General features: G+C 35.4%; 1 protein-coding gene across 1 annotated transcript; it reads left to right on the top strand.

The window, feature by feature from the left end:
- The first annotated feature begins 27,410 nt into the window (after positions 1–27,410).
- LOC129902728 (asparagine synthetase [glutamine-hydrolyzing] 2) lies at positions 27,411–43,847 on the top strand. The gene is made up of 14 exons (XM_055978106.1): positions 27,411–27,576; positions 33,195–33,333; positions 34,031–34,126; positions 34,311–34,452; positions 37,545–37,640; positions 38,706–38,800; positions 39,786–39,947; positions 40,756–40,836; positions 40,936–41,157; positions 41,271–41,405; positions 42,373–42,453; positions 43,017–43,103; positions 43,196–43,303; positions 43,491–43,847. The coding sequence occupies exons 1-14, from the start codon at positions 27,497–27,499 to the stop codon at positions 43,644–43,646; spliced, it is 1,680 nt and encodes a 559-aa protein (XP_055834081.1). The 5' UTR covers positions 27,411–27,496; the 3' UTR covers positions 43,647–43,847.
- Positions 43,848–72,089: the final 28,242 nt, after the last annotated feature.

Here is a 72,089-nt window from a genome sequence, read left to right as displayed (position 1 = left end):
GTCTGAGGCATTGAAGAAAAGAAGGACATTGGTGGATTAGCTTACTTTATTTCGGTTCTTCGGTTTAGTAGGTTATAGTTTATTCTATATCATAGATAGACTCTTAATAGTGATTAATAATCATTGAGTAATGCGTGAAGTTTACTATGCATTTCATTGTTGTGGTTTGGATGGTTGGTATGTTGTTGTGATTTGTCTGAAATCCCAAGACCGTGAAATCTATAATCTTGAACTTGCCCTATCAAAAATGGTGCCTTGAATAAAGAAGGCTTGAGGAAATATTGTAAATGAAGTGAAATGTAATAATAAAGAATGATAAATTAATTATATTTGGATCGGGTGTCACATTCTGACATGGTATATTTGAATCGGATGTTACGTTCTGACACGTTATATTTGGATCGGGTGTCACATTCCGGCATGATAATATTAAAAGAAAAAAATTAAAATGATTTAATGTTACCCAATCTCCAATAACTCATTTTCCAAAAGAGCGTGATGTAGAGGCCTGAGCCCTTATGTGTGATCTTGCTATTGTTGACTGGTTATGAAATTGTTCATTGTGTTGTCACTTGATCTCGATCTTGTTGGTTGCCACCTTTTAAGTGCTATGGTTGATTTTTCGCTACTACTTTATGCATATTGATTTTTATTTTGAGTCGGCTGATGATATCTACTAAGTACATGTTGTCCTGTACTGACCCTACTTGTATTTTTCTTTGTTTTATTTTGTGGAGTGCAGCAAGTGTTTCACCAACTTCGACTCGACCTCAACTCTAGTCAGTCTCCAGTTCATAAGATTTCAGGGTGAGCTATCCTTCTAGCTCGTGATGGATTCTCTTGATCATGACATAGTGTCCTTAGTTTTCGAACACATTTTGTTATTTATTTATTCGGGTGTTTGACATTTTCAGACTTAGTTTTAGAATTTAGATGTTCTTATGTGATGACTTTCAAATTTTGGGAAACGTTACGTAATAGATTTTAGTGGCTTTGTTATGTCTTACTTTAATAAGGTTTGAGCTTCTGCATTATTATTATGGTTTATAAATTGAATCGTTAATATAAGTTGAGATTTGATCATTGGTTCTCCTACCTAGGAGGTTAACTGTGGGTGCCACTCATGTCCCATTTTGGGTCGTGAAAATAATACGTACTAAAAAGATGTATATTGTTACACCTTAAAAATCTCTACGTTAAGATTCAGACCGTTCTTTGTAGGTCTATACGCTTGAACTCGAAGACTTCAAATTATATATATGAGATATGATCAATTCCTAAGTATTTAAGTTGTATTAGATGCGGTTTATGGTCATAAGGGATCTCTAACACTAAGCCAAGTCCAAAGAATTTCTATCGGCTAAGTTTTCCGATGAGCCCATATAAGGGTCAACTTCAAACGACCATATCTCCTAAAATATAATGAATTGGGTGGCCCATGAACTATCAAATTAAATTTCTTTGCGTTTTCTTTACAAATCCACTAATATTGCATTTTTTGGAGTTCTGAGTAAAAAGTTATGCCCAGTCGACTAGAGAGGTGCGCGACAAGTCTGCGACGCAGACCTGTCGCGGACTTGGCCAGTTTTTTCAAATTTTAGTAAGGGCAACTTGGACCATTCCCTATTATATAGGACACATTTTTAGGGTATTTTTTCAGTCTTTAGCCTCTTCAAAACCTCCAAACTTCATCATCTTCTTTCTCAAATCATCTCCAACAAAATTACTCTCAAACCCAAGGATTCAAGCTCTCCATTTAGGACCTAACATCAAGATTTCAAGTTCTACTCTAAGATATGTAAGGCTACTCATAATATGGATTGAATTCACCCATGTGCCCTACATATTCTTTGAGTTGAATGTTCATAGGAATTGAGTTTTCTTGATAGATTTATGTCCTAATGAGTTTTTACATCTACTAACTTGATTTTGTTATGTTGATATTGATAAGTTAAGAAATTGATAAATGCATCATGTCTTTATCCCCATGAACCTTAATTGATTCCTATATTATAATATTCTTATACTACGGTTGGGTCTAAGAGTTGATTGGTATGAGTTGTTATATATATTTTTGTTATAAACTTAAATATGTTGAGTATCCTTAATTGTTGATTTGGTGTCTTGGTGAGTCATGATTTAGTCCCAAAAGATTGGCTAAATGAATGGAGAAATGATTCAATAGGATTAAATATTGTCATAAATGCATATATAAACTACTCTTGAAAAATATAATTGGGGTTGATTGGATAATATGATCGGTCGAGAGTTTTGATTGTGATAGGATTGATGAATTGATAAGGGTACAAATGAGACTTGTCGAAATGACAAAATTGAACTGATTGGATAGAGTAATATGAGCATTGAGTCTTGAGAGAAGTATCGAGCATCGAATTGGGTAAGAGTAAGTAATAACTCAAATCCAATAACTACGTCACCAAATGTAGGAGGGGATTGAACCATTAAAGTTGGATGTTTTCCAAATTACTATTCTGATATGATAGGAGATGATTGGTTATGAATCCATGATTGTTGGTTTGTTCTTACCCTAGCAAGGTAGAAACGAACGTGGCAACAACGTCGGTTGTTGTACTATCACTGGCTCAAAAGTGATAGTTGTTGGATAAGAGAAACTCTCATATAAGTCTTGATAGTACTCTGAGTCGGATTGGAATGGATTGGATTAGGGAGTATATGATTGGTCTTGTCTAAATCATATTCTTGTTTAAACTTAGGACATCTTGATTTAGTTGTTCCTTCTTTTGAGTTGAGATCCTGAGTTGATTTGATCCTACCCTGATGCATGTTTCATTCTGTCATTTTACATAATTGTACATTTCACGTACTGACGTCATTTGTCTTGCATCATTTCATAATACAAAGATAGGGACTAGAGATCATCAATAGGCGCACCATTGAGGATCTATTCGCTTCCAGCTAGTTGGTGAGTCCTCCCTGTTTCCGGAGGATACCGCAGTTATCTTTTGAACTTTGAGTTAGTTTTCCTTTATTTGATTTGTGGTAGCCATGAATCTGTCATTGGAACCTCTTAGATTGTTGATAGAAGATTCATAGACTAGAGTGTGGATAATATTGATTGGATATGTGGTTGGTCTTTGGCCTTATTTATGAATAGTATTCTTGTAAGTTGAGCCTTCCGCTGATAGAATGTGACTGAATGAAAGTGTGATTGGTCCAAGTGGTTCGCTTGAAGTCCAGCAATGGTTTTCGAGTGTCGGTCACGTCTAGGGTATCCTCCTGGGTGTGACATATAATACATATATTAATATAATTAAGTAAAATACATAATAGACTTAATTAAGTAATAACTTTTTATATGCCCATGTGTATAAGATATGTTAAAATAGATATGCAATATGTATGTGTATATATATACACACACACACACACATATATATATATATATATATATATATATATACATGTGCATATAAATAAACTTAATTAAGTAAGATTTTACATATAAAGAAAATACACACATATACATAATATATACTAAATAGACACGTAAAAATATTTGAACGTATAAAACTTGTTATTTAAAAATAAAAATAATAAAGATAATAGTAATAATAATAATAAATAGCAAAAAGTATTATAAATTATGAATGTCAAAATATACGATTTATTGGTTAAACTAAATATAAACTCACTTACTTAATAAAAAAATATTTTTTGAGAAATGTCTATCTAGTAAGATAGCAATCCAAAAAGTAGTTATGAATTGGTCAAAATTGGATGTCAACATCATCAAAAGAGATGTCAAAATTGTGAATCGTGTTCATGGTTGTACTGAAGGAGTGGGTGCTACCATTTCCACTCAGTTTGACGCTCTCAAGACTGCTACTATCAACACCCTTACCTACTTTCTTTGCAATCAACACTAATTTGTGTTAAATGTTGTTTTCTGATTGTAAAAGGGCATAAGACCTTAGATGATTTCTTCTCTGCTACTCTTATTTTGTTGCTTGGTTGACAAATGTGTTATGACTGTGTTAATATGACTTTAGCCTATATTAGTGTGCTGTGCCATTTGGTATATGGTATGCCTATTCTTTCCTTTTTACTGATGTCAAATAGGGAGATAGAAATATTATGACAGATACAAGGAGAATATAATATTATGACAGGTACAAGGAGACTATATTAGTATAACAGGTACAAGGAGGAGAAAAACAGCTTCAACTCAGGGGGGGTCGACTACTAGTGATTCAACCCATTAACTCAGGAGGGGTCTACTTACAAAGGAAAGTCGACTATATTACTTATTGTCATCATAAAAAGGGAGAGATTGTTGGAGCTAATTTTGATGATAAATATGCAGGTACTATCAAACCATTAAAAAGGAAAGAAGAAGAACACAAGGGCTGTGAGGAAGAAAAGAATCAATCCAAGGAGATCTGCAAATTCAATAGAAAGAAAGAGATCAATCCAAGGAGATTTGCAAATCCATCAACACTCCTTATTTCAAGGAAGACAACATCAAAAGGAAAAGAGAAAATCTCTGCAAATCTGGTAAGGGGAATTAGACCCTTATCTTGAGGAAGAAAAGAAGAATATCACGAAATATCAAGAAGGATTTTGAAGACACTCTAACGGCTAGAGATACAAAGTCAAGCTAGACTTTGTCCTTATTCTTGGAAAGAAATATTGGGTTGCAGAAGTCATCCACACACTCTATAAATCACAAGATTAGTGGTCGACACAGACATACATCCATCCATCCATTCTACAAACCAGTTCTACTTTATCAAACATTGTCATTTCTCTGTGAATTACTGTGTAATCAAAAATAGAAGAGAGTTTACCTGAGTGGTGAGGCATTGTATCAAAAGATAGTGAAACAGAAAGAGAGAACAAGAAAAAAATTGAGTGTAGATCTAGGATCTACCTTACTTACCCTTTGTAACCCATTCACAAAGCTTAGTAGAACATCCTTGCAATCCAAGGGGATTGGACTAAGATCCACATTGAATCCCAACCAGTATAAAACTATTTGAAGTCGCTTCTTCTTTATGCTCTTTAATTTTCTCTTTACTATTTTGTTGATATAGTTGACTGCTTTACTTGCTAGTCGACTAAAGGAAATAAAAAAGATTCAATTTACTCCCCTCTTGCACTTTCAAAATAAAATCCAAATCATTCATCAATAGTTTTCCTGTTCACTACACCTTGGCAAAAACTCTCTCAATTGATCTCAAGATGTAACTCTGCTCTTATAGAAAATCATTCTCATCGAAAGGGCTGTTAAATTTGGTCATCAAGATAAAATCCATATCTAGCATAGACAAAAACACTAGGTGATTTTTTCCTATATGTCTAAACTTTATGAATAGAATTACTCGGTATCAGTGTTGGTGGAACATATAAAGTATTCTATTTAATTAGTCGAGATGCCCACAAACTGAATAGACACCATGGATGTTAAGAAAAAAATCATCTATAATAAAATATCAAGAACCGTTCAAGACAATTTCCACTTAATTTATTAAAGAAGACAATCTAGCATAACAATTGGCAAATGCATGCTAAAGGAGCACCCAGAAGAGAGAAACAAAGAAAATGAGCAAAAAAAGATCACAACTTTATGAAATCCCAAAAGAACAAAAATCTAGCAAAAAACAAGAACTTCTCTGAAGAATTTTGCAACTATAAATTTAATTAAACCGCAAAAGAACAAAATCAAGAGACAAAACCAAAGAACACCCAGTATTTTAATTATATGGGTTGTATATACATATTATATATGTGTAATAACTATTAAAAATAGAAGTATATTAAAAATTTTGGTTTAAACCGAAAAAACTGAATTATGTAACTCAATAATCGAAAACCAAATCGAAATATCAAAATTATAAAAAACAAAAATCAAAACCGAACTGAAATACCAAAAAATCAAAATAGTTCGGTTCGGTTTGGTATTTTGATTTTTCGATGTTTATGCCCACCCCTAGAAAAATCTCCCATACTTAATTTTTTCTATAAAATACTTCATCATTTTCTTCTACAATGGAAAAAAATAAAGAAGAAAGAAGTGAAAAGATAACTACATTCATACAAGAGTCATTGCTTACAAAATCTATCAAATTATTTGTGAATTTAGGATATTACTTTTACAAGTGTTTTGATTCTTGTAGATTCCATTGATCGCTTAGCCATGCTCTTCTGCAATTCACCACTTCGACAGTAATCACAACAAAAAAAACTCTCTGACCAACCTCCTCACTAATGGTATAGGTATAACATTCAGTAAATGTCTGATAATTTCATGTCCATATGACTGGTGTTTTGTGTCTTGGATGGTAAATGAGTGTGTTGACAATCTAACAAGATTAGAGCAGCATCAAATAGTAGCAATGTTGATGCTTGAAATTACAAATTTGTCTTTGAATCATGTTTAGGTCATGGTTCCAAATCTAATTGATTGTACCCTATCTATTTATGCAAAAAGAAAAATGTAGAATCCATGTTATATTGTATGTCTGTTTAAATAGTATTCAAAAGTTAATGGTAAAAAACTTTTTAAATTTTGTAATTAAGTGATGAGGAATAAATTCTCATAAATTTTATAAATTTTTGTAGTGGAAAAAGCCTTTTATTGTAAAGAATTGGTAAATGAAGCTTTTATGTTTATGTTTTAATGAGGAGAGAATTAAATACTATGCTTTAATATTTTATAATATTTTATGTCTTTTAAAATGAGAAAATAGATCAAATAAATCACAAAAAAGATAAATAGGAATCCAACCCTTAGAGAGCGCCACATCACCATTTTCATATTCAGCTTTATGAAACCCCAAGAATCCTCCACGAAAGTATTGTATTTCCATAATAATCCTTTACCCCATGATTTCTTAAAAGATTTCCTTCATGAAATTACAAGTGATTATGAAAGTAACGATTTCTATCTTGAAACTTAAGTCTAATAATTTCTTAATGGCTTTTTAATAACTTCTTAATGATTTATTGATATTTTCTTGATGAATTCTTGAAAATTATTACTTTACGAAACCCTAAAATATTGAACTATGATTTTTTCCAAATATAAATCTTATGATATTATCATATGTTTTCTTAACTACAATATTATGATATGATATATGTCTCTCATGAATGCAAAGTTATGATACATGAACTGTAACCCCATGATGTGATGATATGAATAAAATTTATGAACTATGGTCGTTGAATGTTATGAATATGAGCCTTCATGCTAATTCATGAAAACTTGAGCTGAAGGGAGATAAATAATTAACCGATAAAGCATGAGTCTAAATGATGAATGAATGAAACTACGTTTGTCGACATAGGTTAAGGATCAGACTGTTGGTTCGGCGACTCCTCCTTTTATGTCCCTGATAAGGGCTAGTTATGGATCCACATGATATGTACACGTATTTCTCATACCAAGCAAGGTATGAGATGTCTTATCTGATAGGACCGAGATCATACTCCATGCGCTCATATGGTAGTTTATGTCGATTACATTAATAGACTCGCATAATGAACTAAAATATGATGAAAGAAATATCCTTAAGGTCGTCTGAATGATTTCATCCTTTAATCTTCATATGTTTCAATCATGACTATGTTAATTGCTTCTACTGATCTTGATATGTACGCTTATGTTTCATTCTAGCATTTTACATACAGCATTATTCCATATTATTTACATCCCTTTTGCTGAGGGAGATGCACTTTTTACTGATGTGGGCTTAAGTATACAAATGCGTGATCAGGCCACTCTCTAGATATACAAACGCATGATTTAAATTCTACGACTCATGTTTATGCAAGGTGTTTCTTTTACAAGACTTGTCTCTTGTACTGATTACTTTCGCTTATGTTTAGATGTATGCTCATGTCTAATGTTATGTTATGGGTACGCTCTAGCCAACAATATCATTGAGTGTCAGCCACATCTAGGGTGTACGTTTGAGGCGTGACAGGTAATCCCTCCATTTTTATTTATATGTCGTCTTTAATAGATGTTCCTTAATACTTGTCATTTCACAAAATAATGCATAAATGACATTGTTTTTCCTATTTTACCCTTAGAGTTATTAGCCTTGAAAGTATGCATGTAACCAAAAAAATTAAGTAATTAATTCATGTGTATTGGTCAAACTAATTAATATTAATAAATTTAATTTCATGTTCATTTATTAGAGACTTGACTTCAGAAAAACACTAAATAAGAATATAATGATAAACTTACCTAGTTTTGTAAGAGGTATAAATCTAAAATGGTGACAATTATATAGAAATGGAGGAAGTATTGAACTTGGCTAAACAAAGGCAATACACAACATCTATAATTTTAATTTTTGTGTCATGTTTATGGGAGACACCACAAATCCTTTTGGAAACACCAAATCAAATTGAACGACATAATTGGTTTGGTCTTTGGTGCACATTTTTCTGAAATCAAAAATCAAATAAGCGAATGAAAATTTAATAAAACAACCGAAGAATGAATGTCCATCTCTAATTTATATCATTTATTAAAAATTGGGCTCATTTATGCCAATACTATTATAAACAATGAGTCATTCATAATTAATTTTTGAATATTTAATTTGATTTTTACACATTGACGTGGTCAATGATAATATAGTCACGTCATTAATTAAATCAGCCCAAATAATTGACTTTAATTTTATTACATGGGGGAGGAGGAGGGATAAAAAAGAGAAGGGAATACAATCATATCATATTCTAATTAGGTCTATGAAACAAGGAAATATATAAATATATAGTAGTAGATATTTAAGTAACTATAACCAAAATTCCTAGCTTACCATAAATAATACATACTAATATATTTTCCTCTGATAGCACAGAAGTAACCAAATTATAATTTCTTGGCCGGTAAAACACTACCCCACAAATAATTTCGATAATTGTCTAGGGTTTGTGTTGTGATATAAGAAGATGATTAAGAAGGTTAGAATAAGAAGTTAGAAGCAGAGGTAGTTTAGTCTTTTACCAACTATTAGTTAGAACTAACTAACTAACAATTAGTTAGAAAAACAAAGTTAGTTAGATGCTAATCACAACTATATATACATAGCTTGTACACTGTAAGGAGGTTAGGACATTTTAGCCCCAAATAAAAAGGTTCAGCTGATCCCCCTCTTCTTCTTCTTCTTTAGCTTCCTCTTTTTTTTTCTTCCTCTTATTCTTTAGCTTCCTCTTCTTTTTCTTCTTCCTCCTCTTCCTCTTCCTCTTCCTCCTTCTCCTCCTCTTCATCGTCCTCCTCGTCCTCTTCCTCTTCTTCCTCCTCATCTTCCTCCTCTTCTTCCTCTTCCTATTCCACTTCTTCCTCCTCCTCTTCTTCCTCTTCCTCTTCCACTTCTTCCTCCTCCTCCTCCTCCTCCTCTTCTTCTTCTTCCTCATCTTCTTCTTTTTCCTCTTATTATTCTTCTTCCTCTTCCTCTTCTTTCTCTTCCTCTTCTTCTTTCTCTTCCTCTTCCTCTTTCTCTTCCTCTTCTCTTCCTCTTCATCTTTCTCCTCCTCCTCCTCCTCCTCCTCCTCCTCCTCTTCTTCTTCTTCTTCTTCTTCTTCTTCTTCTTCTTCTTCTTCTTCTGAAAAACTGAGTCTTCAACTACATTCATGGTATTAGAGTTTCATCATAGTGATTACTGTGAGAAGTCATTTCCTGTTTGAGTCAAAGAATTGAAGTCGGATTCATAGATTCATCCAATTTTTAAGATTGTTCTGTAGATCTAAGCTCCATTAAAGCTAAAATCTGCAATCAACAGTTACTTCCGTAATAAAATTCCAAAAGAAGCTTGAAGAAATGGTAGGTGAAGCAACAACACCTGATTTAGCTCGGAATCTGAATCAGAACCACTTCAATGTTCAACGAATTGGTATAGCTATGGCTGTAAGTTCTGCGAGTAGCAATGGGAAAGGTATTGACTATAATCATCCTCTATTTCTTAGCCCTACGGATGTAAGTGGAATTAGCATTATATCCTTTCAGTTGCATGATGTGGAAAACTATACCTTATGAAATCGGTCAATCAAACTAGCTCTGTTAGGAAGAAACAAGTTAGGGTTAGTGGATGGAATATGCAGGAAAGAAATGTATAGTGAAGAACTGTGGGGTCAATGGGAATGAGTGAATACTATTATCTTATCTTGGCTAATGAATTCAGTTTTGAAGAGCCTACTTAGTGGAATTGCATTTGCCTCGAATGCTTTGAATATGTGGACTGATCTACAAGAGAGATTTGATAGAGTAGATGGATCATGGACTTATAGTTTACATAAAGAAATTGCCACTCTACAGCAGGGGACTGCTTCTGTGTCTGTATACTATACAAAGCTAAAAGCCTTGTGGGATGAGTTTGAAGTGTTAGTGCCCTCACCTTGCTATAACTGTGAGAAACCCAGAGGATTTGTAACTCACATGAACAAACAAAGCTATATCAGTTTTTAATTGGACTAAATGATTTGTATCACCAAGCTAGGAGTCAGATTCTTATGATAGATCTACTACCAACTATCAATCAGGCATATGCTATGATAGTAGAAGATGAGAGTCAAAAATCTGTTGTTATATGCATTAATAACTTGAGTCTAAATTCCTTCATTCTGGAGTCAACTGCTATATATTCTAAAGGTGGCAGTGGTTCAGGTGCTAGTCATAGGTTCAAGAAAAATACACTCTTAATCTATGATTTATGTAAATGTAGAGGTCATACCAAAGTATTTTGTTATAAGGTTGTTGGTTATCCACCAGACTTTAAGTCCAAGAGAAAGATACAAAGTGCAAATGCTGCTTATTCTGATACTCCTAGCTTGTCTAGTCAACCTCATCAACCAGTTCAGGCTAAATTTTCTTATGGTTTGAACACCAATGTAAATGATGAATCAGTATGGGGAAGGAACATCACATCACAGCACAACACAGATCCAATCCCAGTTGAAGCTTCTATATCTAATAATATTATAAGTCAAGATGAAAAAGATATCACACAATTACTTCAGGGATGTACATTCACAAAAGATCAATATGACCACATCCTTAAAATGATGAGTCAACAATCAAGATCAAGAGTTACTACATTTGACTGCAATAAGGCAAATATTGTAGGTAAGGCATTGTTTGTCACTGAAAATAGTGATGTGTGGATTGTAGATACAGGTGCAACAAACCATATGGTTTCTAATTTGGATATGTTACAACAGAAATCTGTGTTAAAGCTTGATATTCCTAAGGATGTATGTTTACCGAATGGGTGTACCACACAAGTAACACATATTGGTTCTTCTAGTCTATCAGCTAGAAGTGTCATTACTAATGTGTTCCACATACCAGAGTTCAAGTATAATGTGATGTCTATCAGCAAAATAACAAAGGAATTAGGATGCTCAGTCTCCTTCTTTCCTGATTTTTATGTTTTTCAGGAGCTTTACACTGGGAAGGTGAAGGAAGTTGGTAAAGAAGAAGGAGGCTTATATCTGCTGTGGAGAAAATTAACTCAAAGCAATGACAATAATACTAAGGAGTCTGCTCTAGTTGTTGATACGGTTCATTCTAAAGTCAAGGACTCAGTCACAGACATGGAGTTATAGCATCAAAGGCTTGAACATGTATCTTCAGCAGTACTTGCTAAGATGTTTACTATGAATAAACACACTATGTGTCAGGTGTCTAAGTGTTTAGTTTGTTCAATTGCAAAGTAAACCAGATATTTTTTCCTTCTAGTAGCATCAAAAGTAGTAACTGCTTTGACTTGCTACATGTTGATCTTTGGGGACCTTATAATACTCCTACCTTTGATGGCAACAAGTACTTTCTTACAATAGTTGATGACTTTTCAAGAATGACCTGGTTATTTTTACTGAAACAAAAGTCAGATGTTTGTGTGTCCCTTCCAATATTCCTGCAGTATGTTAAGAATCAGTTTGGCAAAGTGGTCAAGGTTCTAAGATCTTATAATGGAATAGAATTTGTTAACTCAGTTTGTGATAGTTGCTTTAAAGAACTAGGTATTATACATCAAAAATCTTGTACTTACACTCCTCAATAAAATGGTATTGCTGATAGGAAACACAGACATCTGCTTAAAGTCACAAGAGCTTTAAGGTTTCAAGCTAAAATACCTATAAAGTTTTGGGGTCACTGTGTCTTAGCAGCAACTTATCTTATTAACAGACTTCCTAGTAGTGTGCTTGAGTTTCAAACTCCTTATGAAAGACTATATGGTGTCAAACCTATTTTATCTCATTTGAGGACAATTGGATGCTTATCTTTTGCAAAGAATCTTACTGAATATGATAAACTCATACCCAGATCAAAGTCAGTTGTTCACATGGGGTATTCTGAAGTGCATAAAGGGTAAACTTTATTTGATCTACTCAACAGGTCCTTCTTTATCAGTAGGGATGTTATCTTTAGGGAGGATATCTTTCCATTTGTCAAAGATGATAGTTCTACTCATCAGCAGATATTTGTAGATACCCTACAAGAGTCAGTTATAGCTGCTCAAGATTTCTTTCAAATGGCTCCTATGGTATCACCAAGTACTGACCAAGCTGTTATATCAGAAGGGGTAGATATAACAGGTTTTAATACAGGTGGCTCACAACCTGAGGCACATCTTAATCCATCTGAGGTGCAGGTTCATTCTGATGCAAGTGGCTCTAATGTGTCACAAACTCCAGTGGTTCCACAGGTCACTAGAAAGTCTACAAGATCTAAACAACTCCCTCTTTGGCTGAAAGATTTTGTTTCCTTCAATGCAACCAAATATATTCCTTATCCCTTGTCTAATATATGACCTACTCTTATTTATCACTCTCTTATCAGTGCTACATTGCAGCTACCTCCACTGTGACAGAACCTACCAATTATGCAGAAGCTATCAAGGATCCAAGATGGGTTGATGATATGCAAGCAGAGATCCAGGCATTAGAGAGCAATCATACTTGGGAGATTACTACCTCACCTGCAGGCAAGAAGCCTATTGATTGCAGATGGATTTATAAGGTTAAATATAAGTCCACAGGGGAAATAGAAAGGTTCAAAGCCAGGTTAGTTGCAAAGGACTATAGTCAGCAAGAAGGAATTGATTACAAAGAGACCTTTTCTCCTGTTGTGAAAATGGTAACAGTGAGGACTATTCTATCCCTTGCAGCCTTCAAATAGTGGCACATCCATCAAATGGATGTCTACAATGCCTTTTTTCATGGAGATTTAGAGGATAAAATCTATATGCAACTTCCTCAAGGATTTGTCAGTCAAGGGAAGAAGGTGTGTAGACTGACAAAGTCTTTATATGGACTTAAGCAAGCTCCAAGACAATGGAATCACAAACTTACTGAAGCTCTTATTTCCCTTAAGTTTAAACAAAGTCAATATGATTACTCCTTGTTCATCAACAAATCAGCTCAAGGAATTGCAATTGTACTTGTATATATAGATAATATGTTAATAACTAGCAGCAACTTGAAGCTGATAGAAGAAAAAAAAAGGCCTTACAAAGAGCCTTCAAGATAAAAGACTTAGGTGAGCTCAAATATTTCCTGGGGATTAAATTTACAAGGTTCATAAAAGGGATACTTATGCATCAGAGGAAGTATACTCTTGAACTTATACCAGAGGTAGGGATGACAGCAGCCAAGCCAGCAGGAACACCTATAGATGTCAACATCAAACTCATATCAAGGCAGTATGATGACCATGTGAACCAGAAGCAAAAAGAGTCAGATGATCCTCTGATAAACCAAGCAGCATATCAAAAACTCATAGGTAAGCTATTGTATCTCAATGTGACAAGACCAGAAATCTCCTTCAGTACTCAGACATTAAGCCAGTTTCTAAATCAGCCAAAATAATCTCACATGCAGGCTGCACTAAGAGTAGTCAGGTAATTAAAGAGGAAACCTAGACAAGGCATACTACTGTCCAGCTAATCAGACAGTCAGGTCACTGCATTTTGTGATGCAGATTGAGCTGCTTGTCCACTCACCAAAAAATCTGTCACAGGCTACATGATCAAGATTGGAAAGTCTTTGATATCATGGAAAGCCAAGAAGCAGACCACAGTATCAAGGAGTTCAGCTGAAGTTGAGTATAGAAGCATGGTTTCTACTGTGTTAGAGTTAGTATGGCTACTTGAAATGTTGAAGAAAGTGGAGGCTGGAGTTGAGTTGCCAGTACAAATTATAGTGATAGCAAAGTTGATATTCAGATTGCAGCAAATCCAGTATACCACGAAAGAACAAAGTATATAGAAATAGATTGTCACTTCATTAGAGAAAGGTTACAACAAGGGTTGATCAAAGTAAACTATCTACCAACTCAAGAACAACCTGCAGATATACTAACCAAAGGACTATCTAGAGTTCAACATGAACATCTTCTATTCAAGCTAGGAGTTTTGAATATCTTTACACCTCCTAGCTTAAAGGGGAGTGTTGGATATAAGAAGATGATTAAGAAGGTTAGAATAAGAAGTTACAAGCAGGGGTAGTTTAGTCTTTTACCAACTATTAGTTAGAACTAACTAACTAACAATTAGTTAGAAAAACAAAGTTAGTTAGATGCTAATTACAGCTATATATACAGAGCTTGTACACTGTAAGGAGGTTAGGGCATTTTAGCCCCAAATGAAAAGGTTCAGCTGATCCTCTTCCTCTTCCTCTTCCTCTTCCTCCTCATCCTCTTCCTCTTTTTCTTCCTCTTTTTCTTCCTCTTCTTCTTCCTCTGCTTCTTCTTCTTCGTCTTCTTCTTCTTCTTCTTTTTCTCTGAAAAACTGAGTCTTCAACTACGTTCAGTTTGATATTTTGGAACTTTCTTTAATTCAAATCAAACTGGGAAATAAATTTTCTAATTTCTACGCAAAGAAGGTTTCATTCTCTTATAAATAGAGGTTTTTTATAGGTGAAATTGTTGAGATTAAAGCCTCCAATTTTGCGGTGATGGAGTACATTGGACATGATTTGAAGACATTCATGAGGACAAGTAAATTACCATTCAACCCAGGTGAAATCAAATGCCTTATCAAATTTCTTCATGATAATAAATTCTATTGGGAGCCACACAATTTTCTATTGATTTATTAACCGAACTGCTCAAATTGACAAGATATTCAAAATGCTTGGGACAATTTGGACTGGATTTTCTAATCTTCCTAGGGTCAATATTTCAAAGCAGATTAATTTGTTGAGAAAAAGATTCACGGGTTCTATAGGATGTTGGGTTTGATTTGTTGAATAATTACCGATGCTGCATTGAACCATGACTGGTTTTGTGAACTTCCACTCCCCAAATCTAAAGAAAACATGATACATGTATGCGGAGAAAGCAACCAGTGGAAGCACAAATTTACTAGTTGTTGTTTTGATTTGAACAATTAATTTACATTTTTTGTATCACAATATGTCCTATGATACATTGTTTGAATTTTTCAAGTAAAATCAAAGAAGAAGAGGAAATTTTATATAGTTATTATGACAAATGTAAATCCAGACCTTTTCATAAAGATACAAGGACAAATTGGATTATTTTTATATCCTTCTTTTAGCAAATATTCGATAAGACGATTGTGCCGTATTCGCCGTGATTGCTTCAGCCTATATAAAGATTTTTAAAGTTTTATTGAATAAGTTTCCCGGGAATCTTTTTATATTTCAGGCATTTTAAATTCTTCAGAAATTTTCATAAAAATATCGTTATTTAGAGAGCCATATAAATAGGCTGTAACGACATTCATCTGATGCATACCAAATTTTTCATTAACTGTCAGATTTATAAGATACCTAAAGTGATTACATCCACCACAAGATAATATTTTCCATATAATCAATGTCAGGTCTTTGCGAAAATCCTTGTGCCACAAGTCGTGCTTTATATCTTACGACTTCATTTTTCTCATTTCATTTTTGCTCAAAGACCCATTTGTACCCCACTGATTTTATACCTTCTGTTATGTCGAGAAAAGATGGTTTAAAATTAATTTCAACTTTTACAGAAAAAATCAATTTTAGAAAAGAGTCGCCACTTAATTTTAAAAAAATTAAGAAAACTTAATTTAAAAGACTCTAATAAATTAAGTCTTAAAAATTTAGAAAAAATGGGTAAGAAGTTCTTATTTTCACTTTGAAAATGCGTTAAGCACTCAAAATGGTCGCTAACGCGCGATTTCCGACGATTAAGTTTATCAAAATGACCAAGTAAAGGTAGAAAATCATTTAAAGAGTGAATTAACATGAAATAGTTCACCTTTAAGGGAATCTAATGAAGTTAAACCAAACTAAAATTAATATTTAAGCACACATAAATAACATAAGCAAATAAATTATTACAATCCGAATCAATATAAATAAATAAGATATAACTAACACATGAAAATCTGGCCCAACACTTAGTTTTTGTACATCTGGATTAAGTTGTTGGGTCACCTGCGTTTTGGGTCTTTGGCCTAATTCTATTGTATATGTGTGTATATCAATGTATCCAGCCACCTGTTTCCTAGTATATCAGATATATATGGATGGTATATCAGTCGATTTTTGCTCTAACACCTATAATATCGGCTTTCATTTTCGCTCCTTGGTCCATTTGACGAAATTGACTCGATAAGAAAAGATTTGAGCCTCGGGGCCGATATCTAGATGCAAAGGAGAGACAAGGGAGTCCATTGGACTCATCCAACAGCACATGTATCAAAAACAACAAAAATCACATAAGAAACTTTCATTTGAAATTAAATACAAAAGTATATCATGACGAAATAAAATACTAAGCTGCGTACAATTGCAATGGAGCAAACAAGAATTGATTTCATGCAAAAAAAAAAAAAGAAGAAGGCGGCTAACCACAACTACACTAATATTGAAGCTACAAGTAGAAACCCAGATGGGCAGAAAGATGGAAAAAAGATCACAACTGAACAACAAATTGATTTAGACTAAAGTATACTTGAATGTGAATATAAACGATATTTAAGGGAGGGAAATACTTTTTCGTTATAAGAAGCTATACGGGAACTAAAGAACACAAGCCAATAGAACTAAACCTATACTAAGAGATCTACGTCAAGATCCAAGCAAATCCTAAGATATTAACATACACTTTCTAGCAAATAAATGCAGAATCTAAAATTAGATAAAAGGTAGATTAAGCACACAGAAGACAAAAGCTAAATGAAATTGGAAAATAAATAGGTTAGTTATTCACAAATCTAATATATTTACAACACGAAAAGGAAGGAAAATCAATAAAAAGGGAAAAACATTGTTACCTTTTTCCGGGCAGCTTCTGGGAACGAAATGAGCTTGAAAATGAAGAAACTTCCGCCACCACTCAGTCCTGATTCGAGAAACAACAACGAAACACAGACCAAAACTTTACTGATCTAGTTTTCTCGAATTTTTCTTGATTAGGGGTCCCCCTTTCTTTGAAAACAAGTGCCGATATTTATAACAAAAAATAGTCGATTTCAATTTCAAAATGAGCCATATGAGAGAGGGAAAAGGATTAGATTTTATAAAAGTCAAAAGAGATGAAAACACATCCTCAATAATCTGGATTTGATTTTGATGACCTTTGATTCAGATTTAATTTGAGGGAGATTTTTCTAATCCAAAGTCAACAATTGAGGACTCTAGATTTCATAGATAGAGAGAGGGAAGATAATACTGTTGAGACAACGGATTTGGGATGTTGTTCGAGAAATTGAGGAAGAAGGCGATGAGGGTGGGTACATGCGTTTGGAAATGGTGTGACACGTGTGTGAGTATAATGGTAAAAGAAAAAAAATTGCTTTGTTTGGTATAAAATTGGGAAAGGATAGAGCTAAAAATGGTTAATCTTTGCAATTTTTCAATCATATACAGTTAAACTATAACTATTCGAATTTCGAATTTAGTCAAAGTGAATTTAATCAGAAAATTCGGCTAAAATTTAAATAAGATGAATTGACACTAATTAAATTAACGAGCTTCTTAATCTTGACAAAGTATGATAATTAACTTAATTTTAAACTAGTTAACTAAAAATATAAAACTATTAATTAAGTCAAACTAATTAACAAAATATTTAGTTAAAAATCAAAATCTTTTTGAGACAATTTTTGAATAACCATAAAAGGCAATTATATATATATATATATATTCAAAAATTATAAAAAATGTCAAAAATTACTTAGAAGTAATTAAAAATAGTTTTAGATTCTTGCAAGCTAATTATTTTTAAATTGTTTAAAATGAAGAAACTTGATTATTCATTTATGTTGTGGAGGGTCAAAATTGGGTGTCAACACCTTCAGGTGTTCAGACTATCGGTCCGAAAACTTCGTGTTTTTCAAACGAAACCAATTCAACTTGAATTACATCTTTCCATTTTGACCAATCATTCCTCTGTCTACCTTCATCGATAGATTTTTGTTCAAGATCCCATTTTGTTACATTATTTCAATAGCAACATTATAAACAAAATTATTGTCGACAATTACATTATTTCGATTTCATATTTTTCCTGATGAGACGTAATTTTTTGAAATTTCTTCATCATTTTCAGGCGCCTTAACCTCTTCCAAAGTTTTATCAATTGTTATGTCTCATCGCTCTTCTTGAGCAGGTTCTTTCATATCTTGACCATATTGATTATTTGCTCATTTTTTTTTGAGAATTTTTATCTTTGAAACCGATCGGTCTACCATATTTTAAATGTGGTTTAGACTCATTTACATTAATTAATTGTCCTACTGTGATATCAACTTGAATTGGAGCATTAGCAGCTAGAATGTGAGATTTAGTAACTCTTGATAGGTCAGTGAATGCATCTGGCAGTTTATTTGCAATATTTTGCAAATAAATTATCTTTTGAACTTCGAGTTCACTTGTATTTGTACGAGGATCTAAATGAGATAGTGATAATCCCTGAATATACTGATTCATCAAAATAACTTTCAACAAATCTTCCAATAAATAAATCTCCAGTCATATGTTCCAAATATTTTATGATAGAAGGAGATTCATACCCAACATATATCCCTAATCTTCTTTGGGGTCCTATCTTTGTACGTTGTGATGGAGCAATTGGAACATACACTGTACATCCAAACATTCTAAGATAGAAAATGTTCGGGTCCTGACCAAAAGTCAATTGTAATGGGAAGATTTTATGATAATTTGTGGGTCTGATCCGCACAAGACTTGCTGGATGCAAAATAGCATGACCCCATAATGAAATGTGAAATTTTGTTCTCATAAGCGTTGGTCTAGCAATTAATTTGAGACGTTTAATCAATGATTCAGCTAGTCCATTTTGAGTATGAAAATGAGCAACCAGATGCTCAAATGTTATCCTAGTGAACAAATAATAATCATTAAATGCCTGAGATGTGAGCTCACCAGCATTATTAAGACGAATTATCTTTATTGCATAATTTAAAAATTGTGCTCTTAACTTAATTATTTGAGCAAGTAATCTCGCAAATGTCATATTACGAGTTGATAATAAGCACACATATGACGATCTTGTAGATACATCTATTAAAACTATATAATATTTAAATGATCCACATAATGGGTGAATGAACCCCACATATATCACCATGTATACATTCTAGAAATGTCGGAGATTCAATTCTACTTTGATTACTGATGGTCTAGTAATCAATTTGTTTTGAGAACATGCAGGCACAAGAAATTTTTTTAGATTGAAGAATCTTTTCATTCTTCAAAGAGTGTCCATGTGAACTCTCAATTATTTTGAGCATCATATTAGAATCGAGATGGCCTAATCGGTCATGCCAAATAATAAAATCATTTGAGTTAGTAAGCCTTTGATTTACTATGCCATGTGTTTCAATAATGCTAATACTTGTGAAGTATAATCCAGATGAAAGAGCGGGTAACTTTTCAAGTATAAACTTCTTGCCCGACATCATTATAGTAATGTAAAGATATTTATTCTTTTCATCATTTGTAGTCTCAAAATGATAATCATTTTGACGAATGTCTTTGAAACTTAATAAGTTTCTTTGACACTTACTACAGATATTGTATTAACATTAGCTTCTTTTATAATCAAACAAGAAAAATATTTTTTATCTCTTAAAATAGTGTGTGTTATGGCACTATCAATAAGACACATATCGTCATTATTGATTTTGGATCCAACTGATGATTGGGGAATTTTCATATTCTTCATAAACAAAAAAATGCATTATAAGAACGTGAAAAACTAACATAAGAAACTTTAAAAAATTGCACTGCCTTAAAAAACATTTTTACGAACGACAACATAATATCAAACATAATAGGAAAACAATAACTATTTTTATAATATTTATTCCAGTTAGATGATCAATTTTCTAGTCAATATTCATAAAGTCTTCAGCTTCCAAATGAGTAATATTTGGTAAACCTTCAAAAGCATCTTTATAAGCAAGATTTGACTCAATATCTTCATATTTATTTGAGTAAGTTGCTTCATTATCATCATTCCAAAAAGTTAAGTGGGCCTCCACATTATTATCTTTTCTTTTGAGAGAGACTTGATAAAGTTTCACAAAATGATCAGGCGTACGATATTTACGTGTCCAATGTCTCTTCATACCACACCGGTGATAAATATTGAATTTACCTCTGGAAGGATTATTTTGAGGAACTTTATTGTTCTCATACTTATTTCTATCATGATGACGATAATTGTTTCGTCCTCTACCATGTCCACGACTACGGCCACGGCCGCGACCGCAATAATTATTTTGTCTTTATTCAGACTGATTATGTGCTGCTACAACATTTGTTTCAGAGAATGGAGCAGACCCAGTGGGACGGGCTTCATAATTTTTTATCAGCAAAGTATTATTCTGCTCGGCCACAAGTAGGCATGTAATTGACTCAGAATATTTTTTAAACCCCTTTTCACGATATTGTTGTTGTATCAACACATTTGAAGCGTGAAAAGTGAAATTTTTTTCTCAAGTAAGTCATCATCAGTGATAGTATCTTCACATAATTTTAACATGGAACTTACCTTATGAATAACAGAATTATACTCTGTCACAGTTTTAAAATCTTGAAATTGAAGGTGTATCCAGTCATATCGAGCTTTTGGTAATACCGTAAATTTTGGGTGGTGATATTGATCCTTCAAATTAGTCCATAATTCAAGAGGGTCTTTCATAGTTAAAAATTCAGTTCCTTCATGAATATGATGACGGAGAAAAATCATGATCTTTATTTTATCTTGGCTTGATGCTTTATTTTCTTATTTAATAGTATCACCGAGACCTTTAGCGTCAAGGTGAATTTTAGCATCAAGGAACCATGACAAATAATTTTTTTCGGTAATGTCAAGTGCCACAAACTCAAGTTTTGATAAATTTGAAATGATAAAAACTGAGATAGAAATTAATTTAGAAATAACAAAGATAACTAAAATTAAATTTTTTCAATAAATATACCTGATATAGAAGTTAATTTATCTGAAAAAATTAGAGTTTAATGCTGATAATGTATTATGAAATAAATTAACTTAGCAAAACAAAAAGGAAAATATAAATTAGAAACAAATGCAGAGAAAGATAATTATATTTTTCTGATCTGTGTTATGAATTGCACATAGCCGTTGGCTATTTATAGCCAAAATAAAGTAGGAAAAGTTGAGTAAAATATGTTAGTGGAAAATAATGGACGTGGGGGAAAAGTTATATATTGACATCCACTCATTATTCTCACAACATTAATAAGAAAAATATTTTTTAAGATAACCTAAAATACATTCCATAAATACGAGGAAACAAATACTTCCTTGTTTCAATTTGTTAATCTTATCTTCTTTTTGATAACATTTTAGTTTTAACTATCCACTTGATATTGGTATTGTTTAGGCTAAACCCATCGATGACCTTGTAAAGTTGGCACCAAGTTTCACTTAGATATCTTAACTAGGCTTTGTTCATTTAGACACCTTATGTAGGATTCTTCTGTGTCATTTTGACACTTTTTGCTGAGATGGCATAGTGAGTGTGATGCACACACTAGTTGCGCGTAAAAGCCTTATTTCACTATTTTTATATTTTTTTCTTCTCCATTTTCTAGCTATCATTTCCCAAACTTAAACTTTTTTTATAGTGAAATAGATTCAATGATGCCACATATAAAAAGGTGAAGTGAATTTCAGCCCACAAGATTTCCTAACTTAGATTGATTTTCTAAGTTTAAATTTCAGCACTATGAAACAATCACCATATTTCTTTTTCACGTTTGAATCCTCTGCACATACGAGAATTGTAAAAAAAATAAAAAATTCTTTCATTGTTAATTAATAACTGATTTTTTTAGAAATTAAGAAGAAAAAATCGTGCTTTTGTACAAATATAATTTTCAAAGTAATTGAATTCTTTTAAAAGTGTTTCTTGAGAAAATGATATGGGTGGGAGAGGGGTTGAGTTTGGGGTGGGTGTGTATGAAAAGGACGATCTGGTGGGGTGGAGGAGTGGTTGGGGTTGGGGTGGGTGGGGGTGGAGAGGACGATCTGGGCTGGAGGAGCGGTTGAGATTGGGGTGAGTGGTGTGGAAAAGAGGGCTGGGATGGGGATTCTTTTTTAAAAGAAATTATTATTTGAGTTTAAAATGCTACATGTCATCAAGTCAGTGACAACTTTTTTCTACTCAAAAATTATTATTTGAGAATCATTTTTGATATATATGTCATGTGTCTTCGTTTGATTCACCACTTTGATACATCATTAGCGAGTGTATTACACACACTTTGTATATTTGGGTGATTGCCAAAAAAGTATTAAAATGACAGTGAAATTTTTTATAAGGTGTCTAAAATGAACAAAACCTAGTTAAGGTGTCGAAGTGAAACTTGGTGCCAACTTTAGGAGGCCACCAATGGGTTCAACCTATTGTTTAAGACTACAAAACTAAATGTTTGATACATTTTATATATGTTTATTTTAAGATCATGAGATGATTTTTTTTACTTAACTCTATTTGGATGGTTATTAAATATTGTTTCAATGTATCATATTGTATTATAATGTATTGTATTGTATTGTTTTAATGAATACAACTTTTGAATAGATTGTATCATTCTCTATCGTTAACGTTTGGATAGATTGTATCATTCTTCATCATTATATAATGTTACATATCAACAATTTGAATGATAAAATTATTAAAAATTAGGGTACGAGTTAGAGCTACAATAAAAATATAGTGTAAAAAGATAAAATAAGATTATTAAATAATAAATAAATATAAGTAAAAAGAAAATATTAAGATAACGAGTGATCACACCAAATCGATCGTTATATAAAATGACATTTTTCATCATTATCTAATAATAAATTTAAATAATACAATAAATTATAATTTAAATAATAACAACAACAACAATAACAAACCCAGTATAATCTCATAATGTGGAGTCTGGGGAGGGTAGAGTGTACGCAGACCTAACCCCTACCTTTCAAGGTAGGACGGCTGTTTCCGGAAGACCCTCGGCTTTAAGAGAAGAAAACAAGATAAAAAGTCAGATAAGGACAAGCATATCGAAAACAAGATAAAAACAAGAAATAACAAAAAAATGAGAAAGTCATGGTAGAGTGGTACGGAAAGAAAGATGCATTAACTACTATAAATAAATAAGATAAGATAAGATAAATAAGATAGTCAAAGTGCAACGGAGCCACAACTATAAACAGCAATACAATACATAAATCAAATGACAATAAACAATGAGCAGAACTACAACTACTATGGTGCAAAGGATGAATCACCTAGCCTTTTATCCTAATCTGAGTCCTCCAAAAAGGAAATTATAGTGCACTAAAACACCTACTAATAGGGTAGAATACCGTGACTATGTACTAGCCTTCTACCCTAATGTGGGTCCTCCACACGCTCCTATCTAAGGTCATGTCCTCAGTAAGCTGTAATTGGGCCATGTCTTGTCTAATCACCTCTCCCCAATATTTCTTCAGCCTACCCCTACCTCTTTTAAATCCATCCATGGCCAACCTCTCACACCTACTCACTGGGGCATCTATGTCTCTCCTCTTCACATGCCCAAACCATCTAAGTCGCATTTCCCGCATCTTGTCTTCCACCGATGCAACTCCTACCTTATCCCGAATAGCCTCATTTCTAATCCTGTCGCTCCTGGTATGCCCACACATCCATCTCAACATTCTCATCTCGGCTACTTTCATCTTTTGAACGTGAGAGACCTTAATTGGCCAACACTCTGCCCCATATAACATAGCCGGTCTAACCACCACTTTGTAGAACTTGCCTTTAAGTTGTGGTGACACCTTCTTGTCACAAAGCACCCCAGAAGCAAGCCTCCATTTCATCCATCCTGCCCCAATACGATGTGTGACATCGTCGTCAATCTCCCCGCTGTATTGCATAATAGACCCTAGGTACTTGAAACTACTTTTCTTTTGAATAGCCTGGCCACCAAGCCTAACTTCCGCGCCAACCTCCTGAGGTGTCTCACTGTACTGGCACTCTAAGTACTCTGTCTTGGTCCTACTCAGCTTAAATCCTTTAGACTTCAGGGTGTGTCTCCAATCCTCCAGCTTAGCGTTAACTCCGATACGAGTCTCATCGATCAGGACTATGTCGTCCGCAAAAAAGCATACACCATGGCACCTCACCTTGAATTTGTCGCGTCAATCCATCCATCACCAAGGCAAATAAAAACGGACTAAGGGTTGATCCTTGATGTAACCCCATCACAACTGGGAAGTGCTCTGAATCTCCTCCTACTGTCTTTACCCTGGTATTGGCACCCTTATACATATCCTTGATCTCTCTAATGTACGCCCCCAGTACACCTTTAGCCTCCAAACATCTCCATAGTATTTCTCGTGGAACTTTATCGTAAGCCTTTTCTAGATCGATGAATACCAAATGCAAGTCCCTCTTTCTCTCCCTATACTGCTCCACCAGTCTCCTCATAAGATGGATGGCTTCAGTAGTTGAGCGTCCCGGCATAAATCCGAACTGGTTCTCTGAAATAGACACGTCTCTCCTAACCCTCATCTCCACCACTCTTTCCCATACTTTCATAGTATGGCTTAGAAGCTTGATACCTCTATAGTTGTTTCAACTCTGGATATCCCTCTTGTTTTTGTATAGAGGGATCAGTACGCTCGACCTCCATTCTTCAGGTATCGTCGCTGTCCTAAAGATGACATTAAATAACCTAGTCAGCCACTCCAAACCTACCGAGCTTGTGCTCTTCCAAAACTCACCAGGAATCTCGTCAGGTCCGGTCGCTTTTCCCCAGCGCATCCTACGCACAACACCCTTAACCTCTTCTACCGAAATACTCCTGCAACACTCACCATCGTGAAGCCTCTCTGTATGTTCCAAATCTCCCAACACAATCTCTTTGTCTCCTTCTTCGTTCAAGAGTTTATGGAAGTACGACTGCCATCTCTATTTAATGAGGGTCTCTTCTACCAATACTTTTCCATGCTCGTCCTTAATGCACTTCGCTTGATCCACATCGCGTGCCCTTCGCTTCCGCACCCTGGCTAGCTTGAACAATTTCTTATCCCCGCCTTTCTATTCTAGTTCAGCGTACAGGCGTTCAAAAGCTGCCGTTTTTGCTGTCGAAACTGCCGACTTCGCCTCCTTCCTCGCTATCTTATAAAGTTCCCTATTCGTCCACTTTTCTACCTCATCCTTGCTTTCTATCAGCTTCACATACGCTATCTTCTTTGCTTTCACCTTTCCTTGCACTTCTCCATTCCACCACTAGTCCCCTCGGTACCGGCCACAACTACCTGTCGAGGCTCCCAACACTTCCCTTGCTACAACCCTAATATAATTAGCTGTTCTATCCCACATAGTGTTCGCATCCCCACTACTATCCCAGGCCCTCATATCCTTCAATTTCTCTCCCATCTCTAGGGCGCTAGTCGTGGTCAAACTCCCCCATCTGATCCTAAGTCGGTCATCCCCGACCCTCTTCTTCCTCGTCATCTTGATCCCTAAATCCATCACCAAGAGCTTGTGTCGGGTTGTAAGGTTGTCGATCGGAATGACCTTACAGTCTTTGCACGGACTTTTATCATCCTTCCTAAGGAGTACAAAATCTATCTGGGTCTTAGCCACCGCACTTCGGAAGGTTACCAAGTGGTCCTCCTTTTTTGGGAAACTCGAATTGGCTATCACCAACCCAAAAGCTCTTGCAAAATCCAACAGTGAGACTCCTCCTCCATTTCTGACCCTGAAGCCGAAGCCTCCATGCACATCATCATACCCTCCCGAAATAGACCCGATGTGCCCATTGAAATCCCCTCCCATGAAGAGCTTCTCAATAGACGGTATGCCTCCTACTAACTCGTCCAAATCCTTCCAAAAACGCCTCTTATCCTCCTCGTTTAAGCCTGCTTGCGGCGCATAAGCACTAATAATGTTCAACGTGGTCCCTTCAACGACCACCTTAATCGACATCATCCTATCAGTGACTCTCCTAACCTCTACCACTTGATCCCTTAAGTTACTGTCTACTAAAATGCCTACCCCATTCCTATTCTTCGATCTACCAGAGAACCAAAGCTTATACCCGTCTACCTCCTTAGCTTTAGAACCTACCCATTTGGTCTCTTGAACACAAGCTATATTAATCTTCCTCTTCTTTAGAATCTTAACTAGCTCTATGGATTTTTCCGTTAACGTCCCAATGTTCCAAGAACCTACTCTCATTCTAGACGCTCCTTTAACCCACTTACTCCTCCTAACCCTCGTCCCCGTCCCCGTCCCCGAGCGAGTACATGATCCTAGTCTACCATCACTATCCAAAGCCACGAAAATGTGTATGAACTAATAAATTATTCAAAGGTTTAAAGTCAGCAAAATGTAACTACAATTGTATGAGTAAGGAATAAATAGGGGAAGATATGGGAACAAGAGGTACCAACTCCAGTTGAAATGAACCTGGTTTCCAAGGTGATGTTCACAACGACCTTTGGGTTGTGTGGGTAGCAAATTTTGGGTTGAACAAATCCTTGGGCCAAGAATCCAAAAATGATTGCATTTAATGAAGCAGTATTTCATTGAGAAATTTCGTCGAACACTTCAAGGCACCAACAAGAAAACCCTACAAAGAAGAGAAGAAAAGAAGAGAGAAGAGGAATACCTAACAACCAGACTACACAAAGAGACGAACAAATCGTGTCTTCTGCTACGGTCTACCCAATTGACACAAAAAAGTAGCAAAAACAAGAAAGGTATTTATTTTGAAAGTGCCTATTGGGACCCACCAAGGAGAATCTTAAAAAACGGCTTAAACCCTAATTATATTCAAAGATGGAATCTTTGCAAATGATTATAGAATTAACGGCTCTGATTAATTTAGACTCATTATAAAAATAAAAACAAACCTTTTCATTTCATTGTAACCAGTAACCGCAATCACTTTTCTTCATTTCAGAACATTCAGATAAAAAGAGATAAAAAAAAAGTTTAGAGCAATGTGTGGTATACTAGCAATTTTCGGTTGCACTGATAATTCTCAGGCCAAGCGTTCAAGAATAATCGAATTATCAAGAAGGTTTATACTTTTCTGTTATTGGATTTCAATTTTTCTGCCACATTCTTCGTTTTATTGGGTGTTTTAGATTTTCTATTCGTTGATTCGTTGGTTTTTCTTGGTCTTAGATTTGTTTTTGTTATCCTTGTAATTAATTAGTTATACACACAAATATTAAAAAATTAGTAATGCCTGGAAAAACAGCTACCTATTGATGGGGATGTTGCATAAGACATGATATGCTGCTCTTACAGTTAATTGATGGAAGAAAATCTACTCTAGATTGACGCATATGGTACCAAAAATCCTCCTTCCAATTTTTTTTTTGTTTGATAAGGTAAATGCATGATATGGGTTTCGAATCACCATCTTGGGATGGTAGGATACATTTCTACTACTACACCATTGATGCATGTTCTTAAATTTTTTGGTGTTTTCAAGAAATGAGAGACCTACAATATAATGTACTAATTAACATTCTTAGCTCTTCCTGCTTTTCTGGAAGTTTTTGATACTTGAGAACTGTTACAGGTCAATTAGCAAAGGGGAAATGAACCATCTTTCCCCCTTAAGAGCTTATCCTTTTCCATTCAGAATGACTTCCTATATGAGACTGAAGTTTACTCTTTTGTCTGATTAAGCATCTCATCAACTTTGGAAACTTCATACTTAAAAGAAGTAGAACTTGGAGGGGGGGGGGGGGGTTATAGAGGGACTTCACCATTCTCTAGCTTATGTGTGTCATATAATTTTCTTTTTAATCTCACAACATACATTGTTCCAATCACAAGGACAATTCATGTAAAAGATACCATATTAGTGGCCCAAAATTTAATTCTAATGTGACAACCATGGTATATTGCGTCAGATAGTTCACTGATTCACCAAATGTCGTGCTGAATTTGTTTGGTATAGGGTACTCCTTTTGAATAAGGTACGATATGAGATGGGTAGACACGGCATATAACTTCATCATACTTTTAGAAGCTGTGAATTTTGAGGACATTTCATTGGATCTGCATAAACTGTGGCTCTTCTCTTGAAATAGGGAGTAAATTTTTTCATTATGTTGTTGTAGCTTGATATATCTTGTGATAATGTATGTTGCAGACAAGTGAAAGTGATTGTGTTACGAGGTTTGGCTAATGGTTGTCGTATCCTGCGCACCCTATGTGTGATCTAAATGCTCTACTTATTTGAAATTTCTGAGCTAACTTAGTTACATTTACACTTTTAATTTACATTGTATGGGGTAAAGTGCTATGCAGTTAAGAACGCCCACGTTCAAAAGATTAATATAGAGGAGATGAGGATGCTCTGATGGATGTGTGGACATACTAGGAGAGATGGTTAGGAATGAAGTTATATGTGGCAAGGTGGGAGTGGCCTCCGCGGCGGACAAGATGATAGAAGTGATATTGAGATAGTTTTGGCATGTGAAGAGGACGTGCACAAATGTGTTAGCAGGAGTTAGGAGAGGTAGAGGTAGGCCAAAAAAGAACTGGGAGGAGGTGATTAGATAGAACGTGACACGACTTCAACTTATTGAGGACATAGCCCTATTGATGATTAAGGTAGAAGGTTGGTAAGTAGCCGACTGTTGTCGCACTTTAGGTGAGAGAGGTAGGGGGCTAGCCTCATCTCCTCCTTACTAGTAGTATTATTTAGTAATCACATAGTTTTTTATTCTTCAATGTGTTTTAATATCTCTTGCTTCATGTGCTTTGTATCCGGATAATTTTCTGTCATGTTTTCTTCTTGCAACCTCCGATTAACTTATCTTTTGAGTTGAGGGTCTATAGGAAATAACATCTACCCTATGGTCTACATACATCTTACCTTCCCCAGATCCCACTTGTGGAATTACAGTGGGTATGTTGTTGTACAATAGGCAGATACATGTGAGAAATGAATTTCAAAGAATTCAGATATTTTCCTTTTTTTTTTGGGGGGGGGGGGTTAAGGGGTGTTTCAAAGCTTCATTTTTGTTTTTGGAGTCCGGTAACATTTTGTATTCCTTAGCATTAAGGGCTATGCTGGCCACCTCCAAAAAGTTGTTACAAGGAAAGAAAAAAGAAGAAGAAAAAGTTAGAGATACTTACGATGCTCCTATGAAATCCACTAGTTGGATCTCTTCATCTATATCCTGTTCTTTACGCCAAAAGCCTAAGGAAGCAATTACTTTCCACTTAATCTTTTCTAGAGTACATTAACAACAACAACATACCCAGTGAAATCCCACAAGTGGGGTTTGGGAGGGTAGAGTGTACGCAGATCTTACCACTACCTCATGAAGATAGAGAGGCTGTTTCCGAAAGACCCTCGGCTCAAAGTTATCAACCCCAAGTAAGAGAAAAAAAACAATAGATATAGCATAGTGGCTAAAACGAAGAGCAATGTAAATTCTCCAAGACAAAAACAATAACAATAGCAAAATAATGTGATAATTGAAGAGCAATGTACATTCTTTCCCTTAAAAAAATCTTTGATTTCTTTCTTTCCATATGGTTCACCAAATGCATGCTGGAACTGATCTCCACCATCTCTTCTGACTTTTGCTGCCTCCCCTTCTAATCCAGTTCAGAGCTTCATTTCTGTTAAATCAATTGGATGTTGTTGCATTTTGGTCCTTAATTGCCAATTGTAGCCTATTTCTTCTTCCTTTTCTTTCTATCGGGGTGGGTGCAGAAGGTTGCTCTTCATTTTTCAGAAAAATGGTAAATGTATTATTGATGTAGCACCAAGAAGGTACTGCTGAAAGTATTTACAACCAATTAAAAGACCATCAGTTTAAGGATTTATCACAGCTTCATTATTATTTACAAAGTACTGTTTACACCAAAAATAAAATAAAAGTAAACAATTCGTTTTGATCTTTCGAATAGAGTTTCCTTTGTCTTTAAAGCATATTGCGTTTCTCTCCCTCTAAATTGTCTAACATATATATGCTGGAATATTACCTGCTTATAATTGTTTCACTTGAGCCGAAGGGCTTTCAGAAACAACGTCTCTACCTTCACAAGGTAGAGGTAAGGTCTTTGTACATGCCACCTTCCCTAGACCCCATATGTAGGATTACACTCTATGTTGCAATTATTTATATATTCTGGAATAATAGTCACCATTTTCCTTTGACCGGAATTCCTTCCTCTAATATCCCAGCACTTCAATAACTCACTTGTCTGCTTGGGATAATTAATCCACTTGAGCCCCACCATATTGAGAAATAACTGCCATAATGTGGCATGGAAAAAAATGGTGATTGATACTCTCAGACATGTTTCCACTTAGTAGCATTAGAACACAATTGAAATCCTCTTCTTTGATAGGTGTCACGTTTTAAACAAACATCTCGGACTACCTATCAAGTGAAGGATGTCACCTTATAAGGAGCGTTGGTTTTCCAGATGTGTTGCCAGGACCACAGATTACCTTGCTGTCCACCAGAATTCGAAAGAGAACAGAAAGAGTTAACAGTGAAGCTGGCCTTACTATGTAATTTCCATATCAGCTTATCTTGACCATTGCCTAGCCCGTGAAAAGGCTCATGAACACCCTAAATTTAGTAAGCCTCCCCAATTTTCAATCATTCAAATATCTTCTGAAATTAATGTTCCAACCATCAGGTTCTCTGATAGCACCCAAGCTAGAATCAGGCATCAAAATGAGTTTGAAGAAATCTGGAAATAGATCTTCCAAAAGAGCATGACCTATCCACTCGTTTACCCAAAAAACAATTTGCTCTTTATTCCCCATTTAATCCCAATGTTGCTCACAAACTTCTGTCAAGAGCTCTAATATTCTTCCATAAACCCATCCCATGAGTACAAGTCACTCGTTTGGTAGTCCAACAGCCTTCTACTCGAAACTTTTCACTGATGACAGCCTTCCAAAGTGACTGTTCTTGTAAAGAGAATCTCCATAATCGCATAATCATTTCGTTATCATTAATGCCTCAAGTTTATAATGCCAAGACCACCTTCCTTCTTGCTATATGTTAAAGTACTCCACTTGACTTAGTGGAAAGATCTTTTTTTACTGTTGCTGTCAATGAAAATCTCTTTTTAACATATCCAACCTCTTCTCCACTTAAACATGTACTGGGAATAAGGATATAACATACGCGAGGAGTGAGTCTAGTACACTGTTAGTTGATACTAATCTACCCTAAATATATTGGCTTTTCCATCTGCGAACCTCGTCTGACTTTTTACAAGTACCCCTTGTCAAATCTTGGAAAGATTAATGATTAGATCCCAGGTCCAAATAAGTAGTAGGAAGAGTTTCCACATCACAAGCCAAAACATCAATATTTGTCACTTCATTAACTGAAAATAACAAGGCCTCCTCTGGTTGACATGCAGTCCAAACACTGAATCAAAAAGAGTGAGTACCAGTGGTTGGTGTTTAAGTTCTATTGAAGAATCATACATCACAAGAGTATCATTATCGTATAGAAAACGGAGAAGGGCCAAATATACCCATGTACTATCAAAAATAATTTAAATATACCCCTCGTTTGAGTTTCGGTCCAAATATACCCCCGTTATACTTAGGTCCGAATATATCCCTCCCATTATACTTACGGTCCAAATATACCCCTTCCATTGTACTTTTACAGTGATTTACCCTTTTTTTAACAGATGAATACGTGTCGAGCTTAGAAACAAATAACACATTCCCAATTTTAATACCTGGTTCACTTTACAAAACTACGCATTTAACCCATTCCTGACCCATTCACTTTCCAGCAATTGAACCTGTCCAAAGAGTCTACTACTGTCCAGAAATGCTAAATGGCCAAGCAGGTTAATGAAAAACTTGGGAAAATAGATCCTTATTTTCTGCAGATGCCATGATCACTTGGATTGAAGCTTGGAATGAGATTTATCTTGCTACTAAAGACTGCCTAAGTTTCCAAAAACTTTTTTTTCTTGCTTCTGTTTTCATCATCATTAGTCCCCACTTCTCCATTTGATTCCTCATCTAAAAAGCATTGTACCCCTCTTCTTGTTCTACCCTCTTTAAAATCAGTTGCTATTATCTTGTTTGATAAGTCATGCACCCAGTTGATGCTGCATATTTAGTATCTTTTCTCGGGGACATCTTTTCCTTCCTGTAAACCACAATCTCTTTTCCTGAAGAAATTTTTAGAAATTGGTTCAGGCCAATTCTGTTCTATCCAAGAAAAGAGGAAAAATCTCCCAGTATTCAGTTTTTGGCCTTCCTTGCTTGTTTTTCGACTTACTGGCCACATGTTCATTCCCTTCTAACAATTGCTGACCATTATCTCCTCCCATCTCTGTATTTTGCCGATAATAACTAACTGCTTGTCGGGACATGCCTCGTGCACAGAGCTGTCGTTTTTTGGGTTGGGACATGCTTCGTGCCCGTGATTCCAACACTGACCCACTATGTCTTTAGTATCACATTTTTCAACTCCCAATTCTAATTTTATAAATTGCCTACCTTTGACTCTTTTAATTGATCTTGTGTTGGGCTCTGAATCCAATTCTCCGGGCTTTTCTTTAGAGTATGATAAGCATTAATTATTACTACTGTCTCATATTCTAGCAGAAGACAGGATTCTTATTACATGAAATCTTCCTAATTTGTTTTTTATGTGATGTTAATCATAGGTTGCGCCACAGAGGACCTGATTGGAGTGGATTGCATAGCCATGAGGACTGTTATCTTGCTCATCAACGTTTGGCAATAGTAGACCCAACTTCTGGAGATCAGCCACTGTATAATGAGGACAAGACCATTGTTGTTGCGGTAGGAAAATATTTACCATATACTTATATACTTCATTATCATAGCAGTAAATGGACTGTAGACAGTTTGTGTCTTTTGATCTTCTATAGTACAAGCTTTTCTTGTAGGGTAAAGTTTCTCTACTTTACAGTGAATACATGAACTTAGAAATAAAGGCTTCGTGAAGAAACTTTTAGTTCTTCATTTTAGCATTATCTGTGATAAGTAACCAGGCGATTGACTAGGTGAACATAGAGAGTTTATCGTTATTAGTATTTACTCTCAGTTTATTGAAAGATCTGTGGGTCATGTAGTAGTACAACTTTTCTACGCAACATAAATCAAATGTTGATGGTTTGATCTTTGTACTTCCAATTATATTAGTTGTGTTTGTATAAAGGAATAATATGTATGATTGCATTTTTTGAGTTGAAATTCAAAAGATAAATGTGCAGCCAAAAACTTGCAGAAGATACAATTCTGTCATTTGTGTTAACTGTATGATAAAGTGCTAATGGTGGTATGAGTGTTTTTATGATACTGATGCATTATTTTTATTTTTTGATGTTCTAGATAAGCTTCTCTTGTCAAATAGCTAAAAACTATTATTCACACTTTTCAGGAGCCTTCTTTGCTGGGCTACTGTGACCTTGTCCCATAGCTTGATTTTGATAAATCTTTCTTCCATGAGTTTGATATCTGCTCCTTTTGTTTTTAGGTTAATGGAGAGATCTATAACCATAAGGAATTACGGTCAAAACTGAAGTCCCATCAGTTTCGAACTGAAAGTGATTGTGAAGTTATTGCCCATCTTGTAAGTACTTTAATATATTTAGAGGAATATACATGTTTCTCAGTTTCTGCTGGTAGAATGATTTCAAAACACCAAGACTCGAAGTTCTTATCAATAGAGAATACATGAAATCTAGTAAGAAAATGAGGTTTCCAGTCATAATTTCTTCTTATTGTATATGTACTGTGGGATATACCTCTGGCAGTATGAAGAACATGGAGAAAACTTCATTGACATGTTGGATGGGATGTTCTCTTTTGTTCTTCTTGACACCCGGGATAAAAGTTTCATCGCTGCTCGGGATGCCATTGGCATTACACCCCTTTATATGGGGTGGGGTCTTGATGGTATGTAGCTTTTTGTATAATTATTTTTTGGCATATTACCCTTTCGATAAATCGTCTGTTATTTATGTGAAGTCCCTTTGTTGTTTACTTGTGATTTTAACTACTATAATTCTGATATATACTGTCTCACAAACAAATGATGTATAATAGGACCCTATCATATATGTAGTTCTTGGTGATCAACACTGTAACAAGAACATCTATATTTTCTAGTTTAACCCAATCTTCAGCGAGCCTAGTACTCCAGCGAACAATACATACAACATTTGAAGTAACATTAACTTAAGCCTGGTTATACAATGAAGTGAGGTACGACTAAGGAACTCTGACCTTCAGTTATAAGAGAAATGGCTAGCTAGATATTGTTGTTTGTTTTGAAGTCTTATAAGAAGACAGCAGTGTTGCTGACTTAATCACTTGATGGAAAATGTTAGTACATAAATCTGTTTTAGGAACATTTTTAGTTTGGAGAAACATATAAGAGAAAAATTTGTGAAGATATGTCAGTTCGTTCAATAAAGGGGATCAATAGGTGTGATAGTCAATTTGGAAACTATAGGCTAAGAAGTTTTTTGTTTTTGGCCGAAGTTTGTGAGCTTGGGAGACAACTTATTCCTTTTCCAACTGTCATAGAGTTGGAAACAAATTGTATTCTTTAAAAGACATTGCTATAGATGAAAAAGGGCTGCCTACTAATTGATTGTTGGGCATTCAAGACGGGTTGTCTAAAGCTAAGGAGTAAGAAAAGGATTAGAGTGGTGAGTACAGTAGGCTTTCTTGGCTATCCATGTTGCCTGAACTTTTTTCTTGAATTGTGATATTTGTGGAGGATTCTTGAACTTGATCTTGGCTAAGGATATATGTCGAGGGATACGATCATTGTGAAGGACCAAAGGAAGGTGACGAGCTAAGTTTTGCTAGAAGATGAATAGTTTTGTTATGTTTTTTGCCGAAGATGGGAAGGTTAGCCCCAAATTCCATTCATCTTTGTCTTCAGGGTTACCGACTAATTGATTGTTGGGCATTCAGAACGGGTTGTCTAAAGCTGAGGAGGAAGAAAAGGATTAGAGTGGTGAGTACAGTAAGGCTTTCTTGGACATCCATGTTGCCTGCATTTGTTTCTTGTAATATTTGTGGAGGGTTCCTTGAAATTGATCTCGGCTAAGGATATATGTCGAGGGATAAGATCATTGTAAAGGACTGAAGGAAGGTGACGAGCGAAGTTTTACTAGAAGATGAATACTTCTATTATGACTGTTGCCGAAGATGGGAATATTAGCCCCAAATTCCAATCATCTTCATCTTCAGGCGAACACAAGTAAGGCTTGATTATAGAAATTCATTGTTGTTTCAAATAAAGTAAGGTGAAGTTGTTTGCGGTCTTTGCTTGAGAAGGAACCAAGGGAAGAATCAGATGACACCCGCTAACAGATAAATTTTTGCTAAATTTAACTCCAAGGCTAGAGCGGGCTTGGTCAAATTTAAACTGGTCCAAAACGGCTTAAAAAGCATATAACCTCGTTTTGGTCCACAAAAGGTCGATAAACAAAAACTTGGCAAAGAGCGAAGGTGAAATTCAAACAATTGAACAAACTATACAATGCTTAAGAATAGTTAATAATTTGAATGGAAAAGGAAGAGTGAGCCTATGGATAGAGGCTCAAATCCCAAAAGGATTAGATAGTAATTGACCATGTCTTGTAATGCATGTAACCCAATCAAGTTAGCTCTGATATTCAAGAAAGATCAGAAGAAAAACTTCATTTGTCCAAACAAATCCAGTGAATTCTAATAATAGAAAAGAGATCAGAGGAAGATGCAATAAAAGTCACCTTCCCCGATCTTTACAACCTCACTTTGTCTCGGATGCTTCTCAAATCATTCCTTAGCATGAATGTTTTTCATGCATATGGTATTGCCCCCACTTTTGCTAACATACTCATTGGCCAGACGGGCGGCACATATTGTCAGAGCCGTGTGCTAGCAGTGGAAGCTCTTTCTTGATTTTCGACAAGATCGTAGAAGCTCTGATACCATGTGAGAAATATGGAAGAAAAATATTATTGAATTGTGTATCTACATTATTACATTGAGACCCTATTTATAGACACTGCATTAGACTCCTTTTCCAACTAGGACACTACATTATAATCCTTTTTCAAGTAGGATTCTATATACTATTCCTATTCCTATTCTAAGTAGGATTGTATACACTGTTCCTATTCCTATTCTAACAAAGTGCATTCGATCTGTATCTGTTGTTTAACTAAATCCAAGTTCAACTATTTGCTTGGGCATTTCAAAGTTCTTAGCTCTTTAAAATCTTTCTTAACTGTAGGAAGATCCTGTTATGTTTTTTTTTCTTGAAAATGGTAATGGTGAAGATCCTACTATGTTTATGAAGAAACAGAAGATCTTGCTGTGTAGTTGTAATGAAGATGTTTTTTTAGTGTGGATCATTTGATATTGTGACAATTTTTTAGTTATTGGTGTTAGTAGATGAGTTTATGTGTCCCTTTGGTAGTGAAAATGGTAATGAATATCAGATGCACATGTCAGTTCATTTTTCTAATAGATTTAGCTCTTCGTTCTCTTTACGGTATTACCGTGTTCGTCCTTCCAAGATTAGTCCATCTTTTTAGTGTGCTCAGTCCATGTATGCATTGGACTACAATTTGTATTTATATGGATTACAAAAGCCTAACTGATTCTGAGCCACTTCTTAATGCCTTAAGTAGAAAATAAAGTGTGTTTTTAGTGTTACGTATTTCACTTCAAAGGAAAAGGAGAAACATTAGGTAGAATGTAGCTCTTTTACTTGGAACCTTACACATTGATGTTGACAGACATGTTTGTTTCAATTCGAGTTGTTTTGAGTAGTAAGGCTAAACAACTGTTGATGTACATTCACATTATTGCCCATGCCCGTAATTTTATTTTTCCACAATTTGCTTTCAGCCCTTTCTGCATATAGAGAAAATAACAAAAGCTTCCATTGGATCATGTATATAGACTGCACGAGTTCAAATTTTAAACAACTTTGCATATGCATATTCAAGCAGTGACTTGAAATAACTATTACTTTTGTGCAGGGTCCATATGGTTTTCCTCGGAGATGAAAGCCTTAAGTGATGATTGTGAACGATTTGTTAGCTTCCTTCCTGGTCATATTTATTCAAGCAAAAATGGTATGCTCATCTCTGAGCCTGGATTTCATTCATCTTGATAGCTGATCATGTTTCCTGTATGGTCAACATACTTTTCCTATTTATTTCATATTTTTGGGTCCTGTTGAAAACAGTCTTAAAACTCTTAATGATGGTGTAATTATTTATCTCTTGTTATTGTTGCACAAAATTGCTTCTAGATGATTTCTTCCCATCTATCCAAGCCATGGTGTAAAGAGTACCTAGTACCCATGTTGGTAGGAGGTACCATGTACCCTGTGAAAATTAGTCCAGGTAAACGCAAGCTAGCCTGGATACCACAACTATAAAAAAAATTAACAAAATTGCTTTTAGGATAATCAATGCAGCTTCAATCTTGAGGAGTCTTTTGGGATGGTGGGATGCTAGAATGTACTTTTAGTAACGTTAGCTAAGAAGATTATATTTTACTTTCGAAACCCCTCTATGGGTTAAAATGAAATTGTAAGTGCAATACAGCATTACAAACCCTCTTTTTTGATGTGTTTCCAATATTTACCTCAACATAAGATTCTATTTTCTCCAGAGAAAGGATGGTCAATGTAATGAAACCTCAATCAAAAGGAGCTATTGAGTTCTTAAATTAGAGGAGTCCGTAGATACAATACCAAATAAAGTAGTATTTCTATGACTTTTTATTTTTATTTTGGACAGTGTAGAAGTTTGAGAATATTCTGTTACTAATATTATTCTATACACTATTGGTTGATGTATTGCAACCATTACATTAATATTTTCTCTACCAGTACTGATTTAATACACTGGTCATATTAGCATCTTAAAATCTATGTCCAATCCACACCGTCATGTAAAATGAAAAGAAGTCATATATAATGAAATGATTGGAGTATTATTTATATTAGCTTAAATCCTTGGAGTATAGGATGGGGGCACTCACCATTTTGATTTTTGGATGGATAAAAAGCGAACCTTGGTCTTTGGTGTGAAGGAAATATTTAAAATCATAATTGTTATCAAAAAGTCATCCTTTCAAGTGTTTTCTTTCAAGAACTATTCATGCTATCTCTAAATAAATTAAATGTGCAGGAGGACTTAGAAGATGGTACAACCCACCATGGTTTTCGGAAACCATTCCTTCTACTCCATATGATCCCCTTGTCTTACGGAAGGCTTTTGAGAAGGTCAGTTTATTCTGGATGTTGCTTGTTTCTATGTTGCATAAAAAATTGTGGTGCAATCATTATGTGCTTTCCTGGCATGTTTTTGACATAGCCCTTTAAATGTCATAAAAGGTTAGCACCTTTCACTTTGTTCTATTTTGAACTTTGTCAAAGTCCTTGGGACTCTTTCAGTACATATATCCCCCCCGGACATATATCCCCTTGACTGATTGGAGAGCAGATATCCTTGATGTAGCAGTCATTTTGATTGTCCTCTTGTTTGTAATACTTTCCCCTACTAAATAAAGCCTGTGTTTGTCCAAAGAAAATCATAAAAATGTTAAAGCAACTTGTTGATGGATGTGAACTGTAGAGTGTGCACGATATTTGGTCTCAATCATTATCATTTCTTTTTGACCTTCACATGCAAATTGTACAATTTTGTGTGAAATGTGTCAATAGCTTTTCCTGATTACTACTGATTTTTGTATCCACTCTCTACTATCTGTTTAGTGCATTAAATGCTATTCTTTTTAATCGTAATTTGTAACTTTCATTAGTAAACAGCAAAAAGAGAATGCTAGGAGCAGTTACAATAAAAACAAAGAATGCCATTACAAGCTGAGTAATGTGCTAAAAAAATCAGCTTAGCTATCATTTACAGCTACTATGGCCATGTCGCACCAAAATCTAAGATAAGATATATAATATAACTGCCTTTGATTTTTGGTGAGGATTCCTTTTTGTTCCCAAAATATTTCTTGTTTCTTTCCAGCCAAATTCCACTAAAAGGCTGCTGGAACTGTTTCATAGAGGGTATGAAGCTTTGTGAATACCCTGCGCCAACCTTGAAAGAACTGAAGAGTAATTCTTGGCATACACCCACTTAGGCCCAAGATACTGAAAAAGAAATCCCACTGTTGAGATATAAACTTCAGAATGCAGATACAGGTGGATGATGCCCACATTAAATGTTAATCTTATTCTTTACATTTACTTTATACAGGCTGTAGTTAAGAGACTCATGACGGATGTACCATTTGGTGTGCTTCTCTCAGGCGGACTGGATTCTTCACTTGTTGCTGCAGTGGCTAACCGTTATTTGGCTGATACAGAAGCCGGTCGACAATGGGGAACACAGTTGCATACGTTTTGTGTAGGCTTGAAGGTGATGATGCTTCCTTAGTGGACATGCTCTGTTTGGAAATTGATAACTGTATTATCATATAGAGGTTCTGGACCATCATCGCTGTCCCTTTCACATGTTCCATACATAGGATTTGCAAAGTAATAGCAAAAATGGAAGTTTTCCATATAAGATACCAAATGCCTTCTCGGGAAATGAATCTTACCATTAGGAATTGTCGATTTCCTTTTGATATCGTGGTTAATTCTGATATGACTTTAGTCTATCCTGGCTTTCATTCTCTTGTTTTAGTTTATTTCTCTTGTTGCAGTTATATCTCTCTTTTTTCATGTTTTGCTTACTTTTGGAGAAAGGAAATTTAACTCCAGTTGCAAGGGTGGGTACTATTAACTTGCTTATTTCTTTCATCATCGGTCCTGAAAAGGTGCTACTATCTTGTATATGGGAGATTCTGGAATCTTCCAAGTGTCAATAGCTTTAGAAGATGATCAGAACTGATCGCTGTCATTTCTCTGAACTAAATCTACATCTTTCGAAATTTCTAATTGCTGCACTTTGATTACCTGTGCCAAACTCTTTCAACACCTCTCATGAGGCCAAATTTGGCAGATTTTCGTGTACTTAATACTGTTTAATGTACCTTATTTAGTAGGTCTGTTGTTGTCCACAATCACACATAAGATTCATAGAGTTTTTAGGAAGCCATTTGGTGTGATTAATGGAGTTCTGAGATGAGTGTTTTATCCATCTTTGTAGTGTATTGTTTCATTTCTTTTGCTTATATTTTGTTGTGTCATTGTAATTTAGGTTGTCTTTTCTTTGACTTTAGGATTCTCCTGATCTGAAAGCTGCCAGAGAGGTGGCAGACTACCTTAGAACTCGTCACCATGAGTTTCACTTTACAGTGCAGGTATCTTTTCCTAAAGACATACCAAGCTGATTTTCCTTCTCAGGAGTATAACCTATTTAAGTCAAATTGACTATATACTTGTTTGCATTGCTATATCAGGAAGGGATTGATGCCTTAGAGGAAGTCATATATCATGTTGAAACATATGACGTGACCACCATCAGAGCCAGTACACCAATGTTTCTCATGTCTCGGAAGATAAAGTCTTTGGGTGTGAAAATGGTTTTATCTGGTGAAGGTTCTGATGAAATTTTTGGTGGTTATTTATATTTCCACAAGGCACCCAACAAAGAGGAGTTTCACCAAGAAACTTGTAGAAAGGTGAACATTATCATTTTTTCAATCATTCAGGGGTTATTGGAAGTAACTGCATTTTTACTAGAATTATCTTTGAACTATTTCTAGCTCTGATGGATGCTTTGATGTTAATCCAGATTAAAGCACTTCATCTTTATGATTGCTTGAGGGCCAATAAATCTACTTCAGCTTGGGGTGTTGAAGCTCGTGTACCTTTCTTGGATAAAGAATTTATCAATATTGCAATGAACATCGATCCAGAATGGAAAATGGTAAATGCTTCCCCTCTTAAATTTCTAACTCACCCCCACACAACGACCAAAACAAGATTAACAAAGACCAAAAAAGAAAAAGAGATCCTTTTTCTCCTTCAAGGAACAAGGGGGGTAAAATGACATCTTACATAAAAAAATGTTAAAAGATTACTGCAAATTATGTAGAAAAACAGTCTTCAACATCATGGAAGACCCGGGTTCAAATCTCAAGTGAAAAAAATGTAAGGTAATTATTTCTCATATGCTTCCTTGGTGCAGAGTTACCTAGTACTTGAGCTAGTGAGAGGCTGCAGGTACTTGGTGGATTAGTTGAGGTGCACACAAGTTGACTGAAACCACCATTCTTTAAAGAGACAAGTTCAATCTTGTTCCATCATGAATCTATGATGTGTCGACCTTCCTGTGTTTATCTCTAAATAAATGAGAGCGTTTCTGGATCATGATTAAATTTATTTGGCTCTTATTTTTTTGTTTTGTTTTGATGACCGTGGTGTCCGGGCCAGCTTTTGCGCACCTAGACTAATTCCACGGGATACCTGCCACCTCTCACCAGCAACAGGTACCTGGTAACTCTATCCCCAAGGCTAGGACAGTGGGAAGAATCACCTAGTGTTTTTTGTCTCCAAGTTTTGAACCTGAGACCTCAGGGTTCTCAACCATTTCATTGACCACTAGGCCACACCCTTGGGTGCATTTCTATACTCGAGCTTGCTGCGACTTATGTTTGGTCTAGAGAATTTCTGCCAGACAAAAAATGGCAAGTACATTCAAGTATTTTACCTCCATATTACAAAGTCAGTGTTACTTGAACGGGTCTGATATTTGGGATACAATATAGCTTCATGCTCATAACCTCAGTACAATGTTGCTTACCTCGTCTGTACATCTAGTATGATCCTACAATTAATTGTATCTCTGTACAGTGACTATAATATGCTGAAAAACCTTTCTTGAAACATTACAGATCCGACCTGATCTCGGAAGAATAGAAAAGTGGGTTGTACGCGATGCTTTTGACGATGATCAGAATCCTTATCTGCCAAAGGTTTGTTGGTTTTCTTCTATCAGGTCCAAAAATCAAAATTGTTTATTCACTTGTGTAAATAGGCAAGCAGACTCATTAAAACAAAATATAAAAAGGCAAGCAAACCCCAAATACATTGTGTACACTTATGCACAGAAGTGTATTGTATGTGTCACGAATAAGGGTATCATATGTACAAATCCCAACTTGCACATATATATTCAAGTAAAGCACATGCATGTGTAAGTCCTGTCTATATATAAAAAAAGGGCAGCCCGGTGCACTAAAGCTCCCGCTATGCGCAGGGTCCGGGGAAGGGCCCGACCACAAGGGTCTATTGTACGCAGCCTTACCTTGCATTTCTGCCAGAGGCTGTTTCCAGGCTTGAACCCGTGACCTCCTGGTCACATGGCAGCAACTTTACCAGTTACTCCAAGGCTCCCCTTCTAAGTCCTGTCTATATATATATATATATATATATATATATATATATATATATATATATATATATCAGTTCAAGCTATAAATGACTATGAAAAGACATTATGATCAAGTTGTTGAGCCTCGTCTGTTTTCCTTTTTAGCATATTTTGTATAGGCAGAAGGAACAGTTCAGTGATGGAGTTGGCTACAGTTGGATTGATGGCTTGAAGGATCACGCAAACAGTCTGGTGAGTTTTTTGTTCTTTCTGTTCCCTTCTTTTTGATTCCTTCTCCCTTCCTTTTGTGGTAATGTTTAACACATCTTTTACATTTGATCCAGGTTTCTGATTCTATGTTAGCGAATGCAAGTTTTGTTTACCCGCATAACACACCCACAACAAAGGAAGGATACTACTATAGAACTATTTTCGAGCGATATTTCCCCAAGGTGGGCCTTTCATGTCTACTTTTCCCTGTGATACATGTCCAATTTGTGATACTTTGTCCCAAATAGTATTTTCTTTTTTCTTGTTACTTTCCAATTTTATTTAGGCCACTAACTCGATTGCTTCTATCTTGGTATTTGTTGATAACTGACAAGGGTAATCATAACTTTTAACTGTTATTTGGAGCAGGCTGCTGCAAGGGAGACTGTTCCAGGTGGTCCAAGTGTGGCATGCAGCACTGCAAAAGCAGTAGAATGGGATGCAGCTTGGTCCAAGAATCTAGATCCATCCGGTCGAGCTGCTCTTGGTGTTCATGAAGCTGCTTATGAGGTTAAAGAAACCTGAAGTTGATAAAGCTGCAGTAACTGTTTGATTGTATATCTTCATTCAAAACCTGACTTGTTCCTCTTTCGGCTTCTTTCACGAGTTTGAATTCTTTGCTTCTAGTTTCACAGCTACCAGAGTTTGAATTCTTTGGACAAGAGTAATGTTTATCCTCTAACCCACTATGACATGTTCTTAGTAATCCAATACCATCTTATTCTACTCCTGCACCTATAAATAAGAGCCTAATACTATAGTGTGCACAAACAAGTAAGGTAATTTGTGTGGGTGTAGTGGGGGGTTTATTTTATTGAAGGAAGATATTTTTATTGGTGAAGTTTGAACTTTATTTTGTGGAAAACAAGTCAAGAATTATCCCGGAAATGGTGTGTAAACACTCCTAACTTAATAGAAACCCCTAACTAAAAACACCAAAACACCACAAACACCTCCTGCGTGAAGAGTCGCCACTTCCACCATTCATCTTATGTACAGTCGCAAACGTCTCTCAAATCTCAAACAGATGCAACTTCTCATCTTTATCACTTTAAATCAAACAAACACAGCCAATAACTTCTGCAGCAAGAGAGCAGGTATGCCCTGATGGGTATTTTAAAAAACCTTTTACTATACTTCCAATAATTTAAAATCATAAAGAAAGAGTTGAATAATTATCTTTCGTACAATCCCCCCCTCCCCCCCCCTCCCCAAAAAAAAAAGAGAGAAGAAAAACACACACCCAATACTGGACATATATAATCGAAGTAAGAATGTGACGCCTTCCGCAAGTTAGAATTGAGTAGAGACAAACATTTCAACTTCTATGCCAGGGTCTATATGAAAAACGCAGACCCACGAACGAGTTCAATCTCCCATGAAATAAGTATGCACTACATAGTTAGATAACTAAATCAACAATTATATATATTGATAAAGCAACTAACTCATACTAAACTCTCATTGGTTGTGTACTTATGTTCACAATTGCGGTTGAATAAGAGGCAAAATGACAATCACCAGGCAACTTCCACAGAAGACAATACTATCGTGTAGACTTATCGACCCCAATTGTGGATTCGAGCACAATTAGTTGCTTAGAAATTTTTGTAACATTCGGCAACAAATTGTTTGCAGAACAAATAATAACTTTGTAAAAGATGTTCTCAAGACTTCGCAAACACGTGCAATGCAGTGATGATTTACAACCACTACGTTGAGTTTTAAAGCAATGATGATTTACAGTTGACTTTTAAAGCAACAACGGTTTTGATTTCTCTCAAGAATCAAACACTTCTCCACATTATATAATTGAGAAGAGAGGATACTGCATTCCAACATTCATTTAGGGCTTGTTATTTCACGAATTAGTGTCCTCAATACCTATTTTGTGTCCATAACTGATGTTAAAGTGTTGATTTGCAGCTATAAAGGTGTAAGGACAAGGCAAGGACATTATATTGCAAAAAAGAAGCCAAAAAGTTGGAAAAAATTGCAAAGAAGGAAGGCTGACACTCGCCAAAGGGGACTCGGTGACTCATTGAGTGAACCATTATATCGCCTAAGAGTTCTGAAAAAATGGGCCAACAGTCAAGCCAACTGGGCGATCCAAAAGACTGAAAGGCGAGCACGATTGAACTCACCAAATATGTCAGAGAGTTCTGCTCAGAAAGCGTGGTGAAAAGAGGAGAGAAATATGCAGACGGTGACTCGCCGACACGGAATGTGAGCTTGACTTAGCTCGCCAAATTATTCTGAGATTTCTAATTAGAAAAAATGGCAAAAGGGCGAGTTTGAACTCCAAATGGCGACTCGCTAACTAGGAATGCGGGATCTTTAGAGCTAGCCAAAAGGGAGCTTGAGTACTGAAGAAGTGAAGCTAATGAAAAGCAAGGAGTCTTCCCAATTGACGACTCACCGAACCCTTAGACGAGCACGACTAATGTCGTTGAAATGATTCTGAAGTGAGTTTTTTGCCACTTTTTGGGAAGGTATAAATAGCTCCGAAGAAAGAGAAGATTGATACTTTCACTGCTCTAAACACCAAAAGAAGAACCCCAAATACTTATGGGAATTGTTGATTTTTGCATTGGGTAATTCAATTTGAAGGGTAATTCAGTTGGAATTGATGGCAAACAACTATTTCAGTATAATTCTCTTTATCATATGTAGGTAAACCTCTGGCTTCTAGGGGTGTGCAAATATAATTTAATCTTAATTTTGAACTTAGATTTTGTGTATTAGCTCAACATTGTGTTAAATTTGAGATGGGTTTTATTAGTTCACATGTTTAACTTATGAATTGAGGTTGCAAACTTAATTCTACTTTATATCTCCATATTTTCTTGAGAGGGTAGTATGGAATGGGTGAGCTAATGAATAGCCGTTGATGTATGTCAATTGTTAATTTCACTCGAGAGAGGAAATTGTGCTAAGGTTTGAATTTATTTGTAGTAGTATCCATGTTTAGTTTCGAGAGAACGTGCATGGAAAGTCAATTAGTGATTGAAAAGTGCATATCGAATGTGTGTTTGATCTAGCCTACTCATCGATAATTAACTATGTTGAACTGTACTTTTATCCTTGTTCGAACTATGATTCTAACTACACCCCCCTAGAAGTCCCTCTTCTACTTGTTCAAATCCCGTGATCACTGTTTTTGTTAACGATATATTACCAAACTCTCTTTATATTAATAACTAAAATTTAGCGATTTACATTATGTTACGTTTTATTTGTTTCTACTTTACAAGAAGTTAGAACACCTTCGTACTTCGTATTTGAATTCTCTTCAATACCGCTCTTCGTGGGATCGACCCCAACTCTTCATTGGGTTTATATTTGATAGCGATCGCCTACACTTGGAATCATAAGAGGTGTATTGATCATTATAAAAATGAAGCCGTTGCTGGGGGAGTGGTGCTTAGAATTCTTTTATTGAAGTATTTTCATGAACTAATTTGGTTGTAATAGAATTCTCTTATTAGTTTTCTTGTTGTTTGCTCTCAATTGGTGAAGACATGAGTGTTAATGGGATAAACACTGCTAGTCTACATGGGCAGAATGATGATGTCGGAAACTTGAATGATGTCAACATGGATCAAATGGAAAGCTCTGGTGCTATTCGTTGCCCCCAACTGTGGGCAATGTTATTTTTCGTGTAACCAAAGTATGCTTCAACTGCTGCAGATGAAAGGTTTCTTTGAGGGACTTGCTCATGAGGACCCACATGATCACATTCAAAATTTCTTGGATGTGTGTGGACCATTCTCATTCAAGAGTATTTCTCAAAAGTCCATCAGTTTGTTTCCCTTTTCTCTAGTGGGGGAAGCAACAAAGTGGTTAGCCGAATTATCAAGGGACTCTATTACTTCGTGGGAGGAGCTAACACAAGCGTTCTATGAAAGATTTTTCCCTATCTCGAAGATATTAAAGTTGAGGGACAATATTTAGAATTTCAAACGGGTTGATGGTGAGCCCATTCAAGAAACGTGGTTGAGGTTCCAAAAGTTGTTACTACAATGTCCTACTCATGGATTTTCGGATAATGTGCTGCTGCAATACTTCTATAAGAGTCTTGATACCATGAATAAGAGAGTAGTTGATAAACTCATTCAAGGTGGGATTATGCATCAACCATTTGTTGTGGCATCGACATTGCTTGATGAGGTGACCAAAATAAATCATGCATGACATTCAAGGAAGGATCATGTGTCCCCTCTAAATGTTGGTCTGACCAAAGAGCAATTGGAGAAAAATCATGAGCATGATGAAAATATGGCAAAGATGATGACCTATATTGACTTGTTGTCAAAGCATGTCATGAGTGGTGGTTATAAGGCCGTGAGTGTGGTTGGTGCGAATAGTGGGTTGAACCCAAATGGTGCTATGTTTGATGCGATGTATAATGAGGAAGTCAAATTCTAAACAAACTAAGTAGGGGTTCTCGTCCGAGCTATCCAAGGCCGGGCAGAAATCAAGGTTGGAACAAGGATCATGATGATGGTTGGAGAGAAAGGGAAAGAGATTGGCCTGATAGAGGCACCAACTGGAGAGAAAAAGATGGTGATAGAGATCGTTATGTGCCTGCCCACCACATTGACCCTAGGTTTTGTCACGCCTTGAGAGGGTACCCTAGGTGTGGCCGACACTCAAAAACCATCTCTGCTCTCCAAGAGAACCACTTGGTCTCATCACTCACTCGTCATCAGCGAAAGACTTAAAGTGAAAACAAGAGCTATTCACTCACCCGTTATCATCGAAAGACTTAAGTGAAAACAAGAATACTTATGTGGGATCTCCATCATCAACATCAAAGGAAAGAAATAATCCTTAGGAAAAGTAGTTTCAAAGGAAAACTACTCCAATTAGATCATCAAACTTTGTCTACGAAGCCTCTAATACCATCAGACGGTGCCAATGACATGTCCATCGATATCTCAAAAAATATATAATACTCAACAATAATGAAAGGATAAAGAGTTCCTCCGAATACAAGGACTCACCAAATAGATAAAAGTAATGATATTCAACGATGCGTCTGGTGAGGATCTCTAACACCTGTATCTGCATCATAAAATGATGCAGGTCGAATGACGTCAGTACATGGAATGTACAAGTATGTAAAATTGCAGGAAAGTAAGGTCAGATATCAAGATACTCCTCTTAGGAAGACTCAACTCTGATCTCAACATTAATATGCAATGCAAGTTTAAAAAATAAAATAATAAACAATGCTTACTCAGTTGGGAGTTTCTCTAACCGACAACTATCACTTATGAGCTATGATGATACAACAAAGCGATGTCGTTGCCACATCCATCCAATACCTTGCCAGGGTAAAGGACATCAGCATCTTGGATCCAATCATCAAAGTCCTCTTTTTGGGACTTAAGAGGCATAGCCTCCATCCTACACTGGCTACGTAGTTTTGGGATTTGAGTTAATTAAACTTTTACCCATATCGGTGCTCAATACTACTCCCAAAACATGTGCTCATATTAACTCATCATCTAGTCTCATTGGACTTTAATTTATAACATCAAACGCATCATCATCATCATTACCTCTTCATTAATCATTAAATTTCAAAACATCATTTACATCTCATCAAAATATCTTGCTCAAAACATCATTTAACCCAAAGAATCAAATTCACTTAAACTCAATGCTTTTGCTCTTCCAAAATTCAATAAAATACATATATAGTATTAATTCAAATCACTCTTTTTGTCAATGCATATTAAAATCCAATATCTTTACTCAAAATATGCATAAAAATATAATAATCATGAACATCAAATCAATTAAGGTTCATGGAAAAGTAGCCACGAACAACAATTCCAAAAAATAATAATAATCTCAATGCATAAATATATGTAACTCAACAGAAGAAGAATCAACTCATTTAGAATTCAAGAATTAGGGTAAAACTCAACTATAACTCAATTACGATGAATTTAAATACTAGGCGCATGGACGAACTCAATCCAATACTATGAATAACCTTACATATTTGGAATTCGAAGCTTTACTCAGAATCGAAGAACTCAATGAACACTCTTGAACCCTACCTTTTTATCCTTGCCAGAGCATTTGGTGTACTACCAGAGTATATGAATCACTAAAATAGTATTTCTACTCTACTAAAAACTAAAACTATATTTGAGAATGTGTAAAGAAGTGTATAGAGAGAAGAATTGCTTGAGAAAACTTGATGAACAAAATGAGGAACTAAGGTGGGTATTTATAGGTGTGAAAGAGGGACCTAACAATATATAAAATAATTACAAAGAATGATCTTGAAAATTTATGGAGGATTGTGATGTCATGACTGATGTCATGGGTCTAGATCCTCCATGTTTGGTGAGATGAATCTTCTTTTTACGGAATGACCTTTTTTGGAGCTACGTTTGGACAAGATAACCTCTTAATTAAGATTTGGTGTCTTCATATGAATTGTAGATCTAGAAGTCTCCTTGCATGTCGTTCAAGAATAAACTGAATTGGATCATCCTATAGTGAGGTATGATTTCTCTTCTACAAATACTCCATTTCGTCACAACACCAGGTCTTGCAAAAATTAACTTATTCGACCTAGTTAACCTCCGAATCGTAAACTATGGTCTTCAGAAAAGTTGTAGAGAATGATGTCGGGGTTCTTCAGCAATTTGAATCACCTAATTTGGACCATCATATGAAGTTATTCCCAAAATACAGAAGCAGTATCATTTTTGTCAAAAATTGGAATACCACATACAACGTTTTAAGGGGAATTACAGGTTTAGTGGCAGTAAGAATGCCTAATGAAGAAATATATTGTACGATTCTCCCCCTATTTCTGTGGTATCATCTCTCAATCTAGAATCTTCCACTCCTTCTAGTTCTTCTGTCAGTATGTACAATACACTTTGTATATAATAGAGAAGGGCATACGTGGTTTCTTATAGCCATCGTTTTCTTTATAAAAAATAAATCACCAAATTCATATCAAAATTGTATGAAGAGTGATTATTCATGACATTTATCCCCTAAAATTAAACTAAACAAAAAAAATTACGCAGGATGTCTAGATGATCATTCCAAAATTTAGAAAGAGGCCGTATGTTTATTTAATAATATATTTATATATTGTTTGTATTCGTAACTTCTTAAAATATATAATAATTAATTATAATTTGATAATTATTTTTTTTTTCAATTGACAATATATATTTATTGTATATTTCATAAGACACGAATAGACATATATAAATTATTATATATTATCTAACACCACAAATGTTTAAATATGTTCTTATTGATTATAGTCTTGAAAACTTTTTCAATTGATCCAATTATTACACAAAGTTATCAAAATTATTCTAGAAGTATGTATTAATGTAATCAAGATTTCACCTAATTGAGTTTGCCAAGTAGAGTATCATTTTTTATTTATATAATATTTTGTATTAATTTTAATTATAATAATGGAATTAAGGGTAGAAACTAAACAAATACTAGAACAATAACATGAACAACAGGAGTAAGCGGAAGCACAATGAATAACTATATATACATCAAAATATAAGATCTTCTCAGAATCTGGAAGTCACAAGTACAAAGATACTATAAAATATTGATACAAGTCTCAAAAGTGGACCACAGAAACAAAGACTGTCTCAAAAAGCAAAAAGAAGGTCAAATATGTACAGATGGAGACATGAAGATCCCAAAATGTCATGTGCTCACCCTCATCTCTGGTGCAAACTGCAATTGGCGCGAATCAGTGCTGGTAACTGGTGCTCGGACCTGCATCACAAAAATAGATGGAGAGAGTAGTATGAGCACCAAAACAAAAGGTACCTAGTAGGCATCATAGACAGACTGATCTTGACAAGTAAAAGCAATAAGAAAAGATAGAATCTGAGATAAATAACTGAATGAGATAGAAAATAAGAAGATGCACACGAGTGTAAGGAACTAAAGGAATGAAATACAACTATATAAACCTAATTAGACCCCCATAAGTTTAGACGGTACACTCATGCACAAGTTTAAATAAAAACCTGAGCAGGCCTCCATAAGCCCTACGGATACACAGAATTGCTAAAACTACTGAGAATGAGAAACAATGAGTCTAGAGCCAGAAAATCATAGCTCGGACCTTGAACTGCAGTTAGCCTCCTAGTAATCAATAGTATCTAATAGTAACAACCCAGCCAAGAAGCCCAACCGCAGATGAATCTAAAAGGGGCAAATCAGTAGTAATCTCCAAATAATCAATATGGAGGGCCCAACTAAGAAGTCCAGCGCCTGAACCTCGAATTGCAGATGTGTCTCAAATGAGCAAGAGTCCATGATCAAATAAGTCATCTCTATAGAGGATAAATGGGCAGCATGACCAAACCTTGAATCTGCAATGATAGCGGCTAACGAATAATACCATGTCATTATGAAACCACCGTGGATAGACGTCCTCTCTTAACTAATCACTTCAGTACTCCAAGCTTGACCCATACTCAATCTGAATTGCCAAATGAGGCCCAAAAGCTCAAATCATCCACAAACAAGCTGAAAAGAGAAGGGAAAGAGGGTAGAAGGTCATTATGCTAAGGCAACGCCTAATCGAAGGCTACTACCAGGCCCAAGTCTGTTATTCCAATCCACAGTGAGCTAAGCTATTCGAATTGACGTCAGAGTAAAAGTAAGGCCTGATTTGTAACAACCCCTAAAATGTTGTATGTCAGTATTTCAATTCTCGACGAAAATAATACAACATCTGTATTTTGGGCATAACTTTTCATAGGTTGGTCCAAATTAGGTGATTCAAATTTATAGGTAACCACAACATCCTTACCTACAACTTTCATGAAGAACATATCTTAATATTCGGAGTATAAGTAGGTCAAATAAATTAATCTTTGCAAGATATAGTACTGTGACGGAATTGAGTGTTTATAGAAGAAAATTCATATCTCACTGTAGGTTGCTCCAAATTGGTTTATTATTGAACGATATGAAACTAGACTTCCATATCTACAATTCTTATGAAGACACCAAATCCTAATAAGGAATTTATCTTATTCAAACGCAGCTTCGAAAAAGAGTATTCTGTTAAAAAGAACTCATCTTACCTACCATGGAAACATCTAGATACATTTGACATCATGCATGACATAAATTGTCCTCCATTTAACATCATCCATGACATCAATATATTCCATTAAATTTTCAGATTTTTCTTTATAATTATTTTATTTATTGTTAGGTCACTCTTTCCCACCTATAAATACCCACCTTATTTCCTCATTTTATTCATCAAGCTTTCTTAAGCATTTCTTCTCTCTATATACTTCTTCTCAAATATAGTTTTAGTTTTAGTAGTATAAAAATACTACTCCGATTATTCTTATACTCCGGGTAGTACACAAAACGCTCCGACGAGAAGAAAAGGCTAGGGGTCCAAGAGTGTTCCAATTCGGAGTAAACCTTCGGATTTAAGGTATGTAAGGCTTTCATAGCATTGGATTGAGTTCGTCCATGCGCCCAATATTTAAATTCATTATAATTGAATTATAGTTGAATTTTATCCAAATTTTGAATTCTAAATGAAATAATTCTTCTTCTATTGAGTTGGATATATTTATGCATTAATATTATTATTATTGTTATCTCTCATATTATTGAATTATTGTTCATGGCTACTTTCCCATGAATCCTAATTGATTTGATGTTCATGAATATTTTTATACATGTTTTGAGTAAAGATGTTGGCTTTTTATTATTTTCATTGATAAAGAGAAAGTTATATGAATTAATACTATATATGTATTTTATTGAGTTTTGAAAGAGCAAAAGAGTTGAGTTTGAATGAATTTGAGCAAATGATATTTTGAGTAAGATGTTTTGATGAGATGTAAATGATATTTTTGGAAGTATAATGATTGATGAACATAAAATGAGATGAGTTTGATGATTTAAATTAAAGTCCAATGAGACTAGATGATGAGTTTAATATGAGCACATATTTTGGGAGTAGTATTGAGCACCGAGTTGGGTAAGAGTTTAATTGACTCAAACCCCAGAACTACGTAGCCAGCGTAGGATGGAGGCTATGCCTCTTAAGTCCCAAAAAGAGGACTTTGATGAGTGGATCCAAGATGGTGATGTCCTTTACCCTGGCAAGGTATTGGATGGATGTGGCAACGACATCGCTTCATTGTATCATTGCTAGCTCATAAGTGATGGTTGTCGGTTAGAGAAACTCCCAACTGAGTAAGCAATTCTTATTACTATTATTTTTATTATTATATTTTAAACTTGCATTACATATTGATGTTGAGATGATGTTGAGTTCTGAGCTGAGTTTTATTGAGAGGAGTATCTTGATATCTGTCCTTACCTTCCTGCCATTTTACATACTCGTACATTCCACGTACTGACGTCATTCGACCTGCATCGTTTTATGATGCAGATACAGGTATTAGAGATCCTCAACAGGCACATCGTTGAAGATCATTTCTTTTCGACTATTTGGTGAGTCCTTCTTGTATTCGAAGGAACTCCTTATCCTTTTATTATTGTTGAGTGTGATGTTTCTTTTGAGGTAGCCATGGACATGTCATTGGCACCTTCTAAGAGTATTAGAGGCTTCATAGACAGAGTCTGATGATGTAATCGGAGTAGTTCTCCTTAGAAACTACTTCTTATAAGAATTATCTATTTTTCCTTTGATTATGACAAGCCCACATTAGTATTCTTAAGTCTTCTGCTGATGAATAAATAAGAAATGAGACCAAGTGGTTCTATCGGAAGCCAGAAATGGTTTCTGAGTGCCGGCCACGCCTAGGGTACCCTCTCGGGGCATGACAAACTTGGTATCAGAGCACAGAGTTCAAGAGTCCTAGGGTGTCTATGAAGCCGTGTCTAGTAGAGTCTTGTTTATAGGTGTGTCGTGCACCACACTTATAATCAGGAAGCTATAGGACATTAGGAATTATTTCACTTCTTTCATAATCTGAGTTCGTACGATAGAGTTTAACTCTATAAAATCTTTCTTTCTAATTCGTGCGTTTACACGTTTCAGACATGCCTCATAAATGTTTAGCTAGTCAGAGGAACGCTGCCAGCACTAAGGTTCCACAGTCAGTGATGCCTCCACGGAGAACTAGGGGCCGACCTGCAAGGTCTACTGAGGTACCCCAAGTACCTACTGTTCAGCCACTCCTATTTCTGAGGAAGATTTTTGAGGAGCGATTGCTATGCTCACCCAGTTGGTGGCTGCTCGAAATAGTAGCCAAAGTTCACCAACTCCTAGATCTAGTTATCAAGAGCCGTCTGCTGCCACGAGGATTAGAGATTTTCTGAGAATGAATCCGCCGATCTTCACGGGTTCCAACGTTGATGAAGACCCCCAAAATTTCATTGATGAGATGTGGAAGATACTAAAAGCGATGCATGCTACAGAGATCGAGGGGGTTGAGTTGGTGTCTTATCAACTCAAGGATGTGGCAAATGTCTGGTATAACCAGTGGGAAGTAAGTAGAGGTGAGGATGCAGAGCCTGCTCTTTGGGATGAGTTTGAAAGAGCATTTCTTGATAACTTCTTTCCCCAAGAGCTACGTGAAGCAAAAATTGAGGAGTTTATGAACCTAAAGCAAGAGAGTATGACTGTGAAAGAGTATAGTTTGAAGTTTATTCAATTATCCAAATATGCCCCAAAAATGATTCCTCATATGAGGTCTAAGATGAGGAAGTTTGTCTCTGGCCTAGGCAAACATGTAAAGAAAGAATGTAAGGCAATGCTAATGATTTCTGATATGGATTTTTCTAGATTGATGGTGTATGCTCAGCAGGTTGAGGATGACAAGAAAAAGGACCGAGAGGAACACCTAAGCAACAAGGCTAAGTCTGCTGGGCATGAGAATGAGAAGAAGCAAGGGAAGGGTAACAAATCTTTCTTTCAGAAAAGGTCTTCCAATTATGCACCTTCCCCAACAAATGCTTTTACACCTAATACCAGGTATGATCAGAGATCGCTAAGTCACCAAAACTTTCGATCTCAAGGTTCTCAGTCTCAATTAAGTATGGCTCAAGGTTCTAGAGGGAAACCACCATGTGCTAGATGTGGGAGGCTCCATTTGGGAGAGTGTCGTGTGGGCACCAATGCTTGCTACGGATGTGGAAAGACAGGCCACTTCCAGAATGAGTGTCCTTCAAAGAGGCAGGGAGATGGAAGTAGTAGAGCTCAGTTTTCTTCTGCAGCTCCACAGAATAGAGGTAATCATAGAGGTGCAGCTTCAAGTGCAGGTGGGGGAACCAACCATCTGTATGCTATGGGTAGTCGCCAAGACCAAGAGAATGCACCCGATGTTGTTACTGGTATGCTCCGAGTCCTTTCTTTTGATGTGTATGCATTACTTGATCCGGGTGCTACATTATCTTTTGTGACTCCTTACTTGGCTAGTAAATTTGAGATCCTTCCTGAGTGTCTTCTTGAGCCTTTCAGTGTGTCTACTCCTGTTGGTGATTCTATCTTAACTGAGAGGGTCTATAGAAATTGTACTGTGTCAATCTATCATAGGGATACCATGGCTGACTTAGTTGAGTTGGACATGGTTGATTTTGATGTGATTCTTAGTATGGACTGGCTTTATTCTTGTTATGCTTCAGTTGATTGTAGGACCCGAATTGTCAAGTTTCAATTTCCAAACGAGCCTATCTTAGAGTGGAAGGGGAATTCTGTAGTGCTTAGGGGTAAATTTATTTCCTACCTTAAGGCCAGAAAATTAATCTCTAAGGGATGTATATATCATATAGTCCGAGTCAAAAATATTAATGATCAGACTCCATCTCTTGAGTCAGTTCCCATTGTGAATGAGTTTCCTGAAGTCTTTCCTGAGGATCTACCCGGAATCCCTCCTGATAGAGAGATAGACTTTGGTATTGATGTCCTTCCTGATACACAACCTATCTCCATTCCTCCTTATAGGATGGCTCCTGCTGAGTTGAAAGAGTTGAAAGAACAACTGAAAGACCTCCTAGATAAGGGATTTATTAGGCCAAGTGTCTCACCTTGGGGCGCTCCTGTCCTATTCGTGCGAAAGAAAGATGGGTCCCTTAGAATGTGCATTGATTACCGACAACTAAACAAGGTCACCATTAAAAACAAGTACCCTCTCCCCAGAATAGATGATTTATTTGACCAACTTCAGGGTGCCACATGCTTCTCTAAGATAGACCTCAGATCAGGCTATCACCAGTTGAAAGTGAGAGAATGTGACATCCTAAAGACGGCTTTTCGAACCCGCTATGGTCATTTTGAGTTTCTTGTTATGTCCTTTGGATTGACAAATACTCCAGCAGCTTTTATGGACCTCATGAACCGAGTATTCAAGCCATACCTAGATACGTTTGTAATTGTCTTCATCGATGATATTTTGGTCTACTCTAGAAGTAAGAGTGAGCATGCTAATCACCTTAGGATTGTCCTTCAAACTCTTAAGGAGGAGTTGTATGCTAAGTTTTCAAAGTGTGAGTTTTGGCTTGAGTCTGTAGCATTCCTAGGCCATATTATATCTGGGGATGGAATCCAAGTTGATACTCAAAAGATTGAGGCAGTTAAGAACTGGCCCCGACCCACCTCTCCAACCGACATAAGGAGTTTCTTAGGTTTGGCTGGTTACTACAAGAGGTTTGTTGAGGGATTTTCATCCATATCCTCACCATTGACTAAGCTGACTCAGAAGAAGGCTAAGTTCCAATGGTCTGATGCTTGTGAGAAAATTTTTCAAGAGTTGAAAGCTAGATTGACTATTGCTCTAATACTATCCCTACCCGAAGGAACGGATGGTTTTTTAATCTATTGTGATGCTTCAAGAGTTGGGTTGGGATGTGTATTGATGCAGAAAGGTAAGGTCATTGCCTATGCCTCCAGGCAGCTTAAGACTCATGAGAGAAACTACCCCACTCATGACCTTGAGTTGGCAGCTGTGGTATTTGCTCTTAAGATCTGGCATCACTATCTTTATGGTGTACATGTGAATGTGTTCACAGACCATAAGAGCTTACAGTATGTATTCAGCCAGAAGGAGCTGAATTTGAGGCAGAGGAGATGGCTAGAGTTGCTCAAGGATTATGACATGAGCATTCTCTACCACCCAGGTAAAGCAAATGTAGTTGCTGATGCTCTTAGCAGGTTATCTATGGGGATTACAACCCATGTGGAAGAGGAAAAGAAGGAGTTGGCAAAGGAAGTGCATAGACTTGCGCGTTTGGGAGTTCAACTTATTGACTCTAGTGAGGGTGGTACAATAGTATAAAATGGAGCTGAATCATCTCTAGTTGCAGAGGTGAAAGAAAAGCAAGATCAGGATCTCATTCTTCTTCAACTGAAGGATGAGGTTCACAAGCAGAAGGTAATGGCTTTTACCAAAGGGGGAGATGGAGTGTTGAGATATCAAGAAAGATTATGTGTTCCAAGTGTTGATGGTGTTAGGGAGAGAATTATGAAAGAAGCCCATAATTCTAAGTATTCCATCCATCCAGGTTCAACAAAGATGTATCATGACTTGAGAGAAGTATACTGGTGGAGTGGAATGAAGAGAGATATAGCAGAGTTTGTGTCCAAGTGCCCGAATTGCCAACAAGTTAAAGTTGAGCACCAAAGGCCTTGTGGAGTGGCTCAGAATATAGAGATCCTGGAATGGAAGTGGGAAATGATCAATATGGACTTCATTACCGGTTTACCACGAACCCGCAAATAGCATGACTCTATTTGGGTGATTGTGGAAAGGATGACTAAATCGGCCCATTTCTTGCCGGTTAAGACTACGAACACTGCAGAGGATTATGCCAAACTGTATCTTAGAAAGATTGTTAGACTGCATGGAGTTCCTTTGTCTATCATCTCTGATAGGGGAGCTCAATTTACTGCTCAGTTTTGGAAGTCATTTCAGAAGGGCTTGGGTTCAAGAGTGAACCTTAGTACTGCTTTTCATCCGCAAACAGATGGCCAGGCAGAGCATACGATACAGACTTTGGAGGATATGTTAAGAGTCTGTGTCATTGACTTCAAAGGTAATTGGGATGATCATTTACCTCTTATTGAGTTTGCATACAATAATAGTTTCCATTCGAGTATTCAAATAGCTCCTTATGAAGCTCTGTATGGGAGGAAATGCAGATCACCAATTGGTTGGTTTGAAGTTGGTGAAGCTGAGTTGATTGGACCAGACTTGGTTCACCAAGCTATGGAGAAGGTGAAAACCATACAAGAGAGGTTGAGGACTGCTCAAAGTCGCCAGAAATCCTACACTGATGTTAGAAGAAGAGATTTGGAGTTCGAAGTGTACGGTTGGGTATACTTGAAAGTTTCACCCATGAAGGGTGTGATGAGATTTGGAAAGAAAGGGAAGCTTAGTCCCCGCTACATTGGTCCTTATCAGATTATGAGGAGGGTAGGTAACGTAGCCTATGAATTGGAGTTGCCTCCAGAATTAGCTGCTATTCATCCCGTGTTTCACATCTCTATGCTTAACAAGTGTTTGGGAGATCATTGACTTGTTGTCCCAGCTGAGAGCATTGGGGTGAAAGAGAGTTTGAGTTATGAAGAAATTCCAGTTCAAATTCTTGATCGTCAGGTTCGCAAATTAAGAACTAAGGAAGTGGCATCTGTCAAAGTCCTATGGCGAAATCAATTTGTTGAAGAGGCTACATGGGAAGCTGAAGAAGATATGAAGGCTAACTATCCTCATCTATTTATGCCTTCTGATGATGATATTGAAGGTAATATTCCTTACTTCTACCTTTGAGTCGATGTTTATTCTTGAGTTTGAATCATTGACCATTTGAGTATCAGAGTTTTTGAGAAATTGATGTATTGATGATATTCATTCTTTATGTCTCCTATTTTCACCTTCATTCGAGGACGAATGATCCCAAGGGGGAGATATTGTAACAACCCCTAAAATGTTGTATGTCGGTATTTCAATTCTCGACGAAAATAATACAGCATCTGTATTTTGGGCATAACTTTTCATAGGTTAGTCCAAATTAGGTGATTCAAATTTCTGGGTAACCACAACATCCTTACCTACAACTTTCATGAAGAACATATCTTAATATTCGGAGTATTAGTAGGTCAAATAAATTAATCTTTGCAAGATATAGTACTGTGACGGAATTGAGTGTTTATAGAAGCAAATTCATATCTCACTATAGGTTGCTCCAAATTGGTTTATTATTGAACGATATGAAACTAGACTTCCATATATACAATTCTTATGAAGACACCAAATCCTAATAAGGAATTTATCTTATTCAAACGCAGCTTCGAAAAAGAGTATTCTGTTAAAAAGAACTCATCTTACCTACCATGGAAACATCTAGATACATTTGACATCATGCATGACATAAATTGTCCTCCATTTAACATCATCCATGACATCAATATATTCCATTAAATTTTCAGATTTTTCTTTATAATTATTTTATTTATTGTTAGGTCACTCTTTCCCACCTATAAATACCCACCTTATTTCCTCATTTTATTCATCAAGCTTTCTTAAGCATTTCTTCTCTCTATATACTTCTTCTCAAATATAGTTTTAGTTTTAGTAGTATAAAAATACTACTCCGATTATTCTTATACTCCGGGTAGTACACAAAATGCTCCGGCGAGAAGAAAAGGCTAGGGGTCCAAGAGTGTTCCAATTCGGAGTAAACCTTCGGATTTAAGGTATGTAAGGCTTTCATAGCATTGGATTGAGTTCGTCCATGCGCCCAATATTTAAATTCATTATAATTGAATTATAGTTGAATTTTATCCAAATTTTGAATTCTAAATGAAATAATTCTTCTTCTATTGAGTTGGATATATTTATGCATTAATATTATTATTATTGTTATCTCTCATATTATTGAATTATTGTTCATGGCTACTTTCCCATGAATCCTAATTGATTTGATGTTCATGAATATTTTTATACATGTTCTGAGTAAAGATGTTGGCTTTTTATTATTTTCATTGATAAAGAAAAAGTTATATGAATTAATACTATATATGTATTTTATTGAGTTTTGAAAGAGCAAAAGAGTTGAGTTTGAATGAATTTGAGCAAATGATATTTTGAGTAAGATGTTTTGATGAGATGTAAATGATATTTTTGGAAGTATAATGATTGATGAACATAAAATGAGATGAGTTTGATGATTTAAATTAAAGTCCAATGAGACTAGATGATGAGTTTAATATGAGCACATATTTTGGGAGTAGTATTGAGCACCGAGTTGGGTAAGAGTTTAATTGACTCAAACCCCAGAACTACATAGCCAGCGTAGGATGGAGGCTATGCCTCTTAAGTCCCAAAAAGAGGACTTTGATGAGTGGATCCAAGATGGTGATGTCCTTTACCCTGGCAAGGTATTGGATGGATGTGGCAACGACATCGCTTCGTTGTATCATCGCTAGCTCATAAGTGATGGTTGTCGGTTAGAGAAACTCCCAACTGAGTAAGCAATTCTTATTACTATTATTTTTATTATTATATTTTAAACTTGCATTACATATTGATGTTGAGATGATGTTGAGTTCTGAGCTGAGTTTTATTGAGAGGAGTATCTTGATATCTATCCTTACCTTCCTGCCATTTTACATACTCGTATATTCCACGTACTGACGTCATTCGACCTGCATCGTTTTATGATGCAGATACAGGTATTAGAGATCCTCAACAGGCGCATCGTTGAAGATCATTTCTTTTCGACTATTTGGTGAGTCCTTCTTGTATTCGAAGGAACTCCTTATCCTTTTATTATTGTTGAGTGTGATGTTTCTTTTGAGGTAGCCATGGACATGTCATTGGCACCTTCTAAGAGTATTAGAGGCTTCATAGATAGAGTCTGATGATGTAATCAGAGTAGTTCTCCTTAGAAACTACTTCTTATAAGAATTATCTATTTTTCCTTTGATTATGACAAGCCCACATTAGTATTCTTAAGTCTTCCGCTGATGAATAAATAAGAAATGAGACCAAGTGGTTCTCTCGGAAGCCAGAAATGGTTTCTGAGTGCCGGCCATGCCTAGGGTACCCTCTCGGGGCGTGACATGATTTCTCTAATTATTGCAAGTCTATGGCAACATAGACTAATCCTAGACTAAGGCCAACATGCTACATATCAATAGAAAATAGTAATAAACAAGACCACTAGGTATGGATGATCAAAAGCTCAAATGAGGCCCAAAAGCTCAAATCTTCCACAAACAAGTTGAAAAGAGGAGGAAAAAAAGGTAGAAGGTCGTCAAGCTAAGGCAATGCCTAATTGAAGGCTCAAACTACCAGGCCCAAGTCTGCTACTCCAATCCATAGGGAGCTAAGCTATTCAAATTGACGTCAGAGTAAAAGCAAGGCCTAATGGCTCTAATCATTGCAAGTTTATGGCAACACTAATCTAAGCCTAGATTAAGGCCAACATGCTACATATCAATAGAAAATAGTAATAAATAAGGCCACAAGGTATGAATGATCAAGAGACAACAACATGCTCAAAAGTACTCGGTTCTACCCAGAAAGGTCTAAAACATGAATTCTACACTAACAAGAATACTCGATCACCTAACCAACCCAAATTCTATAAAATTCTCATGCTATCACATAATCAAGTTCAGTCTAGGAAAAGGCAAGTCGTAGCCTACCCGTAGGCCAGTCACGCGCACTCCAAAATCATAGAACCGGAGTTTTCCCTTTCTAAAAGGCCTTTGAACGCTTCCACGCTATCAAAAATAGGTACGCACCGTCAATATAGTCATTTTGAAATAAAATTACTTAAAATGGAGACAGACTAATTTTGGAGTAAAAAATTAGAATGTGGAAAACGCTCTGATAATTCCGAAATTAACTCCGTAAAAATATTTCATTTACCACCCGAACTTATCTACCAAAATGAAATACAATTCGGGGCTCGAAATAGCAAAAAATCAAAGCATGCAAAATCCCTCAATTAAGCTCAACTAACAACCAAGACTGCAGGTATAGGCTCGATTTTACCTTAAACAAAGCCTCCCCTCTAAATCCCAAACACTCCTATGCTATCTTCCAACAATTACCACACTTTAGCCTTTGAATCACAAATTCTTCTAAGAAATGAGAGAGACAAGAGAGTTTAATTTTGGAGAAATAACTGAATTTCAGAACTAAAATAATCCCACTTTTGCGACCCTGAAGGTCGCTTAAGAAACCACCTCAAAGAGGTGGGCCTCGCTAAAGCGAGGACCCTATCGCTTTAGCGGGGGCTCACTTTGGTGACCACCTATCGCTTAAGCGACACCCGACCAGGTAGTCCCTATTTGCTTTATCGACCCAGTGTAGCTTTAGCGACGACATTTGGTACAACAACATCATCTGTGTTTTGGAATTGACCAAGTCTCCGATGAAGTACTTGAGATTCGTTCAGATTCTCATGCGCGCAAACAAGATGTGCTACCCCACCAAATTTGATATTTCAGACTCAATGACACAGTTAAAATTCTCATATGAGGTCATATTGATAAAAAGTGAGTCCCACACCCAAGTGTCATTTTTAGTCAAATTTCACAATGGGTCTCGAAAAGCGAACAAAAGGTTGTTCTAGACCAAATTTAATATTTTAGAACTAACTGCATTATCAGAGTTTTTATATAAGCACATTTTCCAAAAATATTGACCAAAGTCAACATTAGACCAAATTTCAAAGGCTAATACGCCTAATGATCCAAACTTTCACCGAAAGTCTCGATGCTCATGCCGACCATGCTACCAGCCTAATAGGGCCATTTTGGAGCTGATGGAACTATCAAAATTCTGTTATGAGGTTGTTTATCTGATATTATGACCGAAATCAACTTTTCAAGTTTCAAAAGCTCCAAAACTGGGAAATGAGCCTAAAATCCAAACGAACAACCAGACAATTGAACAGTCAGAGCCATCAAGTCATAAATGAATTGGGGTCACTATATGAATGCTCTAAATGAAGAAATAAATACATTAACTCAAAAATAACCCTGAGGATGATTACACTTTCATTGGTTATTTTTTACGCAAAAATACAGAGAAAATCTTAAGAAAATTATTATTTCTTTAAAAAAATTGATGTAACATCAGTCAACTTTTTTTTATAGAAACTAACAAACATACATCGATTTGTAAAATGCAAAATCACAGTTGAGGAGCGTATGTAAAAATAAAAAAATCATAAAATTAGTATTTTATGTTTAAATGCTACATAAAAAATGGAGTTTGAGGGGTTAAAATGGAACAAGACAAAAATAGAGTACCAAAATAAAAAAAAATGAATGGAAAATTATAAGGGTAGTGTATGTGTTTGGCCGGATAATTATGAGTATAATGGATGAGATGTATATACTCTTTCGGAAGATACTAATTTAAGTTTAAAAATTATAGGAAAGGAATCATTTGGATTCAATCTTTACGTGATTCACAGAAATTAGTATTTATATGCCTAAGAGGATAATGAAACATATTTAATGGTTATTATGTACTTAAGTTATTATTTCTGTTAATTATTAAAAGCGGGTACAATTAAATTAATTTTGTTATTAAATTTGTATAATTCGGTCCCTAATTGTATAAATTCAGAATTTGTATAATTTGATTTCTAATTGTATAAATATAGAATTTGTATATGTATCTATGTGTATCTCATTTGTTATAATATTAAGAACAATTCCTTAGTATGCGAGTGCATTGGTTATGAATTAAGGTCGTACAATGCTCATATCTCAAAGTTGAGTTAAAAGTATCTTTTCGATTTAGTTTAAGACTTGGGTTTAAACTCAGGTAAACTTCAAATGACCATATCTGTCAGCCTATAATGAATTAGGTGGTCCATGAACTATCAAATTAAAGGTCTGTGAGTCTTCTTTTCAATTCCACCGAGTTTTCTCATTTGGAGTTTGGATTAAAAGGTTATGCTCATTTTACTGAGTGCTATTTGTGTTGGGCCGCTGTGGCGAGAATTAGGCTGTTGTGGCGGGATTTGACGGACCAGAATGAAAATAAGGCATATTTTATTATCTCCTTCTTCCCTTAAGAATCAAAATAGATGAGTGTTATCTTAGAAACCCCCCAAAAACTGCTCTAGGCTTGGAGAGAAGGGAAGAAGAGATTAAAAGCACAAGGAAGGCTACAATCCACATATTTCAGGCCCGTCTCCATAGTTTCTTCCTTCGAAAGTCAGGAATCGTGCTATAATCCTTCTACAACTGCTTGGCACCCAAATAAGCTAGGTTTCTTAGTTGAGTAGTTATAAATTCATTCCCATCGCTTAATATAATGTACATTGATAGGAGATTTTATTCCTAGGCCTTCGGGGCACGAAGTCTGGATGGTTAAATGATTGTCAATTGTTGTTTAGGGTGGGAATATATGCTGTGGTGTGTCATGATTATTATGTGACTAGTGATAAAGATCCAATATTTGAATGTTAACCTTGGTGAAACTGTTTAGAAGGCCAATGACTCTTGTGAGATTAAGTGTAAATAATAGCTGAGTCATAACGAAATCTTGAGACTTGGGGGTTATGGGTTATTGATGTATATAAAAGGATGTGTTTTTATAAATAATTGTGTGTGTTTATGCTGATTGTTCTCTATGAATTACTTAAATAATGCGTCTCATAAAATAAATGGTGAATGTGAATGTGAATGCGTTAATGTTGATAATCTTATGCCATGAATCTATTTGATTACCTGTGACTGTAGGTTACGGTTTAGTCTATATTATAGAGAGACTCTTAATAGTGATTGAGTAATGTTGTGATGTTTACCATGCATTTAATTATTGTGGTTGGGGTGAATGATATGTTGTTCTAATTGGTCTATAATTCCAAGACTGTGAAATCTATAATATTGAATTTGCTCTACCAAAAGTGATTCTTTGAATAAAGAGGGCTTGAATAAATATTGTTAATGAAGGAAAAGATAGAATGAAACCAATGAAATGACTATTTGTGAACAATTGCATGCAATGAACCTGTTACTTGATTGTGCAAGTATGTGAACTATTCATTGTGGATTGTGATTGTGATATTGGATTGGGTGTCACTTTCTGACACATATATTTGATCGGGTGTCATATTATGATACATCTATTACATCAAGTGTTACATTCTGATACACACTAACTATTGGATTAGGTGTCACATCGACACACTTAAAGTTTGGGTATGGGTTCCATGAGAGAACTATTGTGTGGCTATCACCTATGAATTGATCTTGACTATATATGTGATGATAGAGAAACTTACCCGATTATAATTGAGCATGCCCATCTTATGTAATAATTGATATGAAAGGATAGAAGGTCCAAGTATTACCATGTTGACTGTTATATTTGAGATATACACTATGAAAATATATATTAATCTTGAAATGGTAAATTGATAATGTAATTCTGTATATGCCTATTCGAATTATGTTATGGTGGCTAAATGCATTCATATCGTAGGTATGAGGTTGTAGGTAAATAGTGGAGGGCAGTTGATGTGTGGTATAGTAAGATTAGTGACTTAGAGTAAGATATTGATGCTGTCCTGTTGGTACATGTGAAGAAGGGGGATTCAGAGATTCTGTCTCTAGGCAAGCTGCCCTAGCAGGAGTAATCCCATTGTGTCAGGCCACTAGAATGGGTTAGGTCTCGTCATGACAGGCCAGTGCGGTTAGAATATGAGACTTAGTCCACCTAAATGTTTCTCTCTCAAGTGAGATGCTAATTATTCTAGGGACATGTATTGGTGTGAAAACTAAAGGTCGAAGACTGGTTAGACAGAGTTAGTGGTGATCCATAGTTCAAAAACTCCTCTATGTGATAGAATGGCTAGGGCTTGATCTATATTAGAGTTGGCAGCGGACCAACTAGAAGGTTTGAGAGTTAGGCTTAACGACTTTAATGAGGTTAATAGGAATGATAAGAGTTTGTGCATAAATGTTTGGTGGTGTATTTCCTCAAGAGCATGTTTTCTTCTTGTTGTTTTCTTTATATTATGCGGTGGGTATTAGGTTGACCAATAATTCCTACTAGTACGTGTTGTTTGTACTGATACTACTCTTGTTATGCCACTTGGCATAGTCTGGTTGCAGGGTCAGTGATGTTTCTTAGGTGAAGACGAAGATGATTCTCCAACAACTTCTACTCTTTCTCCCATATGGTTGGAGCTGTATCATTACTCTATTTATATTCTGTATCTTTAGAAGCTCTTGTACCTATTTAGACTAGTATCCTTGGGGGTGTTAGAATGTTTCTTGTAATAAATCTTAGAGTTTTGATAATTCAATTATGGTGTATTCCTGGATCATAGGGCTATTATTGGTATTTTGTTAAACTTTCGCATGTTCTTTTGTTTAAAGGGTTGAGGGTTCTCCTATATAAGTGTTAGAGTAGGTGCCCACACAACCCGGTGGGTTGAGTCATGACAAATTCCAAAGTATATAAATACAAAGTTTGTATATACTTACCCTGTTTGTTTATTGACAAACAAAATATACAAACAAAAATACCATAGCAAACGAAACTATAGTTATAGAGCATAATTAGACAAACTGTAGCTAAGGAACATAATTAAGATACTTATAGCAGCTATTTGTGAAATTTCCTCTTTTCTTCCATTTATTTTTCTATTGGAATATGCCATTTGAATTTGGGCTTGCTTGGTTTTACTGTATTGATTTCTAGTATTTCTAATGGTCTAGTTTCAATATATACAATATAGTAATTAGTTTACAATAAATAGATGTGTAATTTACATAAATTTCATAGTGTTGAAAGCTAATTACATTATTTTCTTACTGTTTTTCAAATTACAGAAATCTCTTAAATTTTTTGAATTTCAGATACATCACTGAATTTCTGCATACATCAACAAACATCCAGATACATAGGGGAGTGATATATTTGAGAATGGAGGGATGTATCAAAGAGGGGATAAAGATGTATTAGAGAAAGGATATGATAATTAGATACATACGGGAGGAATGTATTCGAGAGGGGAGAGATGTATCAGAGAGGGAATAAATATGTATCAGAGAGGGGATAAAAAATCCATATACATACGGGAGGAATGCATTCGATAGGGGATGGATGTATTAGAGAGTGGATGGATGTATCTGATAGGGGATAGGGATTTATTAGCGAGAGGAAAGTGATTTATCGAAGATGATTTTTTTTAAATGGTAGGAAATCTTAGAGATTATGATAAAATAACATATACCTTCAGCCGCTACAACAGCCTCATGATTACTTCGTCGAGATACCAATTAGAATCCAGAAATACCAATTGAACTCAACCTATACCACAAGCGACAAACCGCATGAAATGAGTGAAGAAGTGAGACAAATTCCTAGAATGTTTCATAACCCCTAAAGATTAAATGTGGATGTCAACACACCAATATGTAGGACTCTATTCGACATTTTCTCTTGTATTGGGAGACCGGTACTCTGGGCTCTGATATTGAATTTTCACTATCCAAACCACTAGGCCGTGCAGGCTCTTACTCTAACACCTTGATAGGAAAACTATAAATCCTCAAACCTGTTAAAACATGCGAAAGATAATTAAACATAATCTAAGACCCTATGAATATATTTAAAAACTCTTAATTTGATTTAAAACCAAGGATAATTAACAAAAGGCCAATAACTTTTCCCAAGGGACTAGTATAAATAGGTACAAGAGATATTAAAAGAGTACATTTAATATAAGAAAATATGACACAATTTCCACCATAAAGAGGGAGGAGTAGAAGCTGATGGAGATCATCATCATTTTCAATTATGAGACATCACTAAATTTCTGCAATCAGACTATGCCAAGTGACATTGCAAGAATAATAATATTATAAATAACACATACTGATATGCATCATTGATCGATCCGAACCTACTTGATAATATAAAATAGATATTCAGATGGAACCATGCAATATGAAAGTTACATCACCCCAAGTCTCTACCACATGCTCTTACCCTTCCTGGGAATAATGCCCTAACTAATGCACCTTGATCACTTGCCTCTTTGTTATGCCACAATACTTTCAAATCATAGTCTAACCCTTCGGCCATATTAATATTTATGAATACCAGACCACCACTAGCCCTATCATCCAATCAGGTTATTCTTTCTAAATTCCTCATGCCAACTTCCTAAAACTTTTTAAAAAGTAAATGAAATTGGCTCCTTTGACCGACTCATCCATCTGCTTAACTCAATAACCATGGTTTCATTAACCAAATAACATACCTCAATCATAACAATTATAACTTTTCTAATAACCCCGACCACTCAAGGGTTCAATATGCAACAATTACATTATGAAGAAGTAAAGCAGGTTCACTCATGGAACCATAAATATATAGTTGTTCCTCTCACGACATCCAAAATCAATCTGCTAATGTATCGATGTGGTATTCGAGTCAATCCTTAGCTAGTGTACCGACGTGGTACTCAAGCCATCTGTAATTAGTGTACTGGCATGGTACCCTAGCCAATCATTAGTATCATGCCAACCATGGAGATATCCTGTATCAGGCGTGGTAATCGAGTCAAAAATCAAACATTACAATCATGCACAATCAGAAACATCATGAACAACAACACTTGAAACCACGAGTCACATAACTGGTTCATTACATGAGATAATCTACATGTTTTCATTACATAAGCTTCCCTATATTTTCTCCACTTTGCATACACCGTAAATACAATAGGCAGTAATTATGTGTACTCATATCTATAGGACAACACAATGCTCATAACAAGGAAAACTCAAGGCTAAACAAGAACTAGAGAACCACCCTTAGTCATTATCCCATCTCACACTTGTGCAACCATACTAACAACCTATAACCATCCAGACTCCATGGATGAAGGCCTATATATGCAATCTCCAAACATCTACATGATATAATGCAGTAGAATGGGTCTAGTAACTCAATTGAAGGAAACCTAGCCTATCTAGGCACCAAGCATTAACTGATGAACCTTGCCATTGAATTTCTGACTCCGCGAGAACAAATTATGAGGAATGTGCACCAGAATTCCTTAGGTTTTCACCTTTCTTGCACAATAATTCTTCCCTCTTGTTGCTCTCTTACCTCAGATGCCTTTGGAGGGTTCTTGGAGCATTCTTTGTGTATTTTCTTCTTTTAAAAGTATGAGGAAAATAAAAGATGACACATTAATTAGGTTGCAGAATTTCTGTCATCCCGCTATAGTGGGAAGCCTCCCGTTATGGCTGGCTAACGTCAGTCTGACCCAAAAATTAATTTGGGCCAAAATCATCGTGTGCTCAATTTTTTTAATTCATGCACCACATTTTCAAGACCTTTGAACTCTGCACAAGGTGCCCTTTAGTAATGATGGATCGAATCGTCACAAGAGAAGACAAGATATGTAGATGAAGAAGATAACTTTTCTTTAATTCAAGGATATCTTTCAACAGTGAATGATATCTCAATTTAAAGGTTGAAATATTACCTAAAGGTCACCATGTGAAATATCCAAACCAATAAATACATTGTTATCCAAAAAGGTTCATATCACCTTAGAAATATACATACATGAATGTAAGCAGTTAATGGACAATCCAATATTCAATGGATTTATAACAAATCCACATTTTTGATAGCTTCCAACCTCATTTGAAAAGACATACAATCAAGCTGAAAAATTACAATCTTATTAATAGTGATAAAACATTAAAAAAAGAAGAGAAAATAGCCAAAAATCCCTCAATCTATACCCAAAATTTCAACTACACACTCCAACTATATGGGTATCCTATCACCCCCCTGAACTACTACACGAGTGTCCTATCACCACCTGAACTATTTAAAATTATAATTAATTTTAGCCTAAATGCTTATGTGGCAAGTGAGTGTATTTCACTCTCTTTGAGAGAGTGAACATGAATACCAAAATTAAATATTACTAAAACTTTATTTTAATAATCTCTCTTCTCTTTATTTTTCTTTTTTTTTACCTCTCTTTGATTAAATATGAATAATCCCCCAAACCCACCCCACGTTTCATCTTCTTCTTCTTCACATTCCTCTCCAAAATTTCTTCATCAATTCTAACCCTTAAACTTCTTAGTTATCATTTTTCAATTAAAGTTCTAAAATAAAATACAAATCAAGATCCAAAAGTAATATAATTAGATGAGCAAGTTTCATTAATTTTACTAATTGGGTTCACTAATAATTTCCAAATTCTAAAGCTCAACTTGTGATTATGCACTAGAAAATATGTCTCACTCTTAAATTTCTTAATAATAAATTGGGTATCTTCAAAATGGAACATAAAAAAAATCATCTTTTCAGTTAATGAGTTGGATTTGGAGATGATGATGCCTTTTTATAATGGAGGTTTTGTAATGGATATAAAATAAAATAAAAGAGAAAAAGTAGTAAAAATAATTAGAAAGTTATTGTATTTATTATGTGGCGTTGATATGGCGTGACGTGGTGTTGATGTGGCTTGCGTGTGTATTACATCCCAAGATACTTAACTGGTTATGACATTTCAAGGGGTATAAAATAGATAAAAAAAAAATATTCAGGGGGTGATAGGACACCCGTGTATTTCGAGTGTGTAGTTGGAATTTTGGGTATAGATTGGGGGGGGGGGGGGATAGGCTATTTTCTAAAAAAAATAAAAAACATTCCATGGTTATATTAATTCGTGAAACTTCAAGATTTTTTCTTGCATTAATAAAAAATAGAAAAAAAAACTTCTTAAGATTTAAGCTTTTCTAAATAAGGAATATGAAATTTTAAATAGTACTAATAAGTAAGATTTTATTCTTACAATGATATACATTAAAAAATAGAGAGAAGAGGCAAAGAATGGAAATTTTTCTTGGTGGGAGAAACCGGGAGCTAGGAAAATTATCGATTATTGACTTTACCTATGCAAAATCAATATGAAAATTGTTCAAGAATAATTCAAGAATTAATTATCAAAATGTTAGTAAATATTATCATTTGTGCATCTTATTATTAATTGTACTTGATCAAATTAACTAAAATTTTAAAACATTTCTTTAGAAGTTAATAGATTTGCAAATTGCTTAAAAAGATTTGTATTGAGGATGAGGAGAGAGTGCAAGAAGAATTTGAAGTAATTAATTTATGCTAGAGTGATCTACCACCACAAATTGTCACATCATATTTGACCAACACACACACAAAAAAATGAACACGCAAAAATTAAATGATAAAATATGAATTCATAATTTTAATTGGCTTCTCCGAGAACACACTCACTAAGCTATAACCACACAGTAAAAAAGGAAAAATTATATGAATAACAAACATATACTAATTAATTAGTTAACATAGCTATAATTTAATATTTAGCGTTAATTGCAATTTGAGTTTGTATAATTCACATGTTTGTATAATATAATTCGTATAACTTTTGTATAATGTAATTTAGTATAGTATAATTTGTATAAATGTATAAAGTTCAGATATTTGTATTTGTATAAAATCGTTATTTTGAATTAATACAAAAATAGCTCAATTATATAAACGTATCCACAAATTATACAAACTCATCTGCGAATTATAAAAACCCATGAATTATACAAACGAAGTAGCTTGAACTATATCTATTTCTCGTAAATATGCAAAATTATAGCTAAGGAGCCTAATTAAATTGATTATAGAAGCTATTTATAAAATTTCCTCATAAAAAAGAGCACTTGCAAATTGCATATATATTATCCTATAAAATAACTCACATCACATATATTACGTCTTTTAATTTACTCAAAATAATGAGTGCATCACATCAGCCTATTCTTAGATCAGCTTATAACCTTTTGTGCTCCGTACTACATAAAAGCTCAAGGTAATTCACGAAAACTCTTTTTGTTATTGTAAATTTAGTTTAGATAGAAGGAGATTAATTATTTTTTCATGTATATAA

Source organism: Solanum dulcamara, chromosome 1 (genome assembly GCF_947179165.1).
Source record: "Solanum dulcamara chromosome 1, daSolDulc1.2, whole genome shotgun sequence".
Taxonomy (NCBI): domain Eukaryota; kingdom Viridiplantae; phylum Streptophyta; class Magnoliopsida; order Solanales; family Solanaceae; genus Solanum; species Solanum dulcamara.
Note: the sequence above shows the minus strand (reverse complement) of the source record. Positions and strands in the feature narration are given on the sequence as shown.

Bases quoted from the DNA above. Each gene is read 5' to 3' on its own strand.
- LOC129902728 (XM_055978106.1), top strand. From the start codon at position 27,497: ATGTGTGGTATACTAGCAATTTTCGGTTGCACTGATAATTCTCAGGCC. The intron at 39,948-40,755 runs GTGATGATGCTT...CTTTGACTTTAG, and splicing joins CGTTTTGTGTAGGCTTGAAG to GATTCTCCTGATCTGAAAGC. The intron at 40,837-40,935 runs GTATCTTTTCCT...TTGCTATATCAG, and splicing joins AGTTTCACTTTACAGTGCAG to GAAGGGATTGATGCCTTAGA.